General features: G+C 43.7%; 1 protein-coding gene across 1 annotated transcript; it reads left to right on the top strand.

The window, feature by feature from the left end:
• Positions 1 to 15,138: 15,138 nt before the first annotated feature.
• Positions 15,139 to 59,376, top strand: GUCY2F (guanylate cyclase 2F, retinal). Its single transcript, XM_065857030.2, has 18 exons — positions 15,139 to 15,877; positions 17,928 to 18,229; positions 20,293 to 20,647; positions 25,505 to 25,589; positions 29,452 to 29,548; positions 30,361 to 30,495; positions 31,732 to 31,812; positions 32,763 to 32,939; positions 34,163 to 34,319; positions 35,593 to 35,742; positions 38,165 to 38,313; positions 39,566 to 39,729; positions 40,714 to 40,906; positions 41,030 to 41,204; positions 46,270 to 46,368; positions 47,286 to 47,380; positions 48,436 to 48,521; positions 58,901 to 59,376. Exons 1-18 carry the CDS (start codon positions 15,139 to 15,141, stop codon positions 59,034 to 59,036), a joined length of 3,375 nt encoding a protein of 1,124 aa, XP_065713102.2. The 3' UTR covers positions 59,037 to 59,376.
• The last annotated feature ends 12,713 nt before the right edge of the window (positions 59,377 to 72,089 follow it).

The following is a 72,089-nucleotide window of genomic DNA, read 5'->3' as shown; positions in this document are numbered from 1 at the left end:
TCTCTCTGGTATTCCCCTTCAAGACTGTGTTGGTCTGCTCACTTCTTGTCTCCCCATGCCTGTTCACTGTGTTTGATCTCCTTCCCCCTCAGTGATTTTCCTCTCTGGCCGGTTTCCCTCCTATTCCACCCTTCCCAGTTCCAGTCCTCACTGGTGCTCTCTGGTCACTGCACCTGTTGCTGGTGGATACAAGACAGAGCAGTGGTCGCAAGAAACCTTTGGTTGAGCAGGTCAGTGCTCCCTCCCGTTGATGTGGAACACGCATCTCCTTCCCCTCCTACCCACTGGGACCTACGATGAGATAAAATTCCTGTTCTCCCACTCCTCTCCTCGCTAATGAAGAGTGACAAGCCCATAGCTCATCTCCGCAATCTGCTCAGCCATCTCCTGAGGATGCTCATTACAACACTAACGATGTGAAAGTCTGTCTGCTGGCAGTGGGATGGAGACCACCGCTCTGCTCTGCCGAGACTGTCAGCTGCTGGTGCAGTTTAATTTGCTCAATTGTCAGATTATCGGCACACAGAGCACTTCCATGCTCCTGAGAGATTTGGGTATCCCAGCCGTTGGCCTGGATCTTGCCTCTTAACAGTCTGAAAGAGTGGAAGGAGCACATCTGAGTTGAGACTAGCCACCTGTGCAGGGGCACTTTGTGTCATTTGAGGTGCCCTGGAGTATCTGAGACATCTGCATGGAGCTGATGATAGGTATGACAACCTATGGGAGACCTCTACGTTTTTTTGGAAAGTCAACAGGAGACCAGGTGGGACACCCTGGGAAACTCAGAGGGCATTAGGGAACCAGGCAGTGCTGATTTGTGTGACCACACCAATGTATTTAGTGGAACAGGAGATTGTTTAGGGCAGCATGGCTCCTGGAGACCATGCAACTCCTACATAAAGCACAGCACACTGATGTGTTAGACCCAGAGGACATCATACATGCCATTATATACTTAGAGTTGCACCTGAATGGAGTTTTTGAGCTACTCCTTCTGGTCACCAATGATTGGACCCAAGGGAATGGCAGGAAAAAGTGCCATGGAGGTTTAAGTTGGACATTAGGAAAAGGTTCTTCACCCAGAGGGTGTTGGACACTGGAACAGGTTCCCCAGGGAGGTGTCACAGCCCCAAGCCTGACAGTGTTCAAAAAGCAATTGCGCAATGTCCTCAGAGACATGGTGAAAATTTTGGGGTTGTCCTATGCAGAGACAGGATTTGGACCCGATGATCCTTGTGGGTCCCTTCCAACTCAGGACATTCTACGATTCTGTGATTCTCCGATGTTTTGGGGGGAGCAGAACTACTTTCAAGGCTCCCTGCTGGCTCCAATAACACTAACTGCCATGGGAGCTTGGGTACCCTGTGGAGATGGAAACATGTCCTGGCATCAGCTGGAGGGCTCAAACCCACACTTGTGCCACCACAAGGGAGGTGTCTCACACTAGGCACAGATGGGAGGTGATTTCTTACAGCTGAAGGCCTCAGAGGAAGTAAAGTTTCAAAGTATGTCAGGAAAGGAGGGACAAACTCAATGTCCAAGGCATTTTTTGAGGACCGTCCCTGTGCTGGGACCTGGGGAGGCCAAACCTCAAATCCTGGGGGCAGTTTTGCGTCCCTCATGACAAGAAAGGCCTTGAGGTGCTGGAGTGAGTTGAGAGAAGGGAACGGAGCTGGGGAAGGGGTTGGAGCACAAGTGTGATGGGAGCGGCTGAGGGACCTGGGGGGTTCAGCTGGAGAACAGGAGCTGAGGGGAGACCTTCTGATCTCTGAACTGCCTGAAAGGAGCTTGGAGCCAGGGGGGGTCGGGCTCTGTTCCCCAGGAACAAGCGACAGGAGCAGAGGAAATGGCCTCAAGTTGCACCAGGGGAGGCTGAGGTTGGATCTTGGGAACAATTTCTTCATTGAAGGGGCTGTGGGGCATTGGACCAGGCTGCCCAGGACAGTGCTGGAGTCACCATCCCTGGAGGGGTTCAACAGACCTGTACATGAGGTTCTTAGGGACATGGTTTCTTGCCAGTGTTGTGTTAATAGTTGGACTCCATGATCTTGAATGTCTTTTCCAACCAAAATGAGTCTATGATTCTCACCCCATGTCCATTGCTGTTCATGCAAAGAGACCACTCCTTGGGCCAGCCCCCAGCCCCACTGCTGGGCCACTTATCTCCCCAGTTTTAAAGCAAAGGCTTCACCTTGCCATCCGCTATGTCTTGGCCCTGCTTCTCTGGACAGGACAATCTTTTTTCCCCTCTCCCAAAGCAGGAGGGTGGTGGATCAATCCACAGGCTCCACTGCTATCCAACACAGAGCACAATGGGCAGGCAACACCAACCTCCTCCTCCCACCACCAGTCCTGAGCATCACTTTAATCATGGCTGAGGACATTCCCGTTCCCTGGAGGAATGAGCTGGGTGTTTTTCAGGCATCACGCTTCATTAAGTGTTTTTATAGCATCACTTTGCAGCTGCAGGGTGCGGTAAGTGGGGGGGCTGCCGCTCTGACTTGCTCATTAACGCAAGGACACTTACGCACATTGCTTGATGAGACCCGGTGATCATCTGAGCAGGGTAAAAAAAAGCCAACCCATCTCAGAATAACATAAAATCAGGAGTGGTTATAAGTCTGGCATTCGGGGAGCCCTCTGAACTGTCTGTCATCCTCAGATTTTCACCATGAGGGAAGCTTAATTAAAATGAGGCATTGAGAGAGGCTCTCCACTCGTTTCTCCAGGGCAGCTCACTGCTTAATTGGAGAAACAAATTGTGCTCAGTGGCTTAGTGGAACAACCAAGGCTCTTTTGGACAGGAGGTCCCCAAATATGAAAAAGAAAGGCTGAGGACAGTGAAATGTGTTTTACGAGCATTGATTTTAGCTTGATCTAAGGATCAAAATCCTGCTGGTGGCAATTTAGTCTGGATGATGAACCAGAAAATAACACTTGCACTTGGTAAATTGTGTGTCTGCGAGAACAGAAGCCCCCTCCCTTGTCGTGCCCTCCTGTTTCGCTTGCAAGTGCTTGTATCCTGTCGTGGAAAGGATAATAAAAAATAAGGATAATAAAAGGATTAAAAAGGATTAAAAAAGGATAATAAAAAATACCTTTTGTGGAAAAACAGCAACAACCAAACAAACAAAAAACACAAACACAACCAAAAAAACCTTCTGACAGACCAGATGCTGGTGTGTTATGTCTGATTAGCAAGGAGCTGACTTTGGTGAGGTTTGGGGGTGAGCAGAGGACTAGAGGGAAATCCAAGAACCGAATTACCCCAGTTGAGTTGTCTTCCAGTTTAACCAGTTGGAAAAGTGCAGCTGCCCAGCGAGGGAGCGCTCTCTCGTGGGGTACACGCTGCCTGAGCAGAGCCTGTGACAGCTATGTTGGCTCAGGGGTGATTAATAAAGAAAATAAAAGGCTGTGGAAGAAAGACATGACATAATCCAGCACGGCATTAAAGTGCAACCAGATGTCAGGTTGTTTTGATCTTCTGCTGGAAGAACCAAGGGAGAGGGAAGACAAATAAACCCGTGAGTGCCAGAGCCACTTTTGGCACCCACTGAGCTGCTTAAGGTCAGTTGAGATGAAAGGGAAGGTCCAACGTGTCCCATGTCCCCCGACTGGGGGCTGTGAACTGCAGAAACATATAGGACATCTCGCTGCAAGTCATAGACATGACAAGTTTGCTCTAAATTCCCCCATGTCGGGGCTTTGGCAAATGGCAACAGGACCAGGAATTTTCATGTGGGTGTCCTTCTGCCTATGGTGGTGAACACAAGGAAGAAGAAGAAACACAGATGAAAGATGAGAAGAAGAGCCTGTTAATTGGTACATGGTGGTTTGCTTAGGGCTGACTCAAATCTCCCCTTTTAAAGTCTTGCAGCTAGGCTTCTTATCTTTGCTGTGTGGGTGATGTGATTTGCCTTTGGTCTTACAAAAAGCCTATGACAAAACAGGAAACCCTGAAACCGGTTCTCTCACCTCTTGGAGTACCCTCCCATTTCTTTGGACCTGCCTTGGCATCCCAGGAATAACATACAAGTCACTTTGATCACATCTCACCCACATACCCATCTCTGTTACTTCTCACGGCACAGGAGCTTTCAGAGAGTAGAACAGCCACCAGAAAATCCCAGGAAGACAACTGGAGACATTTGCCAACCCTGCTGCAACATGTGGAGCTGAGCTAATGTGGAAAATGTTGTGAAATGTTAAGCATATCCTTATGTGTTTTACTGTATTGAGGTTCATCCTGGCCCAGGAGAACTCCTCCTTGGTCTTTGCACCCAAAGGAAAATGCCCAGAGGCTGGGATAGGATCATAACCAGAGATCAATACTGCTGTGGATGAGCATCTTCACTCCACCAGCTGAATACCTGACTGTGTGTTTACACTTCTCTTTGAAATCTGCCCTGACAGCCAGATATGAAATCTTTTGGCAAACTGTAGTTCTCAGGAAAAACAGCATAAATTGCTCAATGTGTGGTAAAACATGGCTTGCACATATGTCTACAGTCTTAGGGAAGAAGCAGAAGTGACAGCTTTTTGCTGCACCTACTGCATTATCAACTCACTATTTCAGTCACTTGTGGTGATGCTGATCCAGATGCCAGCTTGGGAAGTGTTGCATGCTCTTTAAAACACAGCAAAAGGTACCAAAAGGTATCCCAGTCTCGAGTGGTTTATTGTGTAAGACTGCATGGTCTGCTTTAGTTACAGCTGCAGAAGGTAATGTAATAGAAGAGGCAAGGATGGTGTCTCTTTTTCACAGCTGGCAGGCCTTGTAGGAAAGGGCAAGCTGCCCGCCCCATAGCCATACCCTTACTAAAACCATCTGAGAAGGAGGCATAACCTGGGGAAGTGGTTTCTCATCATACCTCTCTGTTTTGACTGCTTTTGAGCACTGCAAACCTCACAGAGACACCCTGAAATAAATTTAAAAGGTCAAATGAGAACCAGCCTGGCCAGAGTTGGAGTCTGGGCTTGCATCGTGTTTGGGACTTCTTGGTGTCCAATGGGGAACAAAGGCCAATGAAGCTGGGACCTGCCTGTCAGAGCCAAGAACAGTTTAGGAAGTGACTTTCGTGACCCACCCTTCATCTATCTCTACTGATTCCTCCAGGGGGCTGGGTCTCTTTAGTTTGGAGACTGAGGAGTGACCTCATTAATCTTTATAAATACATAAAGGGTGAGTGTCACAAGGATGGAGCCAGGCTCTTCTCAATGGTAACCAATGGTAAGACATGGGTTCAAACCGGAACACAAAAGGTTCCACTTAAATTTGAGAAGAAACTTCTCTGCAGACATTCAAACCCGCCTGGACACCTTCCTGTGCAACCTCAGCTGGGTGTTCCTGCTCCATGGGGGGATTGGACTGGATGAGCTTTCCAGGTCCCTTCCAATCCCCGACATTCTGGGATTCTGTGAAATGCATCCAGCCTGGCCTGGCTATAGGTGGTTCCCAGGGCAGCAAATTCACTACTTCCCCAGACCTTGATGTAGCTCTTCCCTTTTTGCCCCATGGCCCTCAAGAAGGACAGGGAACTGCTGGAGAGAGTCCAGCGCAGGGCAACAAAGATGCTGAAGGGAGTGGAGCATCTCCCGTGTGAGGAAAGGCTGAGGGAGCTGGGGCTCTGGAGCTGGAGAAGAGGACACTGAGGAGTGACTCCTTCATGTTTATCAATATATAAAGGGCGAATGTCATGAGGATGGAGCCAGGGTCTTCTCGGTGACAACCAATGATAGGACAAGGGGTAATGGGTTCAAACTGAAACACAAGAGGTTCCACTTAAATTTGAGAAGAAACTTCTTCTCAGTGAGGGTGGCAGAGCCTGGCCCAGGCTGCCCAGGGAGGTTGTGAAGTCTCCTTCTCTGCAGACATTCAAACCCGCCTGGACACCTTCCTGTGGAACCTCAGCTGGGTGTTCCTGCTCCATGGGGGGATTGCACTGGATGAGCTTTCCAGGTCCCTTCCAATCCCTGACATTCTGTGATTTTGTGATTCTGTGATTTCTGTTTTGTCTTGCAGAGCTCTCAGCAATGACTGTCTGCGCCTCGTGTCTGCTACCCATCCAAAGCAGTGCTGGGGGTAGCAGAGCAATACAGTCAGCCTGAGCAGCTTATCATTATCAGCTTAGGATATGTAGGTCTTCAGGGAATTTTAATCAGGAGAGACACTTTCACACCTAAAGAGACAAAGATATTATCAATTCCCTTAAATAGGCATGGGAAGAGCTGAACTGCAGCTCTTGGGACAGCATTTCCGGGTCTGGGGTCCTCAGCACAGGACACACATGGACCTGCTGGAGAGGGGCCAGAGGAGCCCCAGGAATGATGTGAGGCTGGAACAGCTCTGCTGGGAGGACAGGTTGAGAGAGTTGGGGGTGTTCAGCCTGTAGAAGTCTCCAGGGAGGTCTTAAAGTGGTGTTTCAGTGCTTAAAAGGGGCATGTAAGAAAGATGGGGACAGACTTCTTATCAAGGCCTTTTGCAACAGGACAAGGGGTGATGGTTTTAAACCAAAGGAGGGAGATTCAGGCCAGACATGAGGAAGAAATTATTGCCCCTGAGGGTGGTGAGAGCCTGTCCCAGGTTGGCCAGAGAGGTGGTGGATGAACCATCCCTGGAGACATCCCAGGCCAGGCTGGACGGGGCTCTGAGCAACCTGAGCTGGTGAAGATGTCCCTGCTCATGGCAGGGGTGGCACTGGGTGAGCTTTGTAGGTCCCTTCCAACCCAAACTATTCCATGATTCTATGATACTTCGGTTCACCCTGGCTGAAACTAACTGTGGACCCCAGTTATACCAGTCTGATCCCCATCTACTAACGCTCCAGCTCTTCAGCCACAGATGTACTTTGCAAAGTTGAATTTCTCTAAAAGTTTCCCTTTTCCAGAAGGAACATGCTGCTTATTTCTCTCACCTCCCTGGAAGGGACCCTTCGTGACGGCCGCTGTGCCAGGACACAGCAGGCTGCTGCTATTTAAAAATGCCTGGCTGTCTTCTGGGTCAGTGCTTATTTTCACCAGTAGTTTTGATCTGTTTTTTCTCTCCCTGTCTCCGAGGGCGTGCTGCACTTGCCCTGCTGCAGTGTGCCATGCTGTGCAGCAACAGATAATGGGGACTTAGCGAGGTGTTAGAGTGGATGTACGTGTTTCAGACGAAGGGATTAATACCTGGGGGTTTGTTTGGGACTCCTGCAGACTCCAGCTTTGGAATATGGTGATGTTTATGCCAGGATTTATCTCTTGTTTTGCTTCTGTCAATGTCTTCATTTAATTATAATTCCCTTAAAAAAAAAAAAATCACATATTGCTATGAATATAGGTAAGAGCAATCGGTTATTTTCTTTTTCAAGCCCCTTCTGTAACCAGTTGAATTGCAGGCATTGCTGGTTATTTAATGGCTGGGTGACAGTTAGGACTGATTGTTTCTATACCCCCAGGAGGTAGAGAAAATGAAACACTGGGGGTGTTTTTCTCTGTTATCTCTGGTCTTAGCTTTACTGAAGAGTTGAAGCATGTTTTTAACAGATGTGTCGTTCTAGCTGAGTTAACTGAGTTTGAGCAGCACTACAAAATAATCACCTGCAGCAGTCCATGTGGTTCAAACGTCTCTTGGAAACAGTTATCTATCTCAAGGGTTGTCTTTATGAATGACAATTAAGTAGATGTTCTTTGAAACTAAGTACATTGACCCTCGTTAAGTTTTGTGCAGGCTCTGGACGTTAAGTGAAATCAAAATATTTCCTTCAGATAGGGTCCTCAGAAAGGCTTCAAATACAGTTTTATAAAACACCAGTAGAAATTCCTGCAGATTAGTTGTTCTGCTAGCCTCAAATAGGGCCAGTTAATTCCCAGTAAATTGAGCCGGCGCTTGCCCAGCTCTGTGGGCACACAGGGGAGAAACAGGAAGGTTTGGGCATGGGCTTTCCATGGGAGAAGGCTTTGCAGGGATTGAGCAGAGCCAAACTGCAGCCAGGTGGTGAATCTTCCACTATGCTGCAATGCAGAGCAGGTCACTGACATATAACTGGGAAAGAAAAAAACATTAAACAAAAATATATAAATATATATATATATATATATATATATAACTGAAGCAGGAGAGATAAAGCCATCAAGTTGCTGGAGGCTGCTGCCCGCTAAGACCTTCTGCCTACCCAGGAAAGTTCATATGTAACTCATGCTCCATATTATCACTTCGACTGTTCATTTATTTATTTTCTGAAACTCCGCTTTATGGAGTCATAGAATCATTCTGGTTGGAAAAGACCCTCAAGATCATCAAGTTCAACTGTTGATCCAACGCTGTCACTAAATCGTGTCCCTAAGAACCTCATCTACGTGCCTTTCAAACACCTCCAGGGATGGTGACTCTACTGCTGGACTGGGCAGCCTGTTCCAATATCCGGCAACCTTTTCCAGGAAGGAATTTTTCTTGATATCCAATCTAAACCTCCCCTGGTGCCACTTGAAGCCATTATGCTCTAAGTGGTGTTAGAAAATAGGGATACAAGAAACTATTATATATCCTGCTGGTAAATTAATAAAGTGTGTTGCAACAGGAGAGCTCTTATGCAGTAGAAGTTGGGTGTCAGGGAAGTCCAGATGCTGTCAGAGAAGTGATTTAGGGCTGCATAGACATACATCTCAGAGCCCGGGGTGGTTTCTTTCTCTACTCTTGTATGATCTTCTGTGTAACATCTGACTGTTCATGCAGAGACCTTGTCTTAAAAACGCCTAAGTCCTACATGGTCGAATTCAACAGTTATAACAGTGGGAACATACCTCCTGGATCATGTTTCATCCCACATTAAAAATAACATAAAGCTTTGGGTCAAGTGAACATGTTTCCTATACAACCTGGGCTAGATAGCTAAACTTTCTGTGCCCTCAGTTTCTAAACATTTAAATGATGCTAATGATGCTGTTCTGCCACCAAATATTGTCTGGATGTTTGGGTAGCCTGATAACAGGGGACAAAAGTACTTATTGTGATGCGCAAAGTGAGAGCTGGAGGAAGATATAACACCAGCACTATGCTGTAGTTCAGCACACAAGTTAAAGTCTCTCCAGCAAACTTTTGAAAGCTCAGATGTTTAGTAAAGATAGTAAAACTGTCTCTTTTCTTCAAGATGCCAAAGGTGCCAGAGGCTAGGCGAGACCTATTGGGAAAGAAGATGTTCTGGGATTATTTCCTCCATGGTGTAAAGGAAACGCAACTCAGTGTTCAAGCTTTATTTTAGGGATAAATGCTATTTATCAGATCTGGCAGGATCTGATGAATGTTCCAGTGAGGTTATGTGGTCGCAGGAAAGTTTGCAACATAACAAGGGGTAAGTCATCATGCAGATCGTCAGCCAGCCATTCATGAGTCAAATGACGCATTTGGAAGTCTTGTTACCATTCACAGTGAAAAGCTCTGGCCAAAACCCATCATTCTTTGTCTGCCAGAAGATCCAGTGTGTTTCTTTTTTAATTTTTTTTTGGCCAGACTGTGCTGAAACAATTGAATTTTTAACTATCAGAGGAACTGTAAACTTCCCGAACTCTACAAGTGCTGGGTGGGTTTGCTCTTCCCGTCAGGTTTTCTGTTAAGGCCATCAATGACATTGTCATTGTCACTGAGCTGATGTGGTTGGTTTCCAGGATTCTCTGCGCAGGCTGGGCTTGCAAAACATGTATCTAACACTCATCCTTTTTAAGCTCCCCTGCCATGAGACAGACCTGCTTGATATCTTTATTCCCAGATAAGACACCTGGCAATTTCTAAGGTCTCCAGACATAGATCCAGACGTGCAGTTTTTTTGAATCTGATGTATTTCAAGAATATGCTTTTTCAGTTAACACCACTGGAGACATGCCATCTCCTCCAGTACTTGGCTTTAACTTGCTTATTAAAATCCAGCCTTGCTAAGCCTCATATAAAAAAATGATGAACGGTAGCCACTTCTTAGGTCAAATTGTAGCTGGATTCTAAGAGGTTTGGAAATGTCCCCTGGAAGAGGAGTGTTTCTTTATGTATTGCTGTATAATGAGCTTCTGGAGATGAGGCTGTCAAATTAAACACTCAGGTTTTGATGCCTAAATAAATAAGTGTATAAATATCTCATCCAGTGTTATGAGACTGTTTCCTGCCAGCTCTAATATTGACTATCCAAACCACCTGTAATGTCATATATTCCACTATTCCACCAATGCCAGAGACTTCAGATCTCACAGGCTCCAAAATCAGCTTCCAAGAAAATCAAATAAATCCAGCCATTTTGGGAAAGAAGTGGACTTGCTTGAACTTGAGCCTATAGGACTCTACAGGGCTGACTTAGAGCTGCTGTGATGAAAACCAGACAATCTGGAAAAAAAAGGATTCCACATGCCAGGCTGCAACTTGAAAACAGGATAATATGGAACAGCAGGACACTCCCTCCCCCAGAAAAACCAGCCCCACCAAAACCATGGACATCAAACCTTTCCTGTGGTGCATGGCCAAAAACTGATGTCAGATTGAGTTGATAGCAGGCGAACTCAAAGTCATTGAAAGGACAAAATGAAGAGGCGCTTGTAAAGTATTAAAGGATGGAGGTTAACTAATGCCAGGCAGTGAGGCTGGAACGATAATAAATCTTGTCAGTTTGACTTTACATAATTTTTGTGATCGAGTCACAAGTCTGGCATGTAAAGTCAAGTGGTGACATTGTCATCTTAAACGCCTACAAGCTGTCATCCTACTGAAAGGTGATATTGAGAGAGAAAATTAGTGCTACATAGTCAGTGTGTCCACGTCATAAAGAAAATTAGAAATTATTAAATGATATTTTGAAATAAAATAGTAGGTGAGGATGCACCTTCTATTATTGTTTTCTAGTGGAGCCTCTGGAGTCTCATTTTTTCCTCAATAACTGTATCACATTATCTAGAAGAAGCAGAAAAGTCATTATTCATAAAGCTTGCAGATTGGTCTTGGACCTCTCACTAAGTAGACATATTTGAAAAATATCTACTAAACTAAAACCAGACAGGTTTGCATACATCTGGGAACAAATAATTCATACCACACTGCCAATGCAGAGGTTTGCATTACGGAAAGCAGAGATGGGCTTGAAAACTGTGATGCTGCAACAGTGTTCATCTGAGCTATAGAATTAAAGTAGAGAAAAATGAAATCTGGGATAAAAGATGCCATCACCTTTATATTCAGCATTAAGGAGCGAGAGTCACTGATGGATACTGTTTTTAATCTAGCAAAAAGAAGGGAAGTTAAAAATGAATGCCAAAAGAGCGTGGCAAGGATGAAATCCTGAAAGTATCCTCCACGTCAAAAGCCTTGAGGAGCTGCTTATTTATTTTGCTCAGAGGATGACTAGGATGCGAGCTAATTATGGTGTGCAAATGTCTACAGGGAGGTGATGTTTATTGTGCTTCCTGGTTCTTTGTTTCACAGGCAAAGGTGGAGCGAGAGCCTGTTGCAGGAAGCTGAAGCCAAACACACTAGTGGGTATTTTTAATGTTGAGGGTAATTAACAATTGGAATAATGGACGTGGGAACCTGGTACATTCTCCAAGGCTGGAGCTTTTAATTAAGGCTCAGAGGACGTGAAGAAAGGCTAACGCGAGCATTGCCATGCTGCTTTTGCTCAATTTTCTCTATAATCACTGGAGATATGAGAACAGGAGCCAGGCGTTCCCCCTGTCTCTGCTGGCCACAGAGGGTTTGCAGAGAAATCAGCTTTATTCAGCAGTACCCTCTGGTATAATTCGATAGAAAATGCATTTTATTTCCAGGATGCCTGAAGAGCTCAGAGCAGCAGCAGCAGCTCCTGGGAGGCTGCTTGGCCAGGCTGATGTGGGAGGTCAAACCAAGAGTTTAGAGCACCCTCTTCTGCTCTAAAAATTTAAAGCAAAGCAATACAGCTGTGGCTTAATCTTCCCACGGGAAATGTTATGTCTTGTATGAGTATCTCTCGCTCACCTCAATGAGTGTGTAAGAGTGTTCGGAACTGATCTGATGCCGTGCAAATAACACCGCGTTACAAAGAGATCTTCACTCTGTGATGTGGTGGTTGCAGTAATGACGAGCTCGAGGCGTGAGAAAAAAGCAAGGTTTGGAGGCTTGCACCAGGTCTTAAACTTTAAAGTTAATTCCAGCCAGATAAATCACCTTAATAACTGTATTTTTTTTCTTCATTATTTACCTTGCTTGTTTATTCCTGAGGCAAACCATGCAATGCCAGGACCCGAGCTTGTTTTGCAAAGGCAGGAGTGTTGTCCCCAGTCCTGGATGATCTAAGCATGGGACAGACGTGGCAGACCTGTGGGGGGCAACCAGCTTTTCACTTGATTGCAGGGGAGTCTTTTCTTTCACTGGCAAGCAAGAAGCAGAATAAAAGAGAGAAAGTGATGAAGGCTTCAACCTATTTGGCTCTAGAAGAATATGAATCGTTAAGGGTTAGAGTAATTACACTAATAAATAGACCTCCAAGTCGATTACTTTTTAATCTTTCGTTGTTGGGTGCCTGACCCACATTTTTTTCAACACAAGAGATTTTAATGCTATAAACACCCCCTAAAAGTGAATCACTGGAGTTTTCCACCTGTTCCAGGAGACTTTGAAACTACTGACACTGAATGGAATTAAAATGTACAGTGCCGTTGTCAATACCAAAAGAAACGAGATAGCAGTGAGCATATGATATATGAATAGAGGTGTTGGTATATTTGTATATGGAAAAATCAAACTTTTAACTTCCATTCAAAAAAATCAGACACCTAGCGGCAAAAACCTTATTAATTTCAGGCTTTGGTCACAACCTGGTGTCAAAACCTGGTGCACTAGGAACATACAAACCAAGGTTCTTGGTTTAGCTTGATGTTCATGTGTCTCTTAGGCACTTTTTGAATGTGAAGCTATTTGGTGACGGCTGATAACCATCTTGAGCTGTATTAGTCTTCAATGAAACGCGTGTCCAGGAAACTGCCCAGATCTGGGCCATGCGAGAAAACGAATGAAAGGAAGGAAATTAATGAAATGAATGGATAGAGCTGCTCTCCCTACTGCATCTGAAAGACTCTGTGGCTTCCCATAATCATTAGTGATGAAGAGAGGACCGCTCCTGAACACCCAGCAATGAGATATATAATTGATATGATGTATTTGAAGTTAATACCACTAAAAGGTTGAATTATAAATTATTCCCTCTAGACCACAAGTGCTGGTCCTGTGACTTGAGCTAAATTATTGTAAGGGACTTCCTAGCTAGGAAAGGCACAGAGATATTCAAGGTCTTTCCAGGGTGACAGTTTTATTGCCAGGTCCACTGGGGAAGGAAGGTGTTTGGCAGTGTGGAGAGGGTTATTGGAGGGCTCATCTATAGAGAGAGGTCTAGGGGACCTGGGGAAATAACCAAGAAGATTTTGACGCAAGTATAAAAAGTTCTGTGTATGTCATGATGGGTACAAGGAAGAAATGGGGAAAAGGGGAATGTAACACATCAGCAAGATGGTAAAGCCCAAAATAAAATATTCTGCTTACCCCAAACACTCAATATCTCTTTTCTCTGGTGCTTACAGAGCAGAAGAGGAGCTATTCGTGCTGTGGTGTAGACTTAAGGAGCTGTTCTGCAGGGGCAGATCCCAGGAGCTAAATCCCATTAATCCAAGGGCAGAGCTTTAAGACTCCATCCCTACGATTAGTAAGTTAGATACGAGAGCCTCTCTGAGCTGAGGCAGCTCAGGGTGAGGCAGCCTTGGAGCTCTGCGAGACCTTAATCGAGCAACTAAGGGCGTGGGGGAATGTACCCCAAGTTGTGGAACCCCAGAGGAGAAGGATGCCCCTCACTGTAATGAACACAGGAAGCTTTTGATGCGGTGTGAAGGTCCCGGAGCGCCCACCCAGCTGGAGTGGCCCATGCAAGCGAGAAGTTGAAGAAGGTGGGCACCCAAGTGCACGTGGAGGGGAGGTTGACCATGCATCACCTCTCCTTGAGGCAGGACCCACGTCCAAGGACAGCCACCACCACCGGTGAGAAGCTGCTCTGCTGGCGGGTGTCTCCTTTTGGAGGTCTCTCTCCATCACTCTAGAGGACCTGCGGGTGAATTTGCAGCAGGCGCTGTGGAGCTCTGCATTGCACCTCTCGGTGATTGAGGATCCAGGATAAAAATACTCCTCCAGTAATGAACAGGTAAGCTGGTAAGGGGCCTGCTATTTTTAGAGCACAAACCTGCTTGGAGCAGTAAAATTTTCTAAGCCACAGGGTGACACTGTGGGTGGCGGGGAGGGTGTTGTGGGTTTGCGATTTCTTTGCCTGGCTGTGAAGGTTGTTGTTCCCAGAAAAACCCTATGGCTCTGAGTCTCTAACCAATAATATTTTAAGCCAAGAGTGAACACAGAGCTTTTGCCCTGACAGTTGTTTAACAGTTCTTCATCTAAATTCAAATCATAATCCTCCTTTCTCCTCATTTTGTGATTACCTGTTTATCCACCTTTCATTTTGCCAGGTTTAAGAGACTCCATCATGAGTTATCCTTGAAAAACCTTTCCAGAAAGCTATAAAATCATATGCACATACATATGTATATCTAAACATATGTATATATGGGTCTATATATGTGTGCGTGTGTGTGAATATTTATGTTTGCATAGACTGGGATTCATATTCAAAATTCACTGAGGATTTTGCATTGGCAAAAGTTGCTGGCTTAGTGCATTTCACTTTTTTATTTGCTTATATGCATGTTTCTCTGTGTGATTTGGGAATTATCCTCCTGAAGAACCGAAAACATAGTGCTGTGTTTACCGCTGCAAACAAAGCGGAGTCAGTCTTCACTGCCTGGTTCCAAAATATACTGCAAAGCATTTTAAAATGTTTATATAAGTGTGTATGTAAGGGCTATGGTATATTTAACTGACATTGGTTGGACCCTTGGGGTGGTGCAGTGTGTTGTGTGGTGCATGTCCAGGGTTTTGGCACCTCATGGGCTTGCACCTTGAGAACGGTTGTGTAATTTGGGCTGACTCAGCTGTATCTGCGTGCACTGAACAAATACGTATACAAGAAGGCAAATATAATCTCCTTTTCTTCCAGCAGCTGTTAATGCACTACCTGGCTTCCAGAAGAACCTGTCGCAGATCTACCCACCTGGAAAACAATGTCATTTCTCCTACTGTGTCCTAACAGCTTGTTCTGGGTGCTGTCAAGGCACATCACATCGCATCAATTCAACGTTGGAAATTCATTCAAGACACCTTTCCAGGCTCTCTGCTGGCTGCTGTTGGGAATAATCCTGCTTTGCCCTCCAGCCCATTGTTCTGTTTTTAAAATCGGACTGCTCGGGCCCTGGAACTGTGACCCCTTCTTTTCCAAAGCCTTTCCCCATGTGGCTGCCAGGCTTGCAGTGGGACGAATAAGCAAAGATCCTTCACTAAATCTTGGCCACAGGCTGGATTACGTGATCCTGCAGGAAGAATGTGAGACATCAAGGGCTCTGGTTAGATTCATTGACTTTGGAAAGCTTTCCTCAGCTTTCATAGGCCCCCTGAACCCTGGCTTCTGTGAGGTGGCTACGCTTTTAGGGGAAAACTGGAATAAAGCCATCTTCTCATGGATGTGCATCAATTATAAACTGGATTCCAGCATCCATCACCCTACGTTCGCGAGGACCTTACCCGCTCCAACCCAAGTTTTGTTTACAATAATGAAATATTTTAACTGGGCTCACGTTGGCATCATTGCTTCCAACGAGGGTGTTTGGATGGGCACAGCCAACAAGTTAGCGAGCGCCCTCAGGAACCAGGGGCTTCCTGTAGGAGTTGTTACATCTGTGCGTAAAGGAGAAAAGGGGATTGAAGATACCTGGAATGAGATTAAAGCAGTTGATGGCATTAGAAGTAAGTACTTTGAGCTTTTTTTTTTTTTAATTATTATTATTTTTTCCATATTAGGACTTCATTAGTATTCAGTAGGCATAACTTAGAGAATGAAATATTGAAGCCATTTAAATAAAGCAGAATTTTATCTCTGACCTTACTGGATCCAGGGTTTCATGTAAAAGAATGCTGGGAATTTTGAATATGATAGAGATAGGGCAAAATGGTCTTCTACAACATGAAAGATAAGGTCCAGCTTGTCTGAAAACACAATGTTTAGTAGACAGGTGTCTGTACTTGACCCTGTCAAGTGTAAGGAGAGGTTTACAGGAAGGTTTTATATTTATGGTGTTTGGGATTATGGATTATCAAAAGATTTCATGCTTTGATGCTGTGTCCTTGCTATGTGTGTTCAACTAATGCATCAGAAGTAAAATCCAGTGTTACACACTGCTTACTAAGGCAGTGAAAGCACCTTTGTACAAGTACAAGCACAAGTAGTAAAGAATGTTCTGTTTTCTCTTGAGAAACGTGGGAAAAAAGTCATGTTTTTTTGGGTTCAGAGTCTTGGTAGGAAGTCTGTGATGGAGCTCTGATCCTGGATGTACACCCTGCAGTCAGCACTGTGAATCCAGATGACGATGCATTTTAGTGAAGACTTTGACTTTTATGCCAGAGACTGACGAGGGTACCAATGTGATGTCCAAACTGGAGTTTTATCACGTGCACTTGAGATCAAATCCCCCTTGGGTGGGTTCATCTCATCACCATCACCGTTCTCCATGTAGGTTAGAGATGATGGGCTCCTTTCTTAATCAATGGAAAGAACTAGTCCCTCTTTAGACATGATTTATCTGACCAGCTTAAGCTCTCTGCTATAGTATGGGATGAATCACTGCCTAGAGAGACCACAGCTATTCTGGAGATCCTTGTCTCTCCTTTTAGTAGGAGGTTTAGCAGCGGGCAGGTCTCCTTTGCAATTTTGCTTCCCGTCATTGCCCTAATTTTCTCCTCTCACTGACTGAGTTTTGAAATGGTGCACTGGATAAAACATCAGGAGAGCTTCCTTTCATGAAGGTGAAGAAACTGGAGCACAGGTGTGATGGGGAGCAGCTGAGGGACCTGGGGGGTTCAGCTGGAGAACAGGAGCTGAGGGGAGACCTTCTGATCTCTGAACTGCCTGAAAGGAGCTTGGAGCCAGGGGGGGTCGGGCTCTGCTCCCCAGGAACAAGCACCAGGAGCAGAGGAAATGGCCCCAAATTGTACCAGGGTTTAGATTAGATATTGGGAAAAATTTCTCCCTGGAAAGGGTTGTTGGGCATTGTTGGGCATCGGAGCAGGCTGCTCAGGAAAGCAGAGGCACGACCCCTGGAGGTGTTTAGAAGATATGTGGATGAGGTTCTTAGTGACATGGTTTAGTGACAGTTAATTGTTGGACTTGATGATCTTTTCCAACCAAAATTATTCCACAATTCTATGAAGGGCCACTGAGCACTATGGAAAGCCTGTTAAACAGATACACCTCTATTTCAGATCTCCCCACCAGACATGGGGACGTTGGCCTCTTGGCATTTTGCAGGCAAAGACACAGACTCTGGGATGGCCAAGCATGGACCAGATGTTGAAAGACAATACATTTCCAACCTAAAATCTGTGTATATGGTGACAGGGTGAATGGGTGGAGCTTGGGAGCTGATATGGACTGTGTGGTGTCTGTCAGCTCAGGGCACAGAAAGGAGAAGGTCACATCCCTCAGCCGATGACAGCACAGGACCATGACTTCCCATCACACTAGCTTGTGCCTCACTTTTGTGAAAATATCTCCTCACTCCTCCTTCTGTATGGCTCTCAGAATGGGTAATGCTTACAACTTGCTTTGCTAGATGGTGCAGACCTCCAGAAGCTGAATAAAATGAGTGTAGCTCCCTGCTTCCTCAACACATCACTTTGGTGACAATCCATTAGAGTCTGACCTGATATAGCAGTTCAGACAGCTCTATTAGGGGGAGGGAGCTATTGTTTGGTGAAAACCCCCGCACAGATTAACAACACTGCAATCCTTGTGTTTCAGTTATAGTCCTGTGCATGCATTCTGTGCTCATTGGAGGAGAGGAACAGGCCTCCTTGCTCACAAAAGCTCTGGAAATGGGACTAGCAGATGGAAGATACGTCTTTGTTCCATATGACACTTTACTGTACAGCCTTCCCTACCAAAACAACTCATTTGATGTCTTTGATGATGACAACAAGCTCCAGGAAGCATATGATGCTGTGCTGACTATCACACTGGCATCTGGAGAAAGGACTTTCTATGATGCATTTAGGGAAGCTAAAGAAAGTGGTGAAATAACCAGAGATTTGGAAGCCACGCAGGTAAATATCTAATCTCTCGGGACTTTCTGGGACCAAGTAGTGGGAAACATGAGACAAGCAATAGTTACAGAAAAAGTACAGGCAAGACACAACCCAGAATTTTGAGAAAGGGACGGTGAAATTGGAATGTGGTCTGTATACTCTGGGAAAGGATGTTTCTCCTGAATCTAACTCCATTGGTTCAATGGCAGGACCATGCTGGGAATTCAAGAGAAAGGGGTTGTCTCTGAGGTGCTCAGATTTTGTTTGCTACATGCTAACTACAGTAGGCTCAAGATGAAGAGATGTCTCCTGAGGTGGATAAAGTTCATGGAGTTTTGAGGCATCAGAATAAGATGTCCGAATGCCTGAAAATTTGGGGGGATGTGATGGACAAATGAAATACTGGATGCTTCTAGAGAGAAATGCTTAGGATCATCTTTGCCTCATTATTTTTAGCACTGGAGTCAAAGCTATTCTTTGTCAGCACGATTACCTAGATGTCACTAGCAGCCTATAAAAAAATAAGGTTCTCCTGCCCCTCTACTCTGCCCTGGTGAGACCACATCTGGAATATCGTGTCTAGCTCTGGGCCCCTCAGTTCCAGAAGGACAGGGAACTGCTGGAGAGAGTCCAGCGCAGCCACCAAGATGTTGAAGGGAGCGGAGCATCTCCCGTGTGAGGAAAGGCTGAGGGAGCTGGGGCTCTGGAGCTGGAGAAGAGGAGACTGAGGGGTGACCTCATTCATGTTTACAGATATGTAAAGGGTGAGTGTCAGGAGGATGGAGCCAGGCTCTTCTCGGTGACAACCAGTGATAGGACAAGGGGTAATGGGTACAAACTGGAACACAAGAGGTTCCACTTAAATTTGAGAAGAAACTTGTTCCTGGTGAGGGTGCCAGAGCCTGGCCCAGGCTGCCCAGGGAGGTTGTGGAGTCTCCTTCTCTGCAGACATTCAAGCCCGCCTGGACACCTTCCTGTGGAACCTCAGCTGGTTGTTCCTGCTCCATGGGGCATTGCACTGGATGAGCTTTCCAGGTCCCTTCCAATCCCTGACATTCTGGGATTCTGTGATTCTGTGAAGTCAGTTACTACCTTGTAGACATTACGAGAAGAATTGGGGGATCTGTCATGCTGGTGAAGGAATGCAGGATTGAGCTGAGCTAATCTTCAAATATCACCATGATCTTTCAATAAATTATAAGTACCTTTAAGGCACAATTTATCAAATCTGCGTGGATGTCTACATTAGGAGGAGATGAATTATGCCTTGAAAGCCTATGCCTTCACTATAATGAGACCCCACATTCAGTATATTCAGAGTGGGGTTCTTCGTTGTAGGTGTCTACATCTCGTCAACGAATCCCACCACAGATGTTAAATTCTGTTGCTCGCAACAGCACTCCTCAATTTATCATGAGTGTATGGCTATAATCCTTCTTCACCTACCAACTGTGAATGTCCATGTGATGGTAAAAGCCACCACGTGTGTTTTTACAGAAGGGAAAAATTATAAATTCCTAAGTCAAGTCTGGCACAGAAGGGAGCAATGCAAGGAGAAAAGGCTCTGGTACCCCAGAGGATGAGTTCACTGTGGCTCTGCTTCGTGGGTTTTACATCTTAGGAATAAACAATGTTCTGACAGAGAGAACCGATCCTCTGGGCATGACATTTTTCCTACCTGGGCAGAGAGGCGAGCCTCTGGCTTTGATTTTCTATTTGTGGAAGATGTTTTAGTGCAGTGCTTTGAGTGAGGCTGTGATAAGATGTCAGCTGAATGTCAGGCTCAAAGTCTTGGCTTTTCCCACAATAAAGCAATTTTACATGGTTTTAAAAATATTTCAAAATTTTATTTTGGGAAGCAACCATAAGAAAAGCCAGATATGCAAAGTCACATATATTAGGTTGATCCAGGGCTACCTTCAACCTAAGATTCTTCAAACACTTCACCCTGTGAGCCTTAAAACTCAGGTGTCTCAGTTCTTCAGGTTACAGCTTAGCCAGTGGGACCTTTTTTTGCCACAAATCTCAAACCAGAGGTTGGTAGCAGTATATCTTGACCTAAATTTCTCCTGTATTTTTAGGTTTCTCCACTTTTTGGAACAATCTATGATGCCATTTACTTCATGGCAATGGCTATAGACAGCGCTTGGAGGAAAGGAGACAGAATCTCAGGAGATAACATTGCTGAGAACACAAAAAACTTCAGTTTCCCTGGATTTAGTCACCAAGTAGAGACAGACAACAGTGGGAAGGGGCTGAGCAACTATGTGATACTGGACACAGATGGTCGTGGGAACCAGCTCTTCCCAACCCACTTGCTGGACATGTCTTCATACTCTGTGGAGTCCCTAGACCGGGCCATCCACTTTCCCAGTGGAGCTCCACCCAAGCCAGACTCCAGCTGTTGGTTTGATCCAGATGTTCTCTGCACCGGAGGTAAGATAGACGAAAACCAAAAGGTTCAAATGGCATTGAGTCCAGTCTTCTTATTTCTTCCATCTTTTCTCTTAGTCCAGGTGATTGCCCTTTTAAATTAGAGCTCCCCAAAGAGGAAAGTCTAAACTCAAGAGATTAAAATAAAGTCATCATGTTATTAATGATGGGAGCCTTACACAGACATCCCACTATTGAGCCACAAGTCTCTCTCATTGCTTGTTTGGTCAATAAGGTTGTTGCCACTGTTTTGCAGGTTTTCCGGGTCTGACAGTCAACATCTGCCTGTTTTGATAGCAATCAATATATCCCCAAGAGATATATTGATTATATATCCTTCCGAGGGACAGGGCACTAAGAGGATTTGCACTGCAGGGAGCCTAAGAGAGCTGCACAACAGCAGATGCTCTCACCACCTCTCCTGTTAACCCCAGCTTCTTTACCCAGTTAGCTATGCAGCTTTAAAGATCATCAAAGCTCACCTCATCAAGAAAAGATGATAATCATTACTCAAAATAATTAGAGTTAATGTAGACAAGAGAAATTGAAGACTTAGGGGCAGAGATGCCTGTGCTGCTTAAGTGTTTGTGGTTTTTTTTTCAAGACCGAGCATCAGTTATACTTATTATTTTTCATTTGCGACAGCTGTAGTGCAGTTTTAAAGTTCACAGGGAAGCCAAAATCTAAGTGTATGATACCTAGCTTCAACTTGACATATTTACTTATAATACTAAGCATTTATTCCTACTGCTCTGGGATATGACTTAAACAGACAGAATTAACCGCATCTACATGATATTTCGTTCAGCAGCTGGGAAAAATGTTCCCCTTGGCTCAGACATGGCTGGTTTAAATCAGTGTCATTCCATCGAAACTGGAGATATACTGGTCTTAGAGCAGCTGGCAAGCTATAGGAAAGACAAGTATAATGCTGTCATCTATCTAATTTTGCACTGCCACTAGGAATGATGTAGCATTTTAACATCCCATTGCAGTCTATGGAAAAATCCCACTGATTTTTAGAGAGATCAGATTTTATGTTCGCACCTTTACAAAAGCATAAAGCTTTAGGCATTTGACAGTGAAGCAGTAATTTATTATTATTACTAATATTTCACAGACAGAATTTCATGACTAGAATGAAATCCAGACCTCAAGCTGGCTTTTGTGTGGATTTAGGGTTGGAGGGGGAGTTGGATGTGAAGATGCCAGGCTGCTGTGGTACCTGACCCCAGGTCCAGCAGAAGCGGGGCTGAGCAAGTGTTCCCAGTACATGTGCACACGCAGGCACACTGTGCAGACACAGCCAGCCACCAACAGACTAACTCATTCAGGAGATCAATGTGTTCACAGGCACAGCTACCCACAACCAGCATTGCCGAAACATGGACAATAAAAATAGTCTGACTGTAGAAGGATAGAATCATTTTGGTTGGAAGAGACCCTCAAGATCATCGAGTCCAACTGTTCACCCAACCCTGGCACTAACCCATGTCACTAAAAACCTCATCTCTGCGTCTGTTCAACCCCTCCAGGGATGGTGACTCCACCACTGCCCTGGGCAGGCTGTTCCAATGCCCCACAGCCCTTTGGGGAAGAAATTGTTTCCAATATCCAATCTAAACCTCCCCTGGTGTAACTTGAGGCCATTTCCTCTCATCCCATTGCTTGTGACTTGGGAGAAGAGACTGATTCCCCCTCGCTACAACCTCCTTTCAGGTAGTCAGAGACAATGACAAAGTCTCCCCTCAGCCTCCTCTTCTCCAGGCTCAACAACTCCAGTTCCCTCAGCTGCTCCTCCTTAGAAACACCGCTTAATCAGGCTGCAAGCTTGCTAGCACATCTCACAACCCGGGTCCCTGCAGACACATAAATGCATCCTCTGGTGGGTGATCCAGACCTGTAATTCCATAATGGTCAGCTCTCAGACCCTCTGGTCTCTGCAGGAGCCAGTCTCCAGACTTGTGGTCTCTATGATCTTGAGGGTCTTTTCCAACCAAAATTATTCTATTATTCTGTGGGTTGCAGGCTCTAGGATCTCCAATCTTACTTGCTGGTTAGGCTCCCTTGTAGTCTGTAAATGCCACACATAGGCAGAATAAAGATTACTCTCATCCAGGAAAAAAAAAATCAGAAGGAAGAAAAAGGGAGGACAGATTGTGATGATCAGGTGCAGGGTTTGGCTGGAAAAATGCACAACATACTTATGTGTGACCAGTATCCCATGCTTGAGCATCCCCAACTCATGCCCATCCCTCCTTTTCCTCATTTTTTTCCCTTCCTCTGAACATCCTGTAAGAATTTTCATATAGTCCCATAGTCCCCTTAAATTATCCCTTAGTGAGTTTAGCGCAATCTCACAAGTCCCCTCAAGTATGCCATAAATTTGCTCTTTCCCATGAGCCCACGATAACCTTGCCTTCACTTCTGATTAGTTATAAAGTTCTGGTTGAGCTTCCTCAAGGCTTCGCATCGTTCCTGCAATGGCCCATCCATCAGTGACATGAGTGCTGTGGTCTTTGATATCGCCTTCACTATCTCTGAGTCCTCAAGGTTTGTTTATTGGGTGTTTATTTTTACTTTTCTTGTCCTTTTACTGTCTCTCGTTCACCCCAGTGAATGTTGTGCTCCAACCAGCTCTTGCTCTCAGCGTGTCAGATGTCACTTAGATGAATGAAATTGGACAGACTTGGGATGTTTTCCAGCTGTGGAAGAGTCCTCACGTCATGATGTGTAACGGTGCCCCTACTTGAAGCAAATTACATGACCAGGGAGAGACCCTTTGCTATTCCTTGGTTCTCTGCACTGCCACATTGCCATAGGGCCCTCTAAAGTATGGCCAAGCCCTCATGGGTTATAATATGCAATGGTAATAATCAAAATAATTTCTCTCAGGCTCTTTCTCAGAGGAGTTTTGTTCAGAGAGCAGAATCTCTGGGGGCCACCTGAGGAAGCTTAGGAGACAGCACCAGTAAAAAAGCCTTTGATTGAATACAGAAGAGAGCATTAACAAACTCCACATTATTCCTACCACATTGTGGTCTGGGTTATGGATTCTCCCTGAAAATATTAGAAGGCCGTGTAGAGATGTGAGGTGGGACTTTCATATGCTTACAGTTCATCACTGGTTTCTCCAGGAGGCATTTTCTCCTTTGTCCAGCAAGAAAACCAGCCCATACCCCTATGATTAGGCTATTCAAAGGTCATTCTCTCTTCAGTAACAAGTTCCCCAGCAGGTGACTACAAGATCAAAGTGCCAGGTCTCTTGCAACTCTGCCTTTAAGATGATCTAGTCCCTTCTTTTCCATGGATCTAGCATTGTGCAAGACCTTTATGGGATATGTTCTGGCTTCACACTCACACCAGTCCTTTTGGAGAGGAACACATCTTTCAAAGCTCCCTTGCCTCCCTGGGATGAACATCACTCACTTGCTTTTATGGGGACGACAACACTCTGAATTTGACCATGCATGAAGAATAAACCCTGGCCTCCAGGCCAGCTTGGTGGGGTCTTGCTCATTCCTGTATTCAAGGTGAGCACCTCCTAGAGTAAGCTGACTGTGTCTCCATTGCAGTTTAGTGAAGCAAAGCCTTCATCTACATCAACACTGTCTACGAGTTGGAGAAATGGGTGTGAAGTTTCCACTCTACTGTGCCCAGGTTCCTTCTCAGACGGAGGTATATGGGGCTAGTGCCAGCTTGGAGCAGAAAAGCAGAGTGACTTCTTATGTGGAATCATAGTATCATAGAGTGACAGAATGGTTTGGGTTGGAAAGGGCCTTCCAACCATCTAGTCCAACCCTCCTGCCATGGGCAGGGATATCTTGCATTAAATCAGGTCACTCAAAGCCCCATCCAACCTGGCCTTGAACACTTCCAATGATGGAGCATCCACAACTTCTTTGGGAATCCTCTTCCAGTGTATGTGTGAGGACAATCAGGGAGTGAGGCCCTGGGTTGAAGAAGAAAGTAAGTCAAAAGCCATCAGGAAAACTTGAGCTAAAAAGCTCTGTCTTTTCCTGAAAAGAACACCAATTTTCAAAAATCCATGCAGCTTTCACGGGGAAGCTCTGTGTTTCAGTGCTTGCAAAAAGGCCTGTAATTTATGTGCAAGCATGACATAGAGTCACAAACCTTTTCTCAACCCATATTTCTCCATACTTGTTTGTGTTTAAGGATCTCTGAATAGAGACAGAATAAAATAGAAATAAACGGAAGACAAGAAGAGACAGAGACAGCAAATTGTTCTCACTGGAATTTAGCTCGTCCACTCCTGTCGGCTTTCCTTAGCTCTCTGGCAAAGACACTGATGATCAAAGCATCTATCTCCAGTAGTTTCTGTTGACGAGTTCATTGAGGAAGACATCAACCTTCTCTCCCTTCTTTTCTGCTCTTTTCAGCATTAGAAATCTGTAGTGGGGAATGAAAAATCCCCGATGAGCTGGTGACTCATGCTGGCTGTCAGTGTAGTACCACATGATAAAGATTTTTCAGCGTTTCAGTTCCTGGAGAGAAGAGGGTCAAATGTTCAAAAGTTATGAACTTTGTAGACACTGTCTCTAAATCTTAATGCTTCCGTGTGAGTCCAGTCTTTATTTACTTGGAGAGAAACTATTTTTCCACTGATCCAGCTCTAGGTCTGGTTTAGAAAAAATATGCATGGAAGTGAATAATTAAAGTAGGTGCAGCCTCATGTAAATAAAGTTAGTATCTGTCTATTCATAAATTAGTTAAGATTGCATAAAAATTGTCTTCTAGCCTTCTCCTGGCTGAATATTTGACTTTGTAGTCTAATGATCTGATATTGATATTTTCAATATTATTGCCTAATTCACTGATTCTTTTCCCCTCTTCGCACAGGGATTGAGCCTGCAGTCATGATTTTGGCAGTAATACTGATATTTGCCCTGGTGCTTTGTGCTGTGGGCCTGGCTTCTCTCATCAGGTGAGAACTGCATTGTTTATTTGATTCGGTGTCACTTTTACCTTCTGTGGGAGAACTGCACCTTAACCAACAGTTCGGACCGTGAGAACACAAAGCAGGTTTGACTGTGGTCTTCACTCTCCAGCCACATATTTCTCGACTTTATTAAGAGATAATGGCTTGAATACTGCAGGCAGTGGTTCTGCAGTCTCAATAGGAGTTGTTTTACCCTTAATACTGTTTGGATTTGGAAGAACCTTGCAATCTGTTGCTGGAAGAATTAGCTGGATGGTGGCTCTGAAGCTTTAGGAAGGTGACTATAACTTTGGGAGTGCAAAGCACGCCGTATAGATCAATTATGGGAATCTGCTTTAATCTGCATCATGGTGGAGGCTGAGTGGGATGCCATGTTAAATATATTTTTTCATTTTCCAAATCATTCCTTTCTAGATTTCTGTGTCTAATATAATAATGTTTCTGATGAAGCACCTAGGCTGACTCTCTTTACTTTCTCTGTGTACTAAGGAGAAATAATATCACTGTAGAGAGTTTGGAGTAATTAATTAGGATGCTTCTTTATTACCAAGCGATTACTTGTTTTGAACTGGAATCCAGCTCCCTGGTCATTCATATTGCTTATGTATTAGTCTGGGCATGGGATCTTTGAGGCAAACCAAGTAGTCTGCTGGGGAAGTGACAGTTTCCAACAATTGCATAGGTCACACTTGTGTCCCAGCTCTATATGCAAGGTGGGCATGAGGCAGCATGGACTGAGTGGTGCAGGAGCTATGGGTTGCTCTTTGTCAAGGACACTACGGCCATAACCTAAGCTAATCCACTCCAAACTGCCCCCTGGAGGAATTTGTCTCTCATTATAGATGTCTACATGGTGCGTGACTGAAATTAGAGTGAAATTACAGAATCACAGACTGATTGAGGTTTGAAGGGACCTCTGGAGATTACCCAGTCCAACCCACCTGCTAACGCAGGGTCACCAGAGCAGATCACACAGGAAGGTGTCCAGGTGGGTTTGAATGTCTCCAGAGAAGGAGACTCCACAGCCTCTCTGGGCAGCCTGTTCTAGGGCTCTGGCACCTCAAAGGAAAGAAGTTTCTCCTCATATTCAGATGGAACCTCCTGTGTTTCAGTCTGTGCCCGTTAGTGCTCATCCTGTCATTGTGCACCACTGAACAGAGTCTGGTCCATCCTCTTGACACTCATCCTTGAAATATTTATAAACATTGATGAGATCCCCTCTCAGCTTCTCCAGGCTGAACAGCCACAGCTCTCTCTGTTTCTCCTCATCAGAAAGATGCTCCAGACCCCTCAGCATCTTTGTAGCCCTCTGCTGGACTCCCTCCAGTAATTCCTTGTCCTTCTTAAACTGGGGAGCCCAGAACCGGTGCAGTGCTCCAAGGTGCAGCCTCACCAGGGCAGAGTAGAGGCTGAAATTAGAAGGCATATTTACTCAGAAGCATAGAGTTCAGCAGAGCAGGGTTCCTGGATTATCCCATCCAGCTCTACCTCTCAAATCATCCAAAACCATGTTTTTTCTCCACTCCTGAATCATCCCTCCAAATCCAGATGATATAAGGCCACCCAACAAGCAATACCTCAAACAGTTCCCCTGCTCATAACACACAGCTGCTTCTGATACCTTATAATCGCTGGCACTGAGGAGGTTGCCTCCATACACCCCCACTTTAAAGCTCTGCTCTATCCCTTGGCCACCCGCCTCTACAATTACGTAAATAAAAGATGATCTTTCTGCCTACTCTGCTTGTAAGCTGTTCCATGAGTACCAGACTGTCCTTGGGAAGGCTCAGTCATCAGTAAAGAGGTATGACCATCTGCAAGAGAAGAAAAAAAGCTCTAGCGTGACTCAAAGCCTGATTTATGTTAGGGAAGGGCATGTCTGGAACTAAATTTAAACCACAGCGTGGTCTGAGTTCAAACGTGGGAGCTCCGGTCTTAGGTCTGCCAGGGATCTACTGCAGACCTTAAATGAGTCATTCCACTCTCTGCGTTTTGCTTTTGGCAGAGAAGTGCTTTTCTCCATGCTTGGGGGACAGGATGTGATTGACCAAACAAGGCTTTCAGGAGTACAGGTGAGAAGTAAATAAGTGATGAGTTCCTTGCATGAAACTGAGTTAGATGGCTTGAGGAAAAGTGGTTAAAGAAAGATAATAAAAAAAAATAATCTCATGTGATGCCTGTGGTTACTTGGCCAAGGCTCCCGTTGAACTCCAAAAAGCTGTCTGTGCTCTTCTCAAATGCCCAGGGTGGTACGTGCAGTGGAAAAGTGAGTCATGGTGACCTGTCATTATTTCGTAAAACAGATTTCCTGTGCGATCTAGTCTAGGTGAACCTGCTTTAGCAGGTGGGTTAGACCAGACGGTCTCCAGGGCTGCCTTTCAACCCCAACCGTTCTGTGATTCTGTGAAATTCTATCTGCAGTATGGTTCACAAAAGGCATCCTATTGCCAGCTTCATCAAGAAAGGTCTTAGGTGTCTACAGATCAGACATCAGCTAGAGGGTAAACAAAGAGTTTTGAACAAAAAAGCGATGCTGGGGGCCATGAAGGAGCTTTCATTTCCCTTCTCTCTTCCTGTTTGATGAGTTTTTGACTGTCCCAGATACAGTGGACTTTGTGCTCAGCGTTAGGTCTTGACATCCATTGAAACAGTGGATTCAGAATGATGGTGTGTGCATTCTACCTCTTCCATGAGCCCATAAAATGGCCATATGGTGGGTATTAGTGTCAGATAAATCCCAGCTAAAAGCTAACATTGAAACTCTGATATGTTTCTCATTGACTGTCACAAAGTGGACTTAAGCCTCTTTGAACTGTCCCATGAACATGTAGTCCTTGATGGTGCACGATTTCTTGTTGCGTTCTCTTCTGCCCTGCAAATTCCAGAGAAGCTGGGTAAACAGCAGGACTCAGTCAAGCAACAGAGAGTGTCTTTCCTGGTTTGACAACTATACTGCATTTTGTCTCTTGCTCATGGCAGTTCTGCAAATCTGGTAGCCTAAAGTGTCACCCTTCAGAAAATGGGCAGCAGCATCCTGTGGAGATGCCAGAAGCACATTTCTCCTGTGTTACACAGTGTGTGATAGACATCTTGTCTGGCTCAGGTCCTGGAAGAAGTATATCTGAATCAGCACAGATCTTCTTCTTGATCTAATTACTCCTGGCCAAGAGGAACAGTCCTGGCTCAGCAATACTGTTTCCAAGACCTTCACGCTGCATTGCACTATGCCATGCATGCCAAACTGCTCATCCCCTGTAGCTTTTCTCCCTATACAAGCTTGCAGTCATTACAAGGGGGTATCTTGCTGTGTGCTGTACCATGCTGCAACACAGAGATTCAGCCAGTACATTTGGGTGGTGACTTGTGTCCAGGCAGCTTTTATAAATTACCCATGATTTGTTTTCAGATCCTCAGAAAGACTGGTGTGCCCAAAAGCTGTTTGCTCATCAGCTAGATTGGCTGGTCTAATAAAACCTATTATTGTCTCCTAATGAAGAAGGTTTTAGGATATGAAAAACAAAACCAAGCAAAAGAAAGTATGCATCACATACATATCCAGTTTCTATTTGTAACCAGATTGACTCAAGATGCCTATTTTAGATGAGACCCTTTGAGATTATAGCTTTTGTCTGTGAGTGGTGTAACCCTTGCTGTTTGACTGAGGAGATTTCAGTCCAAGTCAGGACATCGTGGTTTGGCTTCTCCTTTCACCTGTGTCCATCCTTGCTGCCACACTATGTGCTGTACTTTCCTTACACTGTGGGGAATTGGGGAATCCAGATGTGAGAGACTCAGCAGTGGTGTAAACTGGTTACCTACCTGAAAATGATAACTGTGGCTCTCCTAGGCATAGCATCTTGAACAGCCAGCTATTCCGGGGGCCTAACAAGATAATACTGACTTTGGATGACCTCGTCTTCATTAACCCAGAGCTACATAAAAAGGTAAATACTTCCACTCATGAAAGTAATCTGGTGGAAGTGGCACACTCAAAGACAGGTTTGCTGTATGGTATTTTCATACCCATGGAGGTCTGGGAAGCTCATTCACTTATCCATGCCTCATTTTCCCCTGCATATCAGAAAATTTCCCATATGCCGAGTGGTTTTGAGTCTCAAATTAGATACACACACAGTGTCAGAGCTGTTATGATGAAGTAAAACAGTCCCCTTGGTTGTGTTTATTCTAACAGCCAGGGTTTATTCTTTGTTCTTGAGGTTAGATGATGTAGCATAGTTCATGTTTGTGTATTTAAACCATCTTAGGCTCTAAAATAAGGTGATTGCATACAAACTACCTGCAGAGAATCGTTTCTGACCTGTGCTGCCTCCTGCCCAGAGCTGGGGATCTCATGGGGGAGTGTTATTTGGCATAGGCCAGGGCCATGCCCAGGACTGTGTCAATGATATAGACTGGTGTGGACTAATCCCCTTGCCTAAGGCACTGGCACAGATACAGGCTTCTTGTCTATGCCAGAGGAGACACTTCCCTGTGCCCCGCTCAGAGAGACACCTACTCCTGTAGACTCTCCCCCAAGCCATGGCATTTCCATCACCTGAAGTGCTGCTGAAGTGTTTCAAGTTACTAAACCAGGTCAACCTTATGAGCCTTTGACAGATATTCAGAGAGATGAGATGGGAAGTTTGGGTGGTTGCTAGCATGGGTGAAATGTATGGCCCAAGGCAGAGCTGTGGTGGAGGTTTATATCCAGAGGTGTTAACTGAATGTATGTTAACTTGCTCTCCTTGCCTTCCAGAGGCTGACCTTGGACAGTCTGACTGATGCAAACAGCGTAGCAGCCGAAGGCAGAAGCCTGAAATCTGCAACCCACTCCTATTCCTTGAAAAGCACAACTGCCACCCATGAAACCTCCAATGTGGCTTTGTATGAGGTACGTAGGGACCTTGCGATGCCTTCTCCCGATAGTTCGGTTCACTGATCTGCTCAAGTGGAGAACATCTTGGGCTGCAGTACCATAGATCTCAGGTTTTGAATACTGCTGGCAGCCCCCGAGGATGAAAATAAGTTATTCCCAAGCATGAAAAAAGGCTGAGAGAATTTGAATTGTTCAGCCTGGGGAAGAGAAGGCTCCAGGGAGACCTTATTGCAGCCTTTCCAGACTTAAAATGCACCTACAAGAAAGATGGGGACAGACTTTTCAGCAGGGCCTGTTGCAATAGGACAAGGGGTGATGGTTTTTACCTAAAGGAGGGGAGATTAAGGCCAGACATGAAGAAGAAATTTTTTACAGTGAGGGTGGTGAGGGGCTGTCCCAGGTTGTCCGGAGAGGTGGTGGATGAACCATCCCTGGAGACATCCCAGGCCAGGCTGGATGGGGCTCTGAGCAACCTGAGCTGGTGAAGATGTCCCTGCTCATGGCAGGGGTGGCACTGAGGGAGCTTGGAAGGTCCCTTCCAACACAAACCATTCTATCATTCTATGAACTTACAGGTGCTTAAGGTGACTCTGCCTGAACCCTCACTCGGACACTTGGAGTCCTGTTGGGTGGTGGTATTTAACATTTGAGATGACGCCACCTAAAGGCACCATGGAGAATCTTTCTTACAAGACAGAGCCTTTAGGTGGTGACATTTCTAATATGTATCTTTCTTACAAGCCAGGATCCCAATATACACAATAAAGGCTACCAAATTTCCTTTGTGCCAGTAGGACTGTATGGAGTAAAAGAAGAGGCAATGGCCAAAAAAACTTAACCCATCTTTCAGTTCTTTCCTAAAAATACAGCTTTTTTTCTAAAAAAAAATAAAATAAAAAATGGCATGGCAGATTTTATTGAAAAGGAGCAAATAAACTGGATTATTAATGCCAGAGAAAAGCTCTGGGCAGAGTTGCTTTCCTTTATAATCAATTTATCATTGTTTGAGAGACACTGATACTTCCCAACTATGAAGTTCTGATCCAGATGGAGGTTCTGCCTCGCCTCAGTTTTTGAGGGTTTCCTGTGGATATTCTTATTCAGGTGCAATATAGAAAGAATCTACTGCCAAGAACATTAAAAATCCCCAATCTTTTTCAAATTCAAGGACCTCGAAATCAGACCTAGGTCCCAATGTTAGCTGTTGCTCAGAGACTTGCTCTGTTACTCACCCACCTGTATTGTGGACAGGGAGACTGGGTTTGGCTGAAAAAATTTGAGACGGGAGCAGTTCACAAACTGCGGCAAAGCTCCACCAGCATCTTGAGGAAGGTAGGAACAGGGGATGATTGGGCACGTGGAGGGAAGGTTGTTTGGGGAACTCTTGCGACTGCAGAGTATTTTTATTCTCCTTGTCGTCTGTTTATCCATTGGATCACACATAGCCGCCAATGAGCCTTGCCTGGTGAAACATGGTGGAATGGATCATGCATGACTGCATCTGACAAACTTAATGATGACCCATGTGTCAAGAGTCAGCAGCTTGCAAAACTCCGCCCTGGACCTCATGCGTCAAAGCTGGTGCTGTGCTACATGTACGATGACTCCTCTAAGCAACCTTGTCTGCAAAGGCAGAGTGGTTTGGAGGAACTCATCCATCCCCACCTGTGTCAGGGCAGGATGAAGCACTTGGTAGCTATTTTCATGTGTTATTTGTTGACTGCCTAACAGTGGGGCACAGAGAAAGTTGCGAATTTCTCTGGGATTTGCTTTCTGTCTCCAGCTAAGATTCCTGTTAGAAGTTTACTTTCAGTCTTCAATTTTATTATCATTACTAAATGACATGCGAATGCATTTGTTTTCCAAATTCAAAGCTATTAGTTGTTGGCAGCTACTGGTAACATAGGAGTGGCATTTTTATGCATATAAATATAACAAATTTACCAGGGCATGCCTCTAAAGGCACCCTTGATGGATGACTTTGGATCCTCCAGGCATCGTATTGCTTTCCAGAACCAGAACCAGAGCCAAGACTTCACATGCTGAACTCAATTTACCCCAGCAAAGCCATTTTATCCCAGTGATAATGGATAGACTAAGAAAAGCAAAGCTTAAAAAGAGTGTAGGAGAGCTGAAATTAAGCAGCAAAAAGGTTGATTTCTTCCTCGTGTGAAAGGCTTTTTGGGACTACAGGAGTGGTAAGGACATCTGATGATATAAAGAAGCTGCTGAGCAGATGTCTGGCTGACTTGGTCTCGCTGTGATTCACTGTCTTGTTTCAGATGAAGGATCTGCGTCACGAAAATGTGAATCTGTTCCTGGGATTTTTCTCTGACTGTGGCATCTTTGCCATAGTGACAGAGTACTGCTCCCGAGGAAGCCTGGAGGACTTGCTGAGAAACGAAGACATGAAACTGGACTGGATGTTCAAGTCCTCTCTTGTGATGGATCTAATTAAAGTAAATCCATTGCCCCTGCTGAGATGTGACCTGCATATGACTTTGAGATTGACATAGCTACTTCATCCAAGACTTTGGGATTTATATAGTAATACAGGGGAAAGCAATGTGAATGTAATTATGCTGGTACACATGGTCTTTTATGGAAACATCGTATTCCTGTTTGGTTATAATCTGAGAGAAGGACTATTTGGGGGAACAGGATTACATCAACACAGCAGGATGAGAGTTTAAAACTACACCTCAGGCTAGAACAGATCACCTAGAAAAATTAATTAAGTGCTTCCCAAAGGCCATTTCTTGTCATAAATCAGAAATGCATCCGTGTGGATTGGAGGGAACTGGGGTTGTTTAGCCTGGAGAAAAGGAGGCTGAGGGAACACTTTCTTGCTCTCTGCAACTGCCTGAAAGGAGGCTGGAGAATGGAGCGTGTTGGTCTCTTCTCCCAAGGAACAAACACCAGGATGAGAGGAAACAGCCTCAAGTTGCGCCAGAGGAGGTTGAGGTTGGATCTGGGAAACGATTTCTTCCCCAAAGGGCTGTCGGGCATTGGAACAGGCTGCCCAGGGCAGTGCTGGAGTCACCATCCCTGGAGGGGTTTGAAAGATGCATAGATGAGAGCTTTAGAGATATGGGTTAGTGACAGTGTTGGGTTAATGGTTGGACTCCGTGATCTTGAGGGTCTTTTACCAACCAAAATGATTCTACAGTCACTTTACAAGAGTATTCACACACTTCCAATCATGTCTTGCATGTTTTCAACTCCTAATGGTGAACTACAGAATGGGGACAGGTGGCCTACAGAGGGTAGACTGACAGAACTGTTCTTACAGCCCATGATCCACCTTCTGATCCTCCTTGAGGGAGCTGGGTAAGGGCATCCAGCTTGTAATGGCTTCCATTGGGTACCACTTGTGTCTGCCTTCTTAACCTTGTCTAAAAGCACAACTTCTAAGTGCAATGAGTCCAAGGGATACAGAGGGAGACATCTGGGTGTTCCTAAAGCTACCAGTCCTTTTCAGTATTACTTTAGGTGCAGATAGCCTAATTATTGTTCCTAATCCATTTCTGAACTTTTCCCACAGTTTATTGTGTTGATAGGCACTCTAATATAGAATCAATGCTGTATTTGATGCTATCCAAGGTGACAATTTTACTTGGTGTCTCTAAATGCTGATGGATGATTCTTAAGGAATAGCCTCAGTTTTCTCTGTGTTTCATAGGGAATTAGATATTTGCATCACCGAGATTTTGCCCATGGACGTCTCAAGTCTCGTAACTGTGTTGTGGATGGTCGGTTTGTACTGAAGATTACTGACTATGGTTATAATGAGCTCTTAGAAGCACAGAAATGCCCATATATCCAGCCACCCCCAGAAGGTAGGTGCCATAAGGAAATATTTTTGGGGAAATATTTGTCCATTGATTTAACAGAGGCTGGTCCTAATGCAACTGTGGGGCTCAGCCTCACAAAATCTAGTTGCTTATATAAAGTGCATTGCTACAGGGAAGGTTAAACGAAGTCTTTTACAGACTTCTGAAAGTGAAATGCATAACAGAGTGTCATGGGAATGGAAAGATATTTTATTGGAAGCAGTGGCAGAACTTAAGCTTGTCATAGTGCCCAATCTTGAATTTCTGTGACTCGTGGAACTGGCTTCACATGCTTAGTTCCAACCCTATATTTGAAGTTCTAGGTTAAACCAAATGCAAAGAGCCTTGTTTTGTAAAACTGAACCATCTGAAACACAAGACGATACAGGTGGCTTTGAAATAGGTTACTTTCATCCCAGTCACCAACGGCTGCCACATGTCCCGTCACTTAGGGACAGTGTCTCATGGGACCAGATTTGGAGACTTTGACTGGATTTCTTTTGCCTGGTTCCTTGGTACCTTGGGATTGGTCTGGTATCCCAGTTTATCCTTGAAACCTGGTTTCTAGTGGTATGTAGTGTCACAGGATTTGGTTCCTATGCATTTCCAGTCTCAGAGACAGCAGTTGCCAGAAGACCTTCTCCTCCCTTAAAGAAGTTATATATATTGCAGTAGCAAAAATGTCACTTTTTCTTACTACCCAAAATATACAGTTATCAGGTTAAAAATAACCCAGTTTGACAAAGACTTATTTCTTGATGAGGCCGTCTTTTACAGCTGTGTCTTTTATTCCTTGAACTATATGATTATAAAGACTGATCATACTTCAGACTGCCACGAACTTCTGTTATGGAATCTGCTTTCATCTTAAGAAGGACTACAGAAAATATTTTAGTTACAGACGCTTTGTAAAAGAGCAACAAGAAATCCATGTTTCAGCACCAACATTTTGTCTGTCTAATATTTGAAAACCAAAAAAGTTGTTAAAGCTTTTGACAATGGTGAGAAATCTTCTTATGTTGAAGTTCAGGGCTGTTGCCATAGGACATAAATTGTTGGTACGACAATATATTTTTTTTAAAAGGTAGAGTGAAATTTGGAAAATTCCTTTTTTTTGTCGGGATTGGAGTTTAATATTTCTAACACATCACAAGAAATAAAAGAATTGATACAGTAAATAATGAAGTATGTTCGAACTTCTCCTCAAAATACTAAAATGTTCATTTAAGCACTTAATTTGCAATAGTCTGAGCTCAACATGATACTCGGTTTTCTTTAGAATTGCTATGGACAGCTCCAGAATTACTGAGAGACCCAGACATGCACAGAAAAGGCACATTCAAAGGGGACATTTACAGCTTTGCAATCATCCTTCAAGAAGTGATTGTTCGGGGTCCACCGTACTGCATGTCAGAACTCTCAGCTGAAGGTAGGCAACTCTTTGAGTACATTTCTAATGGCTTTACACACAGGGCTTCTGAAAGGTCTGGCCAAGCCCCTCGGGTAAAACTTTACTATGGAAATAATGTCCCAATCTCGTGACCTTTCTGAGTGACAAAAGGCTGTTTTCAACAAAACATCCATAATAAACACCTAAATGTTTGGTTCTGATCTCACCTCCCGTTCTCCATCAAAACTCTGATTTTTCATCAAGGTGTGGGGTGAAATCTGATGGCAGAATTCCCCATATCTTGGGAATTCCTTTCTTTACCCATTGGCCCGTTTTTGTCTGTCATGAGGGTTGAGGTTTTTTAGCTGGACCCTTTTCTAACATCCTGCTTTGTCCTTATGTCCATCTATTTTTCTTTAATTCCTTCCTCATTTAAAGGGGTTCTCATAGAATCATAGAACGTCCTGAGCTGGAAGAGACCCACAAGGATCACTGAATCCAACTCCTGTCCCTGCACAGGACACCCCACAGTTCACACCGTGTGTCTGAGGACGTTGTCCAGTCTCTTCTTGAACACTTGGGGCCATGAGCTTGGGGCCGTGACACCTCCCTGGGGAGCCTGTTCCAGTGTCCAGCACCTCTGGGTGAAGAACCTTTTCCTCATGTCCAACCTGAACCTCCCTTGGCACATCTTCCTGCCATTCTCTCAGGTTCTGAAGATGTTTGCTCTTCAGCAGAGACCAAAACAATACATCATGACCCTGCTGACATAGATAAGGTGGCTTGTATCACAAATAGCAAATAGGTAAACTCCTTAGGAACTGCTCATGGTGCAACTCTCATTAGTTCAAACTGTTGTCCATGCATAGGTAAAGTGAACACACTGCAGACAACTCACAAACATTTGAGCAGGGAGGGGGTGAGAACAATCAAAACAGATCTGATTTCAGTGAAAGTCCATTCTCAACACATTTTAAGCTGGACAGTCACCAAGTGGGGTACGGCCATTCAGTATTTGCCAGTTTTCCAGTGCCTGGAAAAATGGGGCCCTGACTTTGCTGCACCCCAACCTGCTACACCAATGCAATGACAATGATGATTATGATGTAACCTGCTCTGTAATTAAGAGCTGGATCAATGATGTAGCCTATGACGTAATTAGCAGGTGTCCCCCCACCTTGTCCCTATGGGGAACCTCCAGCAAATGTTGCATGCAGTGCACTCCGGTTTCCTGACGTGATAAAATGATGAATTTCTACTCATTGCATCCTAATCCTCAAGGAGCTTTCACTCATGGCGTGAACTTTAAAACTGTCTGAGGAAGGCATTTCCCCTTGGCTGGCCCTTGGAAATATTTGGGCCAGGTGCTTTGTTTAGTTCATGTGGTGGAGACTGGTGGGAAGAGCCAAAGAACTTTAAAATGAGCTGTCAACACCGAAAAGCTTTGGGTACTCACAGTCACAGCTGTGGAAATGCAGGGTTCCTGCCAGAAAGAGGGTGGTTTTCACTCCAGATGACTGCTCTGCACTACACATGATGAAACCTTCAAATAAAATCACTTTGGATTAAAAAAAAAAAAAAGAACATCACATTTTTCCTTCAGAAACAAACTGAAAATTCAAGTCGAGGTTGGGTTCAGACATCACAGACTCCTCCATCCATACTTTAGCTCTCAACAAAACCTGAAGCCCCTCTCCTTCACTGTAGGACTGTTTTATCTAAAAAGCACAGATTCAAGGACTGACTTCTCAGTTCCTTATTAGCTTTTTTTAACCTCTGGATAGGGAGTCACTGCCCAGATGTTGTTTTGAACCCAAACTCTCCCCCTTAAAATACTTTCCACTGTCTCCATTCTCATCAACCTCCTACGTACTGGATCCCAGTTCATGATGAATTTTCAGAGGCTCGTATCCTTCCTGTCTGGGCTCGCCCATAGCCCTGTGCTCCCTTAGAGGACTACAGATCCTAATGGAGAGAATCACAGGTAATTCCATTAAATATAAGCCTGTGAGTTCACACATAGATCTGTCGCACAACCTTCCCCCATCCAGCCACTCTATTGCTCATAACCTGTTTCACCAGAGGAAGAAGATGGATGAATCTCTTATCATAGAAGTATAGAACCATAGAATAGTTTGTGTGGGACAGGACCTTCAAAGCTCATCTAGTCCAATCCCCCTGCTATGAACAGGGATATCTTCAACTCAGAGCCCCATCCAGCCTGACCTTGAATGTCTCCAGGGATGGGGCATCTACCACAATTATCTTCTGAATTCTCCAAGATACTCCTGGCAGAGGAAAGCTGAAACCCTCAGGTTCACTTGACAAAGCATTTGGGTGGTGAGTAATAACAGCGATGGTTGAAGGAGCAAGCAGGGGACAGGTGAAAATGTCCATGTCCTTTTTCCCCACCAAGACCCTCCATCTCACAACGTGCTTCCCATTCTTCTCTTTGTGGCAGAAATTATAAAGAAAGTGAAGAAGCCCCCTCCCCTGTGCCGCCCAAACATAGCCCCTGAGCTGGCCCCCCTGGAGTGCATCCAGGTCATGAAGCAATGTTGGGGTGAAGCCCCTGAACGACGTCCAACCTTTGAGGAGATATTTCATAAGGTCAGTGAACAGAGCAGCAGGTGCAGTCCTTTTACTTGGCAGGAAAGTGTTTTATTTCTTTAAGTGAGCCCTTAAATAATGTCAGAATAAATCCCAGAGCTCTAGTCTCACCTTTGCTATTGTATTTTATGGTTCATGGTGTCTAGATATTTATTTCTGTTGGCCAGGCCTGTCCTGGCTTACACCTTGTCCTGAACTTGGGCTGCCACAGCACCGCCACATGGGGTGTGCAGCAGCATGAACACGGGCTTGGTGTCCTCACATTTGCAGTGTACCTGCCCGGATGGTCTGATGGAGATCAAAAATCTGTAAATTGTGATGGCATCTTCAGATCAATATGTTGTTTGATCTTCTAAAGTATTTACAAGGTCATTCATTTAAAAGGAAAATTCACCAAAGGCTGTTAAATCTAAATACAATGCTTGTCATAGGAGGTCTCTGAACTGCAGATTAGGGGAGGCTGGGAGCATCTAATGGGGAAATAAAACTGGACCTAAGTCCTGTTTGAACAGCATTTCCAGACACATATTATTGGCCAGACCCATGGACAGGTAGATGCAAAATTAATCCCTTGTCTAACTCAGCAGTACTGTTCCCACATTCTTACAAGGTCAAACTAGATGAACCAACATCCATAATTTTAACCTTTCAGTTCTATGAAACTGTGATTAATTTTACACCTGTTTGACTCCAGTGTTGAGTTTAAAGCAGCATCTGAAGCCACAGATTATCCAAATGGTCCAGAGGCTCAGCTTCAGGTGAAGAAGGCATAACAAAATGAGGAATTTGGGATATGGGGTGGTAGTATGCATACATGCCAGTGTGCAGAGATGGATTTACAATGAGTAAGAAAGAAACACATTTTGATTGTTGCTACTGCCCTGAAATTTGCACCTCTGAGTGCAAATAGCTGCAAGGTACCCTAAAGGCTGGTCATGGCACAAATGAGGGTGCAAACAACTCCGTAACAACTCACATACATGCTGTCATCCCATGGAAGGTGTTGTTAGACTTAACCCTTACTGAAAGTTCATAAAGCAGCAAAACGTTCCCAGGTAGCTTCCAGAGTTATTAATGCAAATTCGCCTTCTATTTTGCCTTTTTCCTTTATTCTCGAACTATTACCACTAACAAAACCAGTTTTTACCATTGTCCCTTTAAAATAAGTGTTTGCTTTCACTTCTTTTCCAAACTTAGAGTATTACAATGGTGTAATGAGATGGGGAAATAACTCTTCAGTTTGTTTTTCCAGTTCAAAACCATAAACAAAGGGAAAAAGACCAATATCATTGACTCAATGCTCAGGATGCTTGAGCAGTATTCAAGCAACCTGGAAGATTTAATCAGGGAGCGGACTGAAGAGCTGGAGATTGAAAAACAGAAGACAGAAAAGCTACTGTCACAAATGCTCCCCCCGTAAGTATTAGTATTTTAGATGGTTAAAACCAAAATAAATAAAATGCCTTGGCAATACATAGCTAGTATGAACAAAAGAATTTCCCAGAACCCAGTGAGTTCACAGAATCCCAGAATGTCAGGGGTTGGAAAGGACCTGGAAAGCTCATTCAGTGCAATCCCCCCATGGAGCAGGAACACCCAGCTGAGGTTCCACAGGAAGGTGTCCAGGCGGGTTTGAATGTCTGCAGAGAAGGAGACTCCACAACCTCCCTGGGCAGCCTGTTTTGGGCTCTGTCACCTTCACTGAGAAGAAGTTTCTTCTCAAATTTAAGTGGAACCTCTTGTGTTCCAGTTTGAACCCATTACCCCTTGTCCTATCACTGGTTGTCACCGAGAAGAGCCTGGCTCCATCCTCCTGACACTCACCCTTTATATATCTGTAAACATTAATGAGGTCACCCCTCAGTCTCCTCTTCTCCAGCTCCAGAGCCCCAGCTCCCTCAGCCTTTCCTCACACGGGAGATGCTCCACTCCCTTCAGCATCTTTGTTGCCCTGCACTGGACTCTCTGCAGCAGTTCCCTGTCCTTCTGGAACTGAGGGGCCACAACTGGACACAATATTCCAGGGGTGGTCTCCCCAGGGCAGAGTAGAGGGGCAGGAGAACCTCTCTGACCTACTGACCACCCCCTTCCTCGCCACCCAAGGTACCATTGGCCTTCCTGGTCACAAGGGTGCAGTGCTGGCTCATGGTCACCCTGCTGTCCACCACGACCCCCAGGTCCCTTTCCCCTATGCTGCTCTCTAATAGGTTGCAAAGTTGACCTTGAATTTTGACAAGTACGTTCCAAAGTAAGAAACTTTCATCTGTTCTTGTTACAGCCGTGTGGAACCTTCTATTTAATGGAATATCTTTTGAGCACAGTAGGACAGGACTTTCTGAGCTCTTGGGTATACCTTACAACAAGAGTTTGTGCCCAGGTCGTCTTGTGTTGTTATTTCAGATCAGTGGCAGAAGCCCTCAAGACTGGTGGCACTGTGGAGCCAGAGTATTTTGACCAGGTGACCATCTACTTCAGTGACATCGTGGGCTTCACAACCATTTCAGCCCTCAGTGAACCCATTGAAGTAGTTGACCTTCTGAATGATCTTTATACGTTGTTTGATGCCGTGCTTGGAAACCATGACGTTTACAAGGTAAGGAGTATCTGGCCATGAGGATCAAGCTCTGTTTGGGTAAAACATTCTTGTAGTCTCTACTGCTCTTTCCAATATTTTTCAATTTATGCATTTATTTATTAATGTCACGGTATTTGCCAGGTGGAGACAATCGGTGATGCCTACATGGTTGCCTCAGGGCTCCCTAAACGCAATGGAAACAAGCACGCGGCTGAGATAGCCAACATGTCCCTGGACATCCTCAGCTCGGTGGGGACATTCAAAATGAGACACATGCCAGACATCCCCCTCAGGATACGGATCGGGCTGCACACAGGTAGGCAGCTGCGCCTGAACATCAAAGAACTCCTTTGCAACTGTATTTTCAGCTTTGAATGCTTTCTCCCTCTCTGCCCCAAAGCAAGCACTTTTAGAAGATGCTTTAAAATCTTCCATAGCAACAAGGGCTTTAAAATGGAAACACAAACCCCAAGAAGGAAAATGGCTTAGTTCCATTAGAAGGAGAAATTGTGTATTCTGTCGCAGTCAGGAACTACATCAGAAATGTCAGTCACAAGGGTTTCATTGTAAGGGTGGCTCTTTGATGTGCCACGGGATCTTCATCGGTGTGATATGCAGACATCTTTGTAACTCTGTTCTGAAATGAAAAAGCACAGAAAAACAGGAATATAGAGTGAAAGAATGAAAAAGATTGTGGAGGTTTATTACAGGTAGGATGTAGATGGAAGAATATGTGATACAGGTATATATATAAATAAGAAAACATGTTATAAAGTAAATTATCTCTACCTGTTATAAAGAAAGTAAATTATCTCTAATACAAAAGTCACAGTCTGTTCAATGAACAGGAAGGTGGCTCATTTAAAAAGAAAAGAAGTTCTTTTTTATATAAAGTGAAATTAAACTGCAAAACTAAACAAAACAAACAGGAGGATTGCAGTCATCGTGCAACCGAAAGTATGACTGAGATTTTAAATGGAGGAAAAGTCATCTGCTGTTATCATAGAATCAACATTTTTTGAAGACATATGAACCTTTGTAATTTTATATTGAGGTCATCCATTAGTATTTTTTTCCCACCTCTTCATCACCAGACTTCGTCGCATCTTCCTTTAAAGTACCGGGTACTGCCCACTGCGGGAAGCTAAAAAATTAGTAAAATTGACCAGGAGTCTCACCCAGTATTAACCAGCGCTTTTTTTTATCCTTCCACCTTTCCAATAATGCCCACATTTTTGCATCTTTGGCGTCCACATGTTTTACATGCCTATATCCTGGCCCCTGATGTATACATAGGGAAACAAGGGCAGAGAAAGAGAAGGATCTCACACAGAATATACCAAAAACAGCGCTGTGACTCGAGAAGAGCTAAAGTCAGTATTTCATATCTCCTAGACCATATAATTTATTATTTTTGGGTTATCTCTGAAAATACACCTCCCTTCTGTTGTCTTTGCAGAGCGGTGGTCTTAGCTGGTTCTTCACAAAAGCCTAAAGTGTTGAGGAATGATGGCAGGAGCACTGTGGGTTTTATACTCTGGCAGGAATTAGATGAATCTATGGCCCCAGCTCGTCTTACCCAGAGCAGGAGCCTCTGGGGCACCAGTAGCACATTTTCAGCACGGAAAGAGGGGAATTTTGTGTGCAACATCTGCTGCTGCCTGTTGACAGCAGTTCTGCAACATGTCTTCCACACACCCAGCCGAAAATCCATCCCTGGGTGATGTGTATGGGGGGTAGTTACATTTTTCCTTGTTTTTATGAACTCCGGGTATCTGGAAAGTGATGTTGCTATGAACTGTTGTGTAAAGTGTAAGAGGAAGAGGGGGAGGAATTGTTTGGTTTATTCTTTTCTTTCTAAAGAAGCAGAAACCAGATCTTGTTTTGTACAGATCTGGCAACATCATACTGTCATGGGATGAGTGAGAAAAGTATGCTCCAAAGCAAACCAGCTCTTTGAGCCACTGAGCTTACAGCAGAGTTTCATTAACCCTAGACCCCATTTCTCCTGAGGAAAGAAGCATGAAGAGGGAATCACCAGCACCATGGAAGTTTTGAGGAAGCGCTTGGGGTGAGAGGAGATCTTGGGTAACACTTTCACTGTCCTGGAAAGGATGCAGAATGGGTGTGACCAACAGTTTCATGGGCCAACTGCTCTCTGGAAACTGGTGCCAAGAAGAGCTCGTGATCCCTTCTCTGAAAAAGCAGTAAATGTCATTTACGCTTGGGCTGCCCACGTCTCTCCAACCCCAAATGGAGAGCTGTAGCTCTGGGAACTTTTTCTGGCCCATGCCCATGGTCCATTTGTGGCAATGATGAGGAGGACAAGAAGATCGATGTTTGGTCTACAGTTTTCCCCCTGCTTTAAATGGACCCTGGAGTCTTAGCTCTCCTCGCTCGACTTGATTGCCTGTGCAGAAAAACTCAGCTGACTCAGCTGTTTCCACCCTGACCACGTCTGGGCTGCAGCTGGATGGCCAGGGCGAGCGCTGGTGAGAAGACAATCTTTTCCATGAAGGCTGAAGAGGATGTGTTTATCAGTCAGGCCCTCTGGCAGGCAGCCCTGCACTTCGATTGAACTTATTAACCTCCATGGCACCAGTGATGGTTGTTGCAGAGTCGTAGACAGCACGGCTCATTAAGTGACCCTGCAAACCCCGGCAAAGCGCCATTTCAAAACAAACCAGCAAACCTGTGTAATTAAACAACTTGGCCATAATGTTCTCGTCTCTGGTTTCCTCTGAAACTTGTTACTGTGGGAGATTTATTGCTGGAAGTTTTTGCTAGTCCTTTGCTGAGGCTGTCTAGACAAAGGGGAACACACGCAGGCAGCGAAGGCAGCGAGTGCATTAACTCTTGGATGCTGTCATCGTGGAGAGGTCCTTTAGCCATGCTTGCACTGCAGGGTTGGTTTTGAACTTACAACTTTCTGCAACAGGAGGACAGACTTACAAGCAGTGCTCTAGATAGATGGCACCTCACCCTAAACTTCTTGCCTATCCCAGGTTGCAAGCTTTGCAGAAATGATTGGATGATAGCGCTGACTGAGTAGAAAACCTAAATTTAGGCACTCGGGTGGAGGTGTTTCCAGGAGCCTGCATTCATTTTGTGGTCAGTAGAGATGTGGTGGACATGCAAGTGGACCCTGGAGAGCTGTTCAGGTGTGGATGTGGAGAGGCTTTCACAGCGGCTTAGTTGACTGCATTGATTTGTCCTCCACTGACTACAGCAGGAGCTCAGCAGCTTGTATTTGTGCTTCTTAAAATGGAATGAAATCCTCCCCTTTGAGGACTGCTTTTCGACAAGAACCACCTTTTTGTGTCCTTGCAACAGCTATTACATAAGGAGCTTTGATACTTCTGAGTGCCACCATCGTGCCACCGCCACAAGACAAAGAGAGGTGTTGCTGAATTAGTGTTTTCTCAGACAAAGCTGATATTGAAGCATGAATTAAAATGTCTACAACCAGATCCTTTTTTATGCATATGCCACGTTAGTGTGCACTCATTAAGGACTGGTTAGGCAAGCACTAGAACCTTGACACAGTAGTATCAACGATGTCTTTACAGTTGTGCCATAGAAGACTAGACCCTGAAATAAGCTTCCTCTAGTGGATAAAGATCCTCTCCTGAAGAGCTTGAACCAAATTCTTGAGTACTGGTAAGGATGGGAGCTGAACTAGTAGAGTTTCTGAGGGGCAGTGTCTTATCCAAGTTTGTATGACACATTGGCAATTTAAACAAAACAGCATTAAATCAGCTTTTCCTGATCTCCAGCAGTCCCTGCAAGCTGTGTTTGATCCAGACATGCTGTTTAAGTCCGTGTAACATTTTTTATATGCATCATTCTTCCTCTTTTTTTTTTTTTTAAACTTTAAATAAGTGATGCTCTACTAGGCTGGAGTTACAATCTCTTACCTCTCAGTTTGCATCCTCCATAAATTATATTAAATCCTATTACTTTGACTCTGCAGCAACAACTTTTCAGAGGTCACAGCAAGAAGGGTTCTTGCAAAGTTCCCCATAGCTTTCAGCTGTAGAGTTTCACTGTCCTTAAGATATATCTGAAAACTATGTGAAGACTCCACTTTTGTAACTAAGAAGGCTAAAATAACAGTAAAGTTACATTGTCCTAAAACAAGTAACTGATCACTTTTAAATTAGGCTACAATTACATTACTATTACTATTACTATTACTATATTACTATATTACTATATTACTATATTACTATATTACTATATTACTATATTACTATACTACTATACTACTATATTACTATATTACTATATTACTATTGCTATTATTACTACTATTACTATTATTACTATGTTGATGCTATAATAACAAAATTTTAACCTACAACTTTTTATACTATGGAAAACTTTATATATAGTATTCACTTCAGATAGTGTTGGTGATGTACTGTGTTCACATCTTTTGCAATCTTGCACAGGAACAGATTTCCTAGATGTCAGTTTTGCTAAAACTTTAACCCAGAAGGATCATGAAATTGAAAAGGCAGGCAGAGCCTGGAAAGACTTATGACGTAAATACATCCAATAGAAAATAGATAGAAAATTCTATTTTCTCTGCACAAAGCCCCATACCTCGTTTCAATGCTGAGAGCATTCTCTTTTTTCTTTTTCTCTCTTTTTCTATTTTTTTCATTTATTTTGCAAGCTTTGCATTTTAAATTATGGGTGATGAAATTTAGCATCTCATCCTTCAGAGTACAGTCCAAACATTAGCTAACCCAAGTGCCCCAGATGACAGTCGCCTGTGTTTTTTGGCTGTCACACACTTAATCTGTGTGCATGTTCCTGTGAATCCTGCACACATACCTCTCCCTGAGAACTTGGCACTGGTTCTTCGGGAGCTACTTTGGAAGGGAGTGGATCTCATCTAAGGAATGAGAGGGAAAATAAACAGTTTTTGGCTAGACAGGCAGGCTAATGATGTCTTCCTTTCCAAGGAGGGGACACCGGGTGGTCCAGCGTGCTGCCAGCATCTCTTGACTTCCAAGGCTGATTTTCAATCCTGTTTCACTGTGACACAGGGTACGTCACAGGATCTGAACATTTTTCAGATGGAAAATGAGGTCAGAGGCGACTTTTTAAAATGAGATTCCGATAGTCCTAGAGCTTCCAGGAACTCTGAACAAATTTCTCCCAGATGATGGTGAACTGAGGTCCTACCACCCAAGACCTTTCTCAGTGCATTTTGATTACTTGTAGCAAGCAGAAAGGCTAATGAGCTATTTAAAAAAATCTGTATTTCCAAGTGGTTTTTGAATACCAGAGGAGAGGATGAGATTTGTTTGCCAGTAAAAGCCTGAATTTTTGCAGTACCTTCTGGGTTATACAGATGACATGTCTTTCAGGGCCTTGTGTGGCGGGTGTGGTGGGGCTTACCATGCCTCGGTACTGTCTCTTCGGAGACACGGTGAACACGGCGTCAAGAATGGAGTCCACGGGCCTGCGTGAGTTTTTGGGGCAGTCCCTGGGATGGGTGGTTGATGAACTTCTCAAGAGAGATAGAATCATAGAACCCCATTAGTCGGAAGAGACCCTCAAATTCACTGAGTCCAACCATTAACACAACATTGGCAGTAAACCATGTCTCTGAGAACCTCATATCCGTGTCTGTTCAACCTCTCCAGGGATGGTGACTCTACCACTGCCCTGGACAGCCTGTTCCAATGCCCGACAGCCCTTTCCAGGATGAATTTTTTCCTAATATCCAATCTAAATCTCCCCTGGCACAACTTGAGGCGATTTCCTCTGCTTCTGGCTCTTGCTCCTGGGGAGCAGAGCCTGATCCCCCCTGGCTCCAAGCTCCTTTCAGGCAGTTCAGAGATCAGAAGGTCTCTCCTCAGCTCCTGTTCTCCAGCTGAACCCCACAGGTCCCTCAGCCGCTCCCATCACACTTGTGCTCCAGCCCCTTCCCCAGCTCCGTTCCCTTCTCTCAACTCGCTCCAGCACCTCAAGGACTTTCTTGGTGTGAGGAGCCCAAAACTGACCTCAGGATTTGAGGTTCAACCTCCCCAGTGCCCAGTGCAGGGGATGGTCACTGTCCTGGTCCTTCTGGCCACAGTATTGCTAAGACATTGCTGATAAAACACTTACCATCTTTATTAAGAGCTGGACTTCCACACTTAGTGTTTGGTATCCTCTAGGAAATCTCTGGTATAGATCTCCTCTCACCCTGTGCTCATTCCAGCCCTACCTGGAAGGATCCATCCATCATCATCACACTCTATGTAGAGGAGTACCACACAAATACACCAGTTACATGCCTACATGCCTTTGAGCATTTTTTCTTGCCAGTATGAAGCAGTGGGGAATTTGCAGTGTGTGTGCAGTATAGTGATCCAGCTATTTTGCTTTCTGTTCCCAGCTTACAGAATTCATGTCAGCCAAAGTACAGTGGATACGCTTCGGAGTCTAAATGAAGGCTATCAGATTGTACCTAGGGGAAAAACGGAACTGAAGGTAAGAAGGCCAGGGCTGTGTGAAACACTTCACAGGGGAATCTTCTTTTTTAAGGAATTCTAATATTAAACTCTTGTTTGGCTTTCATCCACCACTCTTTTTTTGTATCCTTCCCATATTTTCCCCATCAGTTGTTTCAGTACATGAGGTAATTATTGACAGGACTGAGCAATCAGTTGTGCATGCTAGATCAAAGTATTTATTTAGGACTCTATTTAGTCCACCCTTGACAGAAGCTTCTACTTTTCACAGTGCCCAAACAAGACAACACTAAATAATTCAAGACACCACTTTGCCCCTTATATAGTCAATAGACAGAAGTAGGAGCTTTATTTGCCTTAAACACCTACAGTAAGAGGCCTGAATGTGGCCTCAGGTCTCTCAACAGTCTTTCATGACAAGTGGAATCATCTCACCCAAGTTCATATGTCTGCAAGTGGAGATCTGAGGTAATTATTCCAGGTTTAGTCAATGGAAAGAAACCTTTAGATAGTTAGTGGAGACAAATTGGCATGTTAGGAAATTATTAACCTGACATTTTCAAGGTCCAGTTTATGTGGAGATGGATGTCGCCCTAGAAGCATCTGTTTTGCTCCACTTCTCCAGTCAAGGGTGATTGACTCTGATATATTATAGATGGCTGCATTTCATCAGGTGCAGCTCACCTTCAGCTAAATCATCAGTAGTGGGAGAAGACATTATTTTTCTGATACTCAGGCCAGCAACTGTTGTAAAATCTCTCAATTAATTATGTTAGTACTGACAAATCAGATGATTAGAGGTCCTGTAGTTTCTCATTTCTGTTAAGCTGTGTAGTTTCAATGACCCAGCTCAATGAGGGTCATTTGTAGATGACAGTTTGAACAAAGCCTTTTCTTTTAGGATGGCGAAATTCAAATAATGCCTGAACTGTTGTGAAGGAGAGACCAAGTTTTCCCGCCCTGCTCTGTCTCTGGATATTTATAAAGCCCTCAGAAACACAGTGAGGAAGTTACATATTGAGCAAAGGGTGGTCAGAAAGCTGGTCTTCATCTGGATTTTTGGTTTTATTTTAGGGTAAAGGAGTAGAAGACACATATTGGTTAGTTGGGAAAAAAGGCTTTTTGAAGCCCTTACCTAAACCTCCTGAAATGAAGCCAGGGTAAGTGTGACTTCATCACTGTTCAATACATTAATTAATTGGTCCTTGTTGTAGTTCACAGAATGAATATCTATCTTTCCATGATACCTGTTTGCAAAGTCTGCATCATTTTCCTTAGATGACTTACATTTCCAGGCATAGTACTGGGTCTCAGAAGAAGTGATGTGGTTCCATCAACTCCTTTTCTTAATCATAATTCCCAAGAAGTGGCATGAAAAAACTTGCTGCTTCCTCCCTATAGTCCCTTGGAGATGGAACACCAGGGGGTCTCTTGCTGAATCTCCCTCCTGCTCTGTGTGCATATTGAAGATGCACAGGCAGGGACATTTTCATAACTCTGGTGTCATTACTGTATGGGTGACACTTGAATTTTTCTCTCCTTCTACCAAACTCCTGCAGAAAACGCCAGCCTCTTTCACCATAAACACGTTTCTTCCCTGTAGCACTGTTCTTTCAAACACAACAATAAGGAAACTTTACGTTGTAAAAATACGGCACCGTAATGTAATGAAAGACTTAATGATGTTGCCTCCATACAAACAGTGGTGAGCAAAGATCGAAGGCTTGAAATTCATTAAGTCATTTTGTAGTTTTGAAATGCCTGACTTTGCAAATGGAGTACTCTCTGTTCAGCTGTCACATGCTGTGTACCTGGGAATGATGTTGTGGTCAGCACATAAAAACCAGGAGTCGGATTTGTTTGACGAGAACAGTGTGGTTACCCACATTAAAGCTAGTCAACCCTGACTCCCTTTACAGTCAATAAAGAGAAATACATGCTCAGGGGTCTTATTCGACTGGCCTGCTTGGGCGTCTGTATCAGAAGATGAATCGCCCTTGTAAGATACCTGTTTTGGTGACTGTAAAGAGGTCCTACAGTCACTAGCTCAGAGGTAGATGTCTGACAGCAGACATGGTCCATTTTTATTTTGACTGTGACTTTCCCTGAGCAATCTTGTTCTAAGTTTTGCCTCATTTCCTCTTAGTAAAACCAAGACAGCTTTTATCTCCCTTTGCAGATAATGGTTAATTACTTGGGCAGTTGCATGCTAGGCAGTCCATGTGTTCAGAGCCCTCCCAGAGCTTTCTTGGAGTAGCACGGAATTAACAGTATTTTGGGCCATAACTTTTAAGCTATTCAGGTGTCAATAGGGTGGAAAATAAAAGGTAACTTGAAGATAATTTCGAGAGACACAGTTTCTTAGGGTTGGAGGCAATACTTGTTAATACTTGGTGGAAATGAGCTATTGAGTAATGCGTGTTGATATCAATGATGCGTTCTTCATGGGAAATATGAAGCTTCTCCAGCTTCGCCAAATTAGCAAGATGAGCTGGCTTATCATGCAACCAAAGCAGCACCAAGGCATCTACTTGAAAGTAGGTTCTTCTCATCTTGGTTTTACCATCTAAAGTCATGTGTTAGGCCTCTGTTGACTGTTGGGCCTGTCCTCTGGTTGTGTGTGCCAAAGTCAGACTAATACAGGCCTGAGCTGTTTCTAAACATGGATTCTAAATGATGGAAAATACATCAAGTCCAGGGGGTCAATAAGAGGAGGCAAAAAATTTGCCCATGTACTCGGGATCAGGGAATTTCGATCCCTTTGTGCAACCTCAGAAGAATCCACCAGTCACACTGCAGAGAGGGACGTGGTCTTCCACTCTTGCCCCAAGGCCCCGATCTTAACTGTTCTTTTGCATTTTTTCTGTCTTCACAAATCATCATGCAGCAGTTGAATGAATGTGAAAGCAGTCAGAGGAAAAAGCAAAATTTATGTTAAAGTGCATCTGTCCTAGTGAAGGGTCAAAATAAAAGCTGTACCCTGTAGAATTTACATGGCAGAAAGACATAAACGGATGTTCAAGAAAAGCAAATATTTGGAGAACTGCCTCATGCACAGGCTGTGCTATTATCAGACAGGTGTCAGATATGGCTTCCTATTTTTCCAGGCTTATCTTGATGGTTTGATTTTATGCCCGTTTACGACAGGTTGAAAGTTGTTTCTCTGTTATGTCTACATATTGGCCAATATGGTGGTTTCATGACACTGCCTGATATACTTCTGTAGGAATTTCTTAATCTCTGTGCTTTTGTGCTGAGGAAGGAGGTGCTGAATAAAGTCCTCTTCAATCATCTTTCCACTCTGTCCTGAAAAAACTGATCTTCCATTTAGGTCTTCTCTTTCCATGAGGTCTTGCACAACCCAGTCCCTCAAATCTGGTGAAGTCAGTGGGAAGCATCAGATTTTCTTCTCCTATTTGTAAGAGCAAGGGACACATTCCCCATTGCTTCATCCCACACATTCCTAATCTTTTAATTCCTTGTGGGTCACAGAAGCCAGCAGCCTCCCCTGAGAGGTGTGTTGAAGATTTTCAGTCTGTAGTTTGTCTTGATGTTTGAGCTCTTGATTTAGGCCACCACAGGGAATCGCGCTCATTAAGTCTTAACAAGGAAAAGTGATTTGCTTCAATGAAATAAGCTTCAACTTCCATGTTTCTTACTGCCATGACAAGTCATAACCCTTGAGATGTGGAGTATATCAGGCCTTCACTGCAGATAACATTAAAAAGAAATTTAAAAGTGCTAACTTCTTACTGTTTCCAATGATGTAAAACCCATCAGTCAATCAAAGCTGTAAGCACAGTTCTTGGCAGGAGGATTTCTCGATATGTGAAGGCAATTTTCTAGCTCCGGCAGTCAGTCGTGAGCACACGTATGATCAAGTAGCTCATAGAGCTGTTCATATATGTCTAGGGACAAATCAAGCTTCATTATCCTACTGTGCTTGCAGTAGGCTTAGCATCCTCCACCTGGAGAATGGTCCTTGGCCTTACAAAGGTGAGTTTACATGCAGGTTAGAAAACAAAAGAAAAAATGTGGAAGAACATTTAATAATGTGATTGGGTTAATACTAATGGTCCCATAAAACACTGTGGTAGTAACCCTCTCTGTTGTTGCTGAAATTGCAGAGACAATACCTGTGATTGTCTAGTAATGAACCTCAAGCCACCACTAAAGGTCTAACAAAGTAACAATTGTTGTACCTGCGTAATTTGAATTTAACTGATATGCGTCAACCTCTGTGTTTAATCCCAATTACAGACTTATTGAAAGCATTAGATAGAACATTCTCATTGATTTCCATTGTCTGCACTAGGCTTTCACATATTTAGAGGTTTGCAAGGACATTGAGATAAATGTACTTTATTCTTAAAACTCAGGTGCTGTGGGTGACATGGTGCTTACAGGATACAAAACATTTTAATCAAGAAAGGTAGTTATATTAGAGGACCTAATATGCTTCTCACCACTCCATCTTTCTTCCAACCATACATAAAATCAACTGAACTAAAAGGCTATTCTTAAAATTAACCTTATGTCAAGCTGCCCATGGTCTGGATATCTGTTTTCAGAAGTTAAAACTTACTGGAAATCATTCACTTTTTTTGTTTTTCTTATTTTTTTCCCCAGAGAGTTTTACTTTTTGAAGAATAACCTCCTTTTTTTTTTTTTTCTGGTTGGGTCAAATATCATTATTTTCTGCTTTAGATGAGAGTTTTAGGTTAGCTTTACATGACATAGAACAGTGCAGGCAGTTCAATAGGCTCCTTAGTCCCTTCCTTGCTCTAAGGCAAATTTCTACACCTTCTCGGGTGTAGGTCTGCCTTGTAATGAAAATTATTTCTCCTTCTGCCTTGCAGCTTGTTAGAATTTGTATTGCTGCATTTCAGGATCTTATGGGTTGGGCTTCTATCGTGCAAGAGCCAAAGAAGGCAAAGAAAAAAGCTTTCCACAAAAGCCCGCTACAAAAAATTATAGATTAGAGTGGATGTAGAGAAGGTGTAACAAGGTGATGAAATGGCAAAAACAGGTGTCCTGAGCAGTCAAGCAGCAGCCTACCTGTAAGACAGATTTTTTTTTGAGATTTCACGTGTCAGATAGGTCTAAATGAAGACTGTGAGGTTTCTCTGAGGGTACACCAGCAGACTGGTTTTGGGGCTGAAGAGCAGCCATGGAAAAAGCACAAACTTGCAAGTTTATGAGTATAGGATATTGGAAGTTGGCATCCCATCAGCACTGGTGGGTCCCTCCTCTTGTCCAAAACAGCAGGAAAAAATATGAGGGTATACAAATTTATCAGGTACACGCCTGACCTGGACTAAATCACGGATGTGTTTGGCAAAACACTGAAAAAAAATGTAACACCAGGAAAAATTCAATAACTGATGAAATGCAGGAAAACAACCCCAAGAGCCAGGATCATGTTAATTTGCAGTCCCAGGGAGATAAGTGACATACTCGGTCTTCTGACTTACCAACTTTTACCATCCCATTTCAGAAATCCTGAAGGACAACTTGGTTAGATGTTACCATTTGTAGGATGGAATTAGCAAAAACTTGACTCCAGTTTCTTTTGGGAAAGGCTGTTAAATTTATGCTAAGCTTTCAGGGAAAGCCGACTGTCTCTGGGGACACTTAAATAGGATTTCCATTTGGAAATGTGCCCATAGCTTTGGGAGTTTCTGTAAACAACACCCCTAGAAGACAAAAAGTCACTAGGACGGGAGCTGAACTAGCCAAAGTCAAGATCTTCACAGCAGTTTTGTTCTGCTCTTCACTTTGATGAATGAGGGGGAGAATTGGAGGAATAATGGAGTAATTCTCTCAGGATTCATCTTGTCTAATAGATTCAGAATATAGGCATGATAAATACCGAATTTGTGCTCCTCAGTCACCAAAGTCATTCATCTCGTCCTGGGAGAGGTGTCTAAGATGTGCCAAGAGATCTCTGGAAGCGTCTGACTATACGGATTACAAAAGATGCCTGTCTTGGAGCAGGCACCTAACTTTTGGACACTTAAAATTAAATTAGCTAACCTTGCCCTTCGCAATAAATTGAGCTGAAGCGATACAAGAGGGGAATAAATAAACTCAGAACCAGGCTCAACATTTGTTTTCCTTTTTCGCATCTGAAAACACGTGCCTTTCACTCGGTCTGCATTACAGTCTGTTCTTTATTGCAGATAAAACCTGAACTGGTTCTTTCTCTAATGGCCTACATGTTCACTGCAGGTGTAGAGCTCATGGGTTACCCCCGGAAGAAATTGCAGAGTTCAAAAGGAGGAAAGCTGAAAAACTCCTTGGCAAAAGGGCCTAGATCTGAGGTAGTAGCTGTAGGACAGTCCCAACGTAGCTCTGCTATTTTATGTCTGCTTTTGTGTTCTTTGTCTGCACTTTGCTGGTCTTAGTGTCATGCCTTTTTTTTTTTTTCCCCTCAAAAATGTACATTATTCTTTTAAAGCTGCTCATTCTAAAGGTGCTCAGAACAACAGCAAAGCTGTCTGAAGATTGTAGTAGCCTTGTTGGGTGGTTTCCTAGCAAATTTATTACCTGTTATCACATTCATTCCTGACACTCATGCAGTATAACTGTGTTTATCTGCAGTATATTATCAATTGCACTGTGCCAGGAAGAGCCCAGTCCATGGTAAACACAGAGATAAAGCTGGAGTTCAAGCCTGGAATAATCCGAATTGGCTATAGTTGCTTTTCTGTCATACGTAACTCCTGTCTGGTGTAATTCCATAAAACAAGATGCAGCTCTGTTATCATCGCCATGGTACCTACCGGTATGAGAAATAAATGTGGATTTAGGAGGATTTGGTTGGAATTCAGAAGTTACAAGGAGTATAACAGCATGACCTGAGAAGCCTGATCAAACAGGTGCTACCAGAACAAGGCTGGTATATGAACATGCACACCCACATGTGCACATAGAGGGTCTGATGTCCTGTGAAAATGCTGTATGGTTAGGGGTTTTTTTTAATAATATCTCTGAAAACACCAATAGTGCTTCAACTCAATGCCCCGAACTAAATTTTACTTGATTTCCACCCAGAAAAGGGCAGAGGTGGATGAAAGCCCAGAGTCCCTAGATATGGGCTGGTTAACAACACCTAAGAAACACCATTTCAAGCTGATAGATTAATCTAAAGACTAAAGCTCCATCCAATTATCTCACAGGGGTAAACCCAACATAGCACTTTTGGCAGTGTAACTCTTTCCCAACCACAACTTTTAATGATTCAGGGCATGTTGCTAGATTGCTTTATCTCCCTTAAGAGATTCTTAAATGTTTGTCTGAGGCTCTCGCTATTCTAGGAGCTCAGCAGAAATTCTTCATTTAAAAAAAAAAAAAAGGAAAAAATATTTAAATATGATAGATACTGTGCAGAGACCTGCGTAATCACTACCATGTGTGAACACTCGCTGATACATATAAACTCCAAGGCAACAGAAGACCACGCTGCTGATCTACACCTATGAGCAAAAGCTGCTCCTCCAAGGCCAGAGACAAAGAGGATCTCTCACTTGGGTTCGCTCTGCTTGACAAAAACTACACATATACTGATATAAAAACATCTAGTGCATGTATCTCCCAAAGACACGGACTTCTGCACTGAAGCAAGGCTGATTAGCGCTACATTATAGAGAACAGAAGGTCCTCATTAGCTCGATTTATGGGAAATGGCAGCAAAATCAATAAGGAGTTTATACCTGGAGCTTTTCAACAGTCCTAGTTCAAGCCTTCTTGCATGCATGAACCTTTCAATGGAGGTAATTATGTCCTCAACAGCCACTTTGTTCTTATGTGTCCGCTTGGTGGTTTAGTGATGTTTCCAGCTTATCTACCTTCGAAATTTATGATGAAAGGTTTATGCTATCGATAAGCTTGTTTTTCCTTGTCAGCAATAGAGGAACTCTATACACAGATCTCAGACGTAGTGATCTATAGTCCATTCACCCCGTTTACAGTCCTATTGGTCTAGGACTGTAAGCTATCAACAGTCTCACACAGTCTGTTCTGCGATAAGATAGGGATCGCCATCTCAGTAGTTTTGGAGTATTCATCTGATTTGGAGTCCAGAGGAAGGCCAAGTCTCCACTCCTCATGCTCAGGAAGAGAATCCTTTAACCTTGGAAGAGCGACTGTGGACTCTGTTGTTCTTGGTGGACAGCTGTGTTCAAAGAGAATTGATGATTCTGGCCACATCTTGATAAAAACGTGCAGCAAGGAGTGAGAAACACCAAAGTGCACCTCCAGTTACCTGAAGATAAACCTGTCGGCTATACCACGAGTCATCTTTCTCTCTTCTCTTGCAGTAGGATACAGGACCTTAACATGGACCTACCAACCCATCCATTCAAGTGGGATTCAACCTGGAGCACCGTGGTTGTCAGAGACACTTATGCAAAGCTGGCACATGTAACAGCAGCTGAAGACCATGCAGGATAAACTATGGCACCTCAAATACTGCTATAGAGAGTATCCTCAGGCAGCTAAATCTCACCCCTAGAATCTTACAGTGCTTCTGATATGAAGGAAGGGATTTCTCTCTTTCCTTCAAGGCTCAGTGGAAAACTGGTCCAGAGAGATGTCAATGACCCTGTCATCCCTAGATTGATATCACTGTAGAGATGAGATTTGACCCCAGGCAAGTCAGTCAGATTTCATTAGGAAGATCAAGGAGATGAGATTTCACCCCAATGTGATTGGTAGCTGCTGTATTTATGGAGGGATCCACAGTATATAAATCTTAGTGTCATCTGTATTGCTCTTTGCTGACCTTTATATACATAAGCATACAAAGACTGTGTCCTACAAGGACAAAGAACCAGTCTAAGATCACTTCAAAGTACTAAGGCTCGAGTTTTTAGTTATTTTCTCTAATTTTTTTTTTCCTCAGAACTTTGCCTCTCCCTCTCTTCCAACCTCTCATCCCATGATCTCAGTGACAAGAGATCCCTCAAGGTTCTTTCTTGTTCAGAAAATACACTAAACACCCCAGTCACCTCATCTTGCTGGTCAAAACACAGACTAGCAAAGTGTTGCTGACCAGCAGTTAAGATCTGAAGGTGAAGTCTGAAACCTCATTCAAGACAGCGTTTTTAATTAAGAATCTGTCCCCAAATGCAAAACCTATGCAGAAACTCATAAAATTAGTTTACTATTTCTCCTCCAACCCCTCTGCAGGGATAATCTCAAATTATTTTGCCTGCATGAACTCTCCAAAGATTAAAACTAGAATTGTGGAAATGAAACACCATTTCTATTGACTTTTTTCCCATATCTTTCTTCTCTTCCCCCTTTCTTCTACTGTCTTAGATACTTCTGCCTTGGTATGCATGGTATGCAGGCTCATCTCTCAACAACACATTGGAAGGCATACCTTCTTCATCCAGCACCAGAAAGGCAAAGAAAACCCAAGCCAACCCAAGCCATCACCAACAGAAAACCCATTCTTTTCCTTGTTTCCTTAGTTGCTGCAAAACATTTGGAATCATCTTTGACGAGAGCATTAGCTCTTTCTCATAAAGTTCAATGAATGAATTTTCAGGGTAGATCCTCCACTGAATCCTAAATTGCATTGGGTTGATACATTTGAGAGATTTCTTAAGATTCAGCAATTTGCCTTTAGATCCCTTTCCTGTTATTTTTGCCCTTCGTTGTCCTTGGCTGTCCTTGGTGTCCCACAGTGTGAGACTGAAGGAAACATGAAATGTGCTGAGTTTGGAGGTCCTGGTTCTTCTCTTATTGAATCCAGATTTAATAGCCAGTCATTAGCGACAGGTAACCAGACCATCAGACAGAACCTTACATCAAATAATAAAATACAATTATCTTGAATTATAACAAAAAAATAATTAGATATGTAGTGCTACAGCACAGACCATCAGAGTGGTCAGCCCTGCATACCTGGTTCTGGTGCCAGAGTTATTAGTTGACTTTGCTATAGTCTTATACATACTTTAAAGACAACTCATCCTGTGCTGTCATTAAGGGTAGTTTCACTGATCTGCTTAACAATTCTATATTAATAATTGATCATTAATGTGAACAGTCTTTGGGCCTAATAGTATTCATTCCCCTTCTTTCAAGACCTCATGTCTTACACTCTTCATGTAGAATCATAGAGACATAGAATAGTTTGGGCTGGAAGGTACCTTCAAAGCTCATCCAGTCCCACCCCTGGGACATCTTTATGAGAAGGGACATCTTCACCAGCTCAGGTTGCTCAGAGCCCCATCCAGCCTGGCCTGGGATGTCTCCAGGGATGGGACATCCACCACTTCTCTGACCAACCTAGAACAGGGTCTCACCACCCTCAGTGTCAAAAATATATTCCTAATGTCTGGCCTGAATCTCCCCTCTTTTAGTTTAAAACCATCATCTCTTGTCCTTTCGCAATAGGATGCCTGCTTCATGTAGTCAGTTTTACATATATTTCTAGTCTAAAATAAATGCTTGTTCATTGTACACAATAATGATGTGTACAGTTTCAAACCATACATATGTGTATATGCATAACAATTTATGAACTATTTTTTTTCAGTATCTGTATAATCACGATGGTGTTATTCATATGAATAAGAATTTGCTTCTTTCCATTTTACAACAGCTGGAATAATATTTTCTTCTACTATACACAGTAAATTTGATTTCAGATGATGCTTTACAGACAGGACAGCTGCAGACCCAAGACCTGCGTAGAGCCCAGCCATTCACTCAGTTTCTTTCTTTCTACAAGTCCTTGATGTTTATTTTGTCTCTGAAACCCCCTTATGTTACAATAAATTAGTACCCATCAACAGAGTGTAGAACCTGGACATCATGGACACTTAGAGCATCATAGCAGATGATACTCTCCAGCTCCATCGCATCAGTTTACTAGCCTGGATCTTGTAGTCTCTCAGTTAGCCCAGATCTTAAGCCCTGATACTCAGCAGAGCTTATTCTCTCAGGAATAGTGCCAGGCCAAGGCAGTGACACTGCACCTGGATCTGAGATGGATGTCAGGGCTTTCTGGTTCTCTGCCCGTCTTGAACTTGCTGGGATCATGGGGCTGTCAGATCAGCTGGACATTCAGATTTCTCATTTGTGGCAGTGCCTGACCTCAAATCCAGATTTCTCATTTGTGGCAGTGCCTGACCTCAAATCCAGACATTAACAGAGAATCTCTATTGTGACCAGCTAGGGGCTGCATGAGGCTTGTGATGCACAGTTAGAAATGTTTTTAATTAACTGCTGAAACCTTCTGGTTGTTTTTATGTAAATGCAATTTACATTTGTGAAGTGAATGTCCTTGGATGAAAGCTCTATGTATCCCATTAACCCATGCAAGAGCTCCAGTGGTTGTATGGTCTACTGGGACCACCACATCCCTGCAGTTCTCTGCCAACATCCCTCCTTGCCTGATGCTTCTTGGTGGCTTTGAGAACAACTGATGTTTCTACTTTGTCTGATATAAAATGATGCAAAACAAAAGGCTACTCCTTAGCAAGCAGGGTTGCTAATTCCTTGTCTCTTCTCTATTTTACAGCAACTGGCCAGATGTGCTGACCAGGAAACTCAAATCTGTCCTGAGTAGCACAAAGAGGACACTGACAAAAGCAACCTTTAAAGAGCTGGGGAGCATGAAGGAGGCCGAAATAAGTATTGAAGAGGATGAAATCTGAGAAGAGCACAGCAACGAACTAGTAAGATTGGGATGGACACCTTGAAGCCAAACCAGCAGAAGAACTCACACCCTCCATTTAATTCCCTTCCAGCCAAAAGCAGTAGAAATGATGAAGTCCTTTAGCTCTTGCACAGGGTAAACATGAGCAGGCAGATGCATCCTGACCATCACCTCTAGTGAAATTGTGCACCAGTTCAGAGCTGTATGTGTGTGATTTTGGCAGGGGTCCATTGGGGAGGGAAGTGATGGTGACGGTAGAGTCAGCTCTTCATCAGCATCTGTCACAAGGATGAGCCCAAAGAATATTTTAGCTAGGATTGCATGGCAGCACAAACATGTCCGACTGTACTTGGGCTTGGAATTAAACAATAACGCCAAGTGCTAAAATTATTTAACTGTTTTGCATTAAATAGATTTGCTGTTGTTGCTGCAGGAAACTCTAGTTTCACGAAAATCAGTGCAATTCAGAATAAAATGTTTTTGACAACAACAAAAAATATTTTTTACTCCCCCACAAGGGGAAATTTTGGATCAAAATGTTTTGTTCCTGCATGTCAATTTAAGCTGAAACATTTTCTTTTAAATTGACATTTCAGTTGCAAATGCCATTTTAATGCTATTTTCAATCTGAAATGACAGTTTTGAAATGAAACATTTTGGTATGAATCAATATTTGTTTCCAAATGCCAAAATGTGATTCTACTCCAAATGTCAAAATATGTCATCTTCTCAATTCCAGATCTCAACTGGAAGAACATTTTGTTTTGCTTTGTATGCACTCGCATATACCATATCTAAAACATTTCATGCTTTTCGTCCCAGAGCAGGATGAAAACGGAATGTCAAGATATTGGAAAACTGAGAACTATGTTCTGCAGTTCCTTTAGCTGAGTAATATTAATAAGATATGAATTTTCCTTCCTGCAAAAGCGGGGCTGAGGGAATGAGAATTGCATCGGTTAAGCACTGCAAAACCTAAAACACATCACTCTTTTTCCTTCCCAATCTACAAGTGATCTAAAGGCTCTTCTCTTCAAAGTAAGCCTTGCAAGGGGTGAAAATACCTTTCTGCAAAGGGTCAGCATTTGGCCTGTAGCCACTTTTAACAGGACACACTTCATCAAGGTCAGAAAATTTTGTTGTTGGCCACTTCTTCTTCCCAGTTTTTTACTGCTGTTCAACATCTGGCTTCAAACAAACTTCTGGGAATTGTTGTTCTCTCTTCTGCAAGGCTGAAGAGAACAGCAGATATGGTAATTTAGTCAATATTACCACCAGAAGTTGTTCACTGAAAACACAGAGACCCTTTTCAAGCGCAGTTTGAACTCAGAGTGACCAGAGCAGATTTTTATCACTCAGATGATGAATAAGAGTCAGCAACCACTCGCCAAACCTTCTTTGCTTATTGCGAATATCTTTATGAAACGAGGCAAGCCAGGCTCCACAAGGCTAAGGAAGAGACTATTTTCACAAAGAGTTCACTGTAGCAAGTGTAAAACACAGGTACTCTCGGATTAAGAACTGTTCGGAGTACGAACACACAAAAAAGTTAAAATGGAAAGGGAAGTCATGCATATTCTTTAATAACAAAATTTTACTATGTGGCATCTGTTTTTGCAACAGGAGCTTTTGCTTAATTTTTGGTGGGAGTTGATATTCCAGGTTGGACATGTTGGCCCTTGAAAGACGTCTGTCAAAAGGCTCATATGGCACTTAAGTTGTCAAACAGGGCTTGGAAAAGCTTTCATCTTCTGCACTGCGCTACCCTCTGTTTGCAAATTCATTCAGGAATAAAGCCCTATGGAAGAGACATGAACCAGGCAATTCTGACTAAACATACCCCAAAATACAGCTCCAGGGAGGGACGTAATCTGGACTGGCTTGTGCAAACGTGGGTGTAAAATCAAACAATTTCTGCATAATTTGTGGGGGCTTTTTCATTGTTTTCCCATGTTAAAAATACTGATCAGCGCTGTTCTGTTACATGGTGGTGTGTTTTACATCAACCTAACCTTATACTTTGGCTAAAGAGACTTTTAAGATGCGGCAGGCAGAGCACACGTCCTCTCTATGGGGGACAGGTGGCATCTCCCTCTGCTCTTGGTCTGACGCTCTTGCATCAATCGATATTCCTCAGAAAGGCCTATGTGTAGTCAAGGCTGGCCTCCAAAGCAGGAGAAACACCCGCAATGATAAGCAAAAGGAGAACAATTTGGCTAAATATTGGCCTGTAAGATACAGTCAGAGACAGTCACCCAGACAGGTCCCTCAACAGTCAGAGAAAGGAAACGGACACTTCCCAGGGGTGTTTCTTAGGCTCCTACATGCAGATACTTCTGTACACTGGGTGTCTCATTTCAGTTAATGGAGATCAAGTCAAAAACTGACTTTAGGCTGAGCCTAAAAGTTGTGCTTATGTCTGGCTTGCAAAGTCATCCCTAAACTTCACTGACTATCAGCAAGGTCTCCATGCAAGCAATGGGAGCCTGGTGCACTCAGAGATACTCAGACAGAGATACCTGTGATACAGTTCCGTTGCCAAAACATGGGCACTTGATGCCATTTATGGTGCCCCTGGGTACACTTGGCAGTGTTATGTTTATGGTTGGACTTGATGGTGTCAAAGTTCTTTTCCCACCTAAATGATTTTATGATTCTATCTACAACACCCACACAGAGCTGATGAACAGGACACAGGATCAGATCCTTTTGCAATGGCAGTTGGAGACCAGACAGATCTGTAATAATACTAGACAGGTATCGATCCAGGCTGGGGATGGAGGGATGGAGAGCAGCCCCCAGGAGAAGGACTTGGGGGTGCTGGGGGATGAAAGATTGGCCATGAGCCAGCAACGTGCGCTTGCAGCCCAGAAATCCACCCGTGTCCTGGGCTGCATCCCCAGCAGCGTGAGCAGCAGGTGGAGGGAGGGGATTCTGCCCCTCTGCTCCGCTCTGGTGAGACCCCCCTGCAGTGCTGGTCCAGCTCTGGGTCCTCAGCACAGGACACACATGGAGCTGCTGGAGAGGGGCCAGAGGAGCCCCAAGAATGATGCGAGGCTGGAACAGCTCTGCTGGGAGGACAGGCTGAGAGAGTTGGGGTGTTCAGCTGGAGAAGGTTCCAGGGAGACCTTAGTGCGGCCTTTCGGGACTTAAAAGGGGCTGATAAGAAAGATGTGGACAGACTTTTTAGTTGCCATATGGCAAGGGGTGATGGTTTTAAACTAAAAGATGGGATATTCAGGCCAGGCTTGAGAAAGAATTTTTTTACACTGAGGGTGGTGATGCACTGGCCCAGGTTGTCCAGAGAGGTGGTGGATGCCCCATCCCTGGAGACATCCCAGGCCAGGCTGGACGGGGCTCTGAGCAACCTGAGCTGGTGAAGATGTCCCTGCTCATGGCAGGGGTGGCACTGGATGAGCTTTGAAGGTCCCTTCCAACCCAAACTATTCTGTGATTCTATGACTCTATCTTTAATGACATATACATTTGAAGTTGGATGTCTTAATCTGAAAGTGAATCCTATCCTGGGTATCTGTATTCAGATGGATGAACCATGTCATAAAAGTTCTTGACATCAGTTCTAACAGGAGCTGCACTGATCAGCTCAAGTGGAGAAACCTACATGATGGATGACTGAAGTCAAGTTGGATGAACCCACATAGATATCTCATCACTGACCTTTAACCTGGGCCTGGAAACTCTGCCACTTGTCTTGTCTGGATGTGCTAAACCTCTCTGAAACGCTTGTTCCTCCGCGCACACAGGCAAAAGGGAGATACATACGAGCAGAAAACATAAAATCTGTTGAAGCAATTTGCTATCAGACACACAAGAAACCTGGTAGTTGCGTGAATCTCTGCCATCATTGCTCCTGAAAAACCTCTCATCAATCCATTTAGCTGGCTGAACAGTGAGCAGGAAGGACAGTGACCTTCTATTTCTGCTCTATATCAAACTGAACATTTGTAAGTGCATGAGGAAAAAAGACCAAAAAAACCAAAACTCACAACTCTTCAGTCTACCACTGTGCATATAGTCTCCCTTTCAACATCTACACCTATGTACAGATACAGATATATTTTAATTTTGGAGAACTCAGTTTTTTATTTCATAATTGACCACTAAGAAATAACCTTTTGAGTGTGTGTTTTTGTTAGGCTGAGAAAACACAACTTTAAGAAAATGTTGTGTAGCCAAAACCCTGAATTTTCCAGCTGAAGGCCATTTAAACAAGAGAATTTCAATCTTCCCTTCTGTACACAGTTTTTGGATTATTTCTTCAGCCTGTAGTCTTCTAAAATAAACAGCATTCTTTGAATTTATTTAAAAAAATAAAATAGTAAATCTGTGGGAAAGGGTAGCAGAGAAGCAAAGTTCTGATCACTGATGACTTCAGTAATCCCATGATAATTCTTAATTCTCTTTGAAGCCAGTGGTATTCTTTTCCCCTTAATTTCAACAGGAAGGGGCCAAGGACTCATCCTTGAGTGTGACAACCTCTGCTGTTAGAAAGCCATAAAATACATTTATATTATCCCGGCGTTGTTCTGTTTAGGCAGGTTTAGGTTTACTCAAGAGGTTTCTTCCCATACTAACTGTAATTACTGTATCAGGCTCTTTTCTTGTTATTTTGCTCCTAAAGCTAGTGTTTGGATGTTGTAATGAGGAAGATGGGAGCTAGAAGCAGCAAATGTAAATTTTGTAGCTCCGCAGAAGACTTCTCAGGTGATCATGGACACATCACTTGGTGGATTCCTCAGTCAGTGAAGCTCACACTCTAGAAACCACTACGGACAAGGACCTACCATGTGATTGCAGGTGGTTTTACCACTAACGTTACAGGGTGAATGTAATTTGCAAACCGCTGAGAGTTGTAGAAGACCTATTTATGCACAATAAACACTTTCTGAACATAGTTCGTATTTCATACAGTATTCTTAACAATGAATTAAAACCAAATGCCAATAAAGATCCTTGGAGACCTACCTCTCCACCTGAAAGTCTTGTTCTTATTTGTATATTCATCTTCATCCCGGTTTACTTTTCAGCACTCCGTGCAGATAAGATACCTATGGAGAGTCCTGTTCATATATTAACTCCCTTATTCAGTAGTTTAGAAGCAGGTCTCAAAATACAGAAGTGGCAGGACAGTCAGGCAGAAGAAGTATGAGGAGATGCTGAAGAACCTAAGGGGAAGGTATGGAGCAGCCACAACATGGATGGGTGTCAAAAGAGCTGCAAGGACCTATGTCTGGGAAAGTTTCCAATGACAGAGGATACTAAAGGAGGGAGGGGGCAATACCACTCCATACAGCACATCTCTCATTGGAAAATATCAAGATACTTCTCTGGGATTTGGGAATGCAGCTGGGTGAAGGTAGGAATGGGGCTGAGGGTAGTTCTTTGAACCTATGATACTATGTTATGTTCTGATATCCTCATGCAAAAACCTCAGCACACTTATCTTGTCATTGTAGAGACATGTCCTTCAGCGGTGAGGTCAGGAACAGCACCGTGGTCACTACTACAGCAGGAGCCCTGCCTTCCACACAGCCTTCTGTCCTCGCATCAGCAATGGATTGTCTTGTTGTCAAATACATGGGAGATACCAGGGAAACCTTCTCCTTTCTACCCATGCAACAGAGAACATGGTCTGGCAAGGTCCTGCTCACAGGCAGACCCTGATCCCACTTCACTCTCCCAGTCGCACATGGTAACAGTGGTCATTGACTGGATGCAAGTCCGTGGGTGTTGGGCCTGAAGGTGGGCTAAAGGTTTCCTACCGCTGTAACCACACATTCCCCTTCAATCAGGCCACAAGATCCCAGTGTGACATTCATCTCTGACCTCATCTGTATTAAAATAATTGTTGTAATAAAATAGTAGGTGGGAGACTGCATCTGGAATATTGTCTGGTTCTGGGCCCCTCAGTTCCAGAAGGACAGGGAACTGCTGGAGAGAGTCCAGCGCAGGGCAACAAAGATGCTGAAGGGAGTGGAGCATCTCCTGTGTGAGGAAAGGCTGAGGGAGCTGGGGCTCTGGAGCTGGAGAAGAGGAGACTGAGGGGTGACCTCATTAATGTTCTTGATATATAAAGGGTGAGTGTCAGGAGGATGGAGCCAGGCTCTTCTCGGTGACAACCAATGATAGGACAAGGGGTAATGGGTACAAACTGGAACACAAAAGGTTCCACTTAAATTTGAGAAGAAACTTCTTCTCAGTGAGGGTGTCAGAGCCTGGCCCAGGCTGCCCAGGGAGGTTGTGGAGTCTCCTTCTCTGCAGACATTCAAACCCGCCTGGACACCTTCCTGTGGAACCTCAGCTGGGTGTTCCTGCTCCATGGGGGGATTGCACTGGATGAGCTTTTGAGATCACTTCCAATCCCTGACATTCTGTGATTCTGTGAAATGACAAAAGAATTACAACTCTTCATGCTCCCACTGAAGCTCTGTGAAATGGTGGTCTTAGATAAAGCTCTTGCAGGCAAAACTCAGCCTGAGGTAGAACTATGGGATTAATGTGTCAGCTTGTGGGGACAGGGCTGTAGGACACAGCGAGCTTGATGTAAGGGGAGGTTGGGTTAGCACACAAAGTTGGACCAGACCTCCCAAAATATGCCAAAAGCCATTGCATTCAGGATGATTTCCAGATCCTGGGGGTCATTGTAGTCCTCTCCTCCAGCTTCCTGCAGCTGGTGGCCAAGTGACTGCTGAGGCAGGCAGGCAGGTGAGGCTTTTCATTACTTGTCCCACCCCAGGATATCCCTCCAATCTTCTTGCAATGACCACAGGGGAGGGCTCCCAAGCTGATGAAACTGGCTCCATGTTCTGTGCAGTGTTAGAAGTACCTACCACTTTTCCTCTGATGTTCATTACTTCACAGCTGTTGGTATCAAATTTCATTCACCATCCTTTTCCTCATTCGCTGGAGTTCTTCACAATCCTCCCCAAGCCTGACTTCATGATATCTACAGATGTCAGCATCCCTTGGCTCTCCTTCCTTTCTCAACCTACCTCTAAATTCTGCTGAACAGCCCAGGATGCAGTGGGGACCGCAAGGACCACCCACAAAAGTTGTTGCACAGTGTATTCTGGTCATGCAATTCTCCTGTTCGCTTCTTGCCTCCACAACAGCCTTGATCCATGACGTTCATCCTTCACTGTGTCATTACTTGGTGCAATCCAGTCTCCTTTCCTGCAAAGGACCTGTTTAGGATCTACTGAAAGTCAGGAAAAAAACTATCATCTCATTCTCGTTTATTGACTGCTTTCATTGACACATTAAAATAGTTTTATTCAAAGGAATTAAATCCCTTTTTTGACGCTATCTCTTCTCAACTTGGGGCTGTTCAGAAGCTAAACTGGATAGTACAGACTGCAGGCACCATTAAAAAAACCTGTACAACAGACTCTGAAAATAAATACACTCATTTTCACGAAGCTAGATGTCTGAAACATTTTTCATTAACATATGCAGAGAAGCTCAGGGAAAGTCAATATAGGGCCAAGGACCAAAGCTGAAATATGTTATATCTATGAAATGAAAACCACAATACGATGCATGAAATTCCAGTTGGTCTTGAGCAGAAGGCATTTATTAGTATTGAAGGATTTTTTGCTGTTGTTGTTGTTAGAGTTTGCCAATTTGCAAATGTTCTGCAGTTCTCAAATGGAAAATGGTCTGGTTTTCTAACAGCTTGTTTTCCAGATGCCTCAGCTGCCCGTCTGCGGGGCTACCTCAGCCAGAGCAACCCCGGAGGCAAATGTCGGAGATCCAACATCCACATCCAATTTCCTTCTTTATTTATTTTTTTCATTCAAAAGCTGGAACTGAAATAGCGTTTCAGAATACTGAAATCCTGCAGGAAACCAACTGACCTTTCTCCACTCTAGTCAGAAAAGTGTGAGCCAGAAGAGAAGGCAGCAAACAGGCTCTGCATAGCCGAAGGTCCAGTCTTGAGGTCTTTGCTCACCAGGAGCAGCTCACTATTCAAACATTGCGTATAATATCTGGTGGCAGACATGCTGCAATTAACTGCTTTAATAACCACGGCGTATTGAATATTTCATCTGCTGTAGTACCAGAGGGCTTTAACGATGGGTTGCGGGTCTGATGCTGTAGAAATGTCTTATACTCCGCTGCATCTGAGCTTTGCATGGGTACATTATTGCTCTAAAGAACAAACCTGAAAACTATTAGTCTGAACACTTTTGATTTTAAAGGAAGCTCAGGCTTGGCTCTGAAGATGAATTTTGTGGCTCCGTGCTGTTTGCAATAAGAAATCATCACAGGAGCAGAGCATTCCTTGCCAATCCTTGTTCTGAGCTGTCTGTGAAATCTTGGCACCGTTTCCTGAGAACATTGTGTGGAAATAAAGCTTTTGTTTAACCTACTTGTGTGGGCTCCCTGCAGAGGTGATTTTCTGCCCGGCCAAATCTGTAACTCCAGCTCCCCAAACACCACCATAGAAAGGATCAGAGAGAATAATCACAGGTTGTTATCCAAATAAGGTGCCAAAGTTTGTTTGTGGAGAGATGTCATCAAAGTTGCTCTGGTTGACTGCACCTGTCAGGACTGCAGCAGAATCAGAACAAGGGGGAAATACAACCCAATACTCATTATGGGTCCAAGTCCCAGGTCCAATCTGCAGGGTGGCCCAGTGAATTCTGCATCTTGGACTATGAAGAGGATGGACCAGCCTGAAAATCTTCTCCTCTCTACCCCTACTGCTGTACTTTTGTCCTGGCAGCTGAGCATCGGGAAGGATGTAGAGTGCCCAATGCTGCTCTGTGTAGAATGGGACAGGAGGTAGGAGATCTGGTGAGGTTAGAAGAGAAAGGCCTTCATTTAAGTGGGATGAACCTGCCTTGGTGATACAATCAAGCACTGTTGTCCACAGAAGATGAGCAGATGGAAAGGAATTGAGTGAAGAAATTCTGTAGCTGGATAGTCCTTTGGGTGTGCTGGGACAGTAGGTTTCACATTCTGAGATGTCTCCAATCTTTTCCCCATGTTTGGAACATCAAGAGGCCCTGAGCACTGAGAACAAACCACCTTGCATGAGACTTCTATAGCCTCAGAAAAGGAAAAACACCAAGGGATGCTCCTGAGAAAGCAATGGCGATACCTGCATGATTAAATGACATGTGCCTGGCACTGGAGCCACTCCACAAGCTGTTTTCCCCTCCAAAATACTCACCTTTCATAGAATCATAGAAACATTTTACCTGGAAGAGACCCTCAGGATCATCAAGTCCAACTGTTAACCCAACACTGTCACTGAACCATGTCTCAAAGAGCCTCATCTACACGTCTTTTAAACCCTTCCAGGGATGGTGACTCCACCACTGCCCTGGGCAGCCTGTTCCAATGTCTGACAGCCCTTTCCATGAAATAAACTTTTCCTAATATTTGATCTAAACATCCCTTGTTACCCTTCCCACTGCACTAGGTCATCCTAAATAGAAAGAGCTGGGAGCACCAAGTTTAGACAATACCTCTTATATCTAAGTAAGTTCTGAGAGCTGCAGTGTTGAACTCATTTATCTTCACTACCTCATGCCCAGGTGCTGGACATGTTTGTAGAAGGTGTGAAGGGTGGCATGGCAGATCCCTCTGCTCCTTGCAGCTCCAAGGGGAAAACAGTGGAAATAGGATGTTGAGCCTTTCCTGAACTGAAAAGAAACCCCACTGAGGGGGTAAAGAAACACATCTCCTCCAAGCTTCCAGCCCAAGGCCACCTTTGTCTCTGTACCCTCCTGTTAACCCAGGCTGGCATTGTGTAAGGAAAAGCGCATCCATTCTGTGGCAGTTATTTTTATGCTGTCCTGTATTTGCTATAAGAACTGGTCCTGGAAAAAAAAGCATTTTGCTCTTGGTTTTGTAGGGCTCACCCAGTTTCAGCAGAGTTTATTTATAGAGAGGGAAGAGGACACATGAAGAACTCACTTCTCTCTCAGAACTAGAACAAATATCTAACTGTACTTCTATTATTTTCATACTGAATTATTTTAACTGAACTAAATATTAATACAAACATAATGAAGTGGGAAAACTTCAGCATTAAAAAGACCAGCTATAGCTCATTATAATAATTAACTACTAGTCACATCTGCAACATTTGGGTTTAAGGTACAATTCAGATGAAAACATCTTCTGCATATGTCAATGCACATGCGCACACAAATATATATACACCTGCATGTGTATACACATGTATATGTAAATATATACGTATGCATACAATTAATCAGCAGCCATTCACCACCAGAGGGCAGGCAAAGAATACATATATCAGTTGTCCTATGTGTTCCCTGCACATGTCTATGAGTGTGTACACACACAGTTATTGCCAATATTTTATTTGACAATTTCCAATTACTTATCCTGGATCTCAAGCGTCACAACAATCTCATGTTTCACAATGTGCTGTATATTTTTTAAAATTTGTTTGTTTAGAAATTCTCTGCATTATTCAAGGATGAAGTGGACCGAGCTGGGAACGGTTCACCATGGGTTCAACCACAGAGTGTCACAGGTGAAAGGTGAGAAACATACTCAATTCTGTGGCCGAAAGAGTAATAGATACTAGCACATGTGCCTCTGGAAAAAGGAGGTCAGTGGGAGCTCTATGCCTCTTCAGTTTTCGTTGGGCACAGGATATTATTCCTTTGCAATCAGTGGATATTCACTGATGTACAGTAAAAGGACTGGTCCCTTCTGGGGTGTGTTAAACATTTATCAAGACATGACAACTGAAAATAACTGAGATCTAAATCCAACCATGTTGGTACAAACCAAGAAGCAATATGGCCACTCTCATAGTCCTGAGTCCTAGGAACAGCTTATTTCATCCCTTAAGGTGCGAGGTGTGCCAGCAGGAACATGAACCTTCTGGAAAGGTACAAGAGCATCTCTTCCTTTCACTTGTGTTATGGAGAGGATTAAAATACAGGAGTCTTGACACCAGAAAGTAAATCCTAAGAAGCATGCTCCTCCAAACAAGAGATACTTTTGATGTGGCACAGAGAGACCTTCTAGATATGACGGGTCGGGAGATCTATAAGGATTTTTGTCTAAAATGCAGTGCCTTTGACCTGAGGACAAAAAGGGATGTACAGTCTGACCCCAGAAGCTGCATCTAAATTTGTTAACAAAAATATTTGTCCATAAGGAGACAGTTTATAGGGATAAAGAGGCTCATCAGGGCAGGAATCCTGCTCAGGACTTTGCTCAATGGGGTCATAAATGTCAGACCATCAAAGCAACAACAGCATGGCAGAATCGCTTATAACATTTGTAACGCATCCAGAAATACCGTCCTCAAGTGGCTTGTCCCAAGGAAACCTGGAAAATATATTAAATGATTGATATGTCCAACCTGGTCTGAAAAGCTGTGATTTACACTAGCAGAAGGTATACCCACAACCAGCAAAAAATCCAGTTCTCTGTTTCCTGGCTGCAAGAGGGACTCATTTCCTTTAATTTTGAGTCTGTGTCTGTGTTACTCACCCACCACTCCCTTTGTGTTCACAGGAGAAAGTAGGAGCTCCTTGTGGGTGACTCATCTGCTGGGGAATGAGATGAATCACAAGCAAGAAGGACTTCCATTTCCCTCCATGAGCCATGAAGGATATCAAGATCAGTTGTTTGTTTGATGCCAACTTTGCAGATGTCTGCATTTGATCAAAGATATCTCATCTTTTTCACCCACTACATCATTGTGGGGTTACAAATTTGCATAAGAAAAAGGAGATCAGGAGTTTACTCAGCTCTTCAATGCTGCTGCTGTAGCTTCTTTTACCTATTCTTGACAGTGGGCTGATGTTATATATTTGAGCATCATTATCTGTGCATCGCTGTTCTCCACATTTCAGCATTCCAGTGCACTAAACTCACTAGTAGAAATGTAGCCTGTGCTATAGCACTTAAGTTTTTTTCTGAGTGCATCCCACCTCTGAAATCTACATGTTCAATATCAAATTAAATTTTCAGCATTTGGAAAACCCAAAGGTACTGAAGAGCAGGATAAAAGAGGTGTTGTTTCCTTCAGGTTGTGACCCCACGTCTGCTTTCTCTTGCCACTCAATTAACATTCCCCTATGTATCCCAATGCACCCCTTGCTTCATTATTTGGTCCAGAGGGATTGTTAGGTGGTGCAGGAACCTTTATCCTCCAGAAGCATGTTCCACCTGAAGCACTGTGCACTGGGACTGCCACCACGTACCATACCAGCAGAACAAGGAGCACACTCAGGGATGAAGCCAGAGTTTCCTCCATGCAAAAAAAAATCCAAAATACATCACGAGGGCTAGGAGTGAGTTAGATTATTCAAGAAAAACCACCACACTGCACAGGAAGAAAAGACATTCTAGAAATAACCCAGAATCCAGCTGTGGGCTATAAAAAAAATGCTTTCGATAAGTGGTGACGTAGTGATGGATCAAGGGGCTATGGGAAGGATCAAAGGGTTTAAGGAACATGACAAAAATAGAGCTTTTCTAAGTCATTTCTAAGTCATTTCTTCTCTCCCAAAGATTATGATTGCAAACTTTTTTTCAATGTTTGCCTGAAAAATCAGCACAGAAGGAGCAAAACACAGAGCAGATCACTCTCTTAAACAACTGTGAGGAAACCCCTTTCCACAAGAGCTGAGAATTACCTGCTTCACAACCAACTTCATGTCCTTGCAGATATAATGCCAGTAATCCCTTCACTGTAGCTTTCCTGCAGTATGACATCACTTACCCAAAGTAAACATGGTAAAGAGGTGGAAAATGAAGGAACAACAGAAAGGAAATATTGATTATTTCAATAGTGGCTGATAGGTTAAATTCATTTTCACAAGGTCTGACTCAATAGAAGGGACTAAAAAAGCTGGGTCAGAGATGAGCTTTCCTCTTCATTCTTCCACTTAAAAGAAAAATTTAAAAAGGAAAAAGAATGGATGATATTTCACATTCTGAATTGAGTAGGGGGTCTGAAGAGAGAAGTATGATCCTTAACCCCATTAACACAGATGTCAGAGAAAACTGTTCTGAAGCCTGTTTA

The sequence above is a fragment of the Patagioenas fasciata genome, chromosome 1 (assembly GCF_037038585.1).
Source record: "Patagioenas fasciata isolate bPatFas1 chromosome 1, bPatFas1.hap1, whole genome shotgun sequence".
NCBI lineage: Eukaryota > Metazoa > Chordata > Aves > Columbiformes > Columbidae > Patagioenas > Patagioenas fasciata.
Note: the sequence above shows the minus strand (reverse complement) of the source record. Positions and strands in the feature narration are given on the sequence as shown.

What these genes read in the sequence shown, in the direction of transcription:
- GUCY2F (XM_065857030.2), top strand. Translation starts at nt 15,139, where the DNA reads ATGTCATTTCTCCTACTGTGTCCTAACAGCTTGTTCTGGGTGCTGTCA. An exon ending in TATCCAGCCACCCCCAGAAG is followed by an intron (nt 34,320 to 35,592) that starts GTAGGTGCCATA and finishes GGTTTTCTTTAG; the next exon opens with AATTGCTATGGACAGCTCCA. An exon ending in CTGTCACAAATGCTCCCCCC is followed by an intron (nt 39,730 to 40,713) that starts GTAAGTATTAGT and finishes TTGTTATTTCAG; the next exon opens with ATCAGTGGCAGAAGCCCTCA.